Source organism: Podarcis cretensis (assembly GCF_951804945.1).
Source record: "Podarcis cretensis genome assembly, chromosome: 15".
NCBI classification, from domain to species: Eukaryota; Metazoa; Chordata; class Lepidosauria; order Squamata; family Lacertidae; genus Podarcis; species Podarcis cretensis.
Window position 1 is genome coordinate 38756394 of NC_137185.1, and position 71362 is coordinate 38827755.

At 46.8% G+C, this 71362-nt stretch overlaps 2 protein-coding genes and 1 long non-coding RNA gene across 4 annotated transcripts; all 3 read right to left on the minus strand.

The window, feature by feature from the left end:
* Window positions 1-3213: 3213 nt before the first annotated feature.
* Window positions 3214-21434, minus strand: GOT1L1 (glutamic-oxaloacetic transaminase 1 like 1). Of its 2 annotated transcripts, none has more exons than XM_079955142.1 (9): window positions 21219-21434; window positions 19137-19318; window positions 18737-18863; window positions 14350-14462; window positions 10489-10581; window positions 8873-9023; window positions 6882-7047; window positions 5633-5775; window positions 3214-3459 (listed from the first exon to the last, which is right to left on the minus strand). In XM_079955142.1, the coding sequence occupies exons 1-9, from the start codon at window positions 21328-21330 to the stop codon at window positions 3254-3256; spliced, it is 1293 nt and encodes a 430-aa protein (XP_079811268.1). In that variant the 5' UTR covers window positions 21331-21434; the 3' UTR covers window positions 3214-3253. The 2 variants fall into 2 exon arrangements, with proteins under 2 accessions (XP_079811268.1, XP_079811269.1); XM_079955143.1 differs by having other exon boundaries at window positions 21131-21267.
* Window positions 21435-23637: 2203 nt separating this feature from the next.
* On the minus strand, window positions 23638-31397 carry LOC307203974. Its single transcript, XR_013833397.1, has 2 exons — window positions 30484-31397; window positions 23638-23794 (listed from the first exon to the last, which is right to left on the minus strand). It is a non-coding gene; the product is annotated as an uncharacterized lncRNA (long non-coding RNA).
* A 5997-nt stretch (window positions 31398-37394) lies between these two features.
* Window positions 37395-58550, minus strand: ADRB3 (adrenoceptor beta 3). Its single transcript, XM_079955076.1, has 3 exons — window positions 56905-58550; window positions 44476-44542; window positions 37395-39716 (listed from the first exon to the last, which is right to left on the minus strand). The coding sequence occupies exons 1-2, from the start codon at window positions 58533-58535 to the stop codon at window positions 44503-44505; spliced, it is 1671 nt and encodes a 556-aa protein (XP_079811202.1). The 5' UTR covers window positions 58536-58550; the 3' UTR covers window positions 37395-39716; window positions 44476-44502.
* Between the last annotated feature and the right edge of the window lie 12812 nt (window positions 58551-71362).

Genomic DNA, 71362 nt, shown 5'->3' on the forward strand with positions numbered 1-71362 from the left:
AACCCACCAATTTGCCGCATGGTATTGCGCATGGCCCTGTTAATTTTTTTCACAGCATAATTGATGCGAGAGGGATTGGAAGCCCCCTCCAGTGAAGACGGGGTAGGAGATTGGACCAGCCGATAGTCATTGTCGGGTACAAGGCATGCAGGCTTTTCATATCTGCCCCTGCAGCAAGGGCCAGGGCAATGCCTTTTTGTTCCACTAGATCATTCTCTCCCGCATGTATAATCAAGACCCTTGAAGGGCCATATAGAAAGAGCCATATAGTTTGATGGAGAAAGAGAAGATAAACAAATGAATTGGCAGGGGGCGGTGGCTGTAGTATTTTGGTCATCTTCTTGTTGGTTTCTGCTCAAATCTCAGTGTGCATTTCTGGCACTACTGAATTTTAAATAGGCTGGCAAATACATAAACCCACAAGACGAGAGACAAAGCTAATCCTGGAGAACAACAACAAAAGCCCAGGAAGGACTCCTGCTGCTCTTGCTCAGAAACCAATCAGGCAGCCAGAGCAAATGATCAAGCACTTGAGCAAAGAGGCTTGGAAAGGGGAAATTTCACACAGCTACATCCAGATGCCACACAGAGACATTCAGAAAATCATGACATGGGCCTGCACAGACTAGCTCAGCAAGCAAAGGTCTTAGAAAAGAATCATCCAGGATTATCGGATACTGTCAAACAAAATGAGCCAAATCACTTAGTTTCATAAAGCAGGGATATAAATCCAAAACACCTATGCAGTACATCTTTTTCTTTTCTTTTGGTGCATTCAACATGATTTGCGCTGATATAGAAAAATAGGGGTGGTTGGCTTTTGCGTGTGTACGTCCCCAAGCCACCCCTTAAAATAATTCACACATCACACGTAATTTTAGTTTTAGGTTTTTGGGCACTATTTTGGCCACAACTTTATTAAAATACAAAATATGTGAGTGGTTGTTTAGACTGGTTATGACGATCTGTGCCCCCGCCAGGGACAGAACTGACATTCCGAACTCCATCGGAAGCCAGTAAAGGGAAAGACAATGTTGGGGATCAGTTGAGCTGATCGTCAGTCCCTCACCGCTCACTCAACCAGCTCCCCAAGGCTTGCCCCAGGATTCTTTTAAGGGATTCCTTTAAGGGAATTCCCTTCAGCACCATTGGAGGGGCAGGCCCAGCCTATCCTGACCCCTCCACCACCAGTTTTTATAACCAATGCCTAACCGCAACCTTACAAGTTGTGACGAATTGCTGAGTAGTAGGCAAAAACCAGATGGCACCAGCCAATCAGCCAAATGGCAAAATTCCTACCGGGCCCCTGCCCCAAAGCAGATGACCCCATGACAGGCATAGCAAGGTCAACCAGAACAGGGCGGGCGGGTGGGTGATCCGATGCACTCTGCTAAAGAGAAAGTAAAAGCCAGAGTCCCCCAGTATTTAAAGACTATGGTCCCACCCACCAATTTGCTACATGCAATTTGCCTCAGCAACCCGGTCAGCCAATCAATGCACCAGGCAATAGCCATTAACCTGCCTGGCAACAGAGGGCTGGCCTGGCGGCCCACACCACAACATGCGCTGTCATTTAATGGAGAACGTGCTTTGCTGCCCAAGTCCCCAAGGAACTGAGTCCTCTAAGTCCATGATCGGTCAGAGATGAAAGGATGGCTGTAGGATGCAGTGAAAGCAAAGCAGATCTTTATTTTTCTGTTGTAACAGAGCTCCCTCCCCTCCTAGCAAGGAGGAAAGAGAGACCCAGAACCAAGAAGAAACATCTCTTTTAAGGGGATGGATTCTGGCGTGGGAAAGGAGGGCAATCCCTTCTATAAACAGTCAGAAATTGCATCACACATAAGATGGCTTTATTGTGGCTCAGGCAGGCCAAGGTGGGATATTCCTGAGGATTTAGCAAGTCTCACATAGTTCCAGACACAGTTTACACAAAACATTAGCATTTGATAAGACAATCAGGATGGCTGTTAGACTTCCCTCAATGCAGAGCATCTGGGCAAACAATGACAATTAATATAAAGGAGGTTCATATGCTTCAGGTTACAGACTCCGCTAACCCAGAAATAGTACCTCGGGTTAAGAACTTTGCTTCAGGATGAGAACAGAAATTGCGTAGCTGCAGTGGAAGGCCTCATTAGCTAAAGTGGTGCTTCAGGTTAAGAACAGTTTCAGGTTAAGTATGGACCTCCAGAACAAATTAAGTACCGTACTTAACCCAAGGTACCACTGTATCCCTAAATTTCATTAGATTAAATTGGAGAATAAAACAGCAGATTTGTTCATCCTTACGTCCAGGTAAGTGGGATTAGGACTACAAGCAGTGCTTTTTTGCTGGGAGTACTAAAGGGTATGCAGTCCCAGCTCCCCCCTCCCCCCTATTAAAAGTGTGGCACTTGAACACAGAGTTTAAAGTGTGAGCCATGTCTGGAAAATTCAGAGGAAAGGTAAGTGCAGATAATCTTTAATCACTGTACTGTGTTCAGTTCTCTGTGCAGATATTTAAGAACACAGAGAAGCTAGATTGCGTCCACAGGAAGGTGACAAACATGATGAAGAGCCTGGACACTATGCCCTATTAGGAAAGGTCGAAGTCACAGGTTATGGTCAACCTCGAATGCTGTTGCTCCAAAGGTCAGGATCTGAACATATATTGTTCAAATGGCAAGAACAGGGGTTTTTGATTAAACATTCCAAATAACTCCTGACGGTACAAGCTGTGTGGGACAATTTGCCTTGGGAGGTGGTTTACTCCTCTTCAGCAGAGGTTTCCAATAAGAGCCTGGGTGGTCACCTATCAGGGATGCTGCAGCTGTGGATCTCCTGCATCAACAGGGGGTTGTACTAGAGACCTTTACGTCATTCTCTGACCCTCCACCTAAAAATCTAGATGTCAGGGGGGAACAGATCTAAACAGAGCCTTCATTCTGACATGTTGTTTTCTATGTGCAGCAATTATCACTTGTAGTTTGAAAGTGATGCAAAGCAATCAAATCAAGAAAAGGGGCTTTGTTGTTTAAGTTAGCTAACAAATACGTAACTGAAAAGGTGGCTTTTGATGTCTTTGTAGTAAAGCATGACAGATTGTTTTAATGATCAACGGTGGCTGGGTAGTGAACTTGACATTTTGCATCCGGAATGGGAGATTATGTTTTTAGAAATTATTCATGGCTTGAAGTCCAAACAAATACCTTTGATCTAATCTTATACAGAGGCTTTGCAAAACAAAGTTTTATTGCACCTATTAAAAAATCATTCAGGTGGACTCTCTTGAAGATTCATGGCTCTCACTCGAACTCTCCATGAGCTCACTTTGGATTTGAGGGATTGTGGTCACAATTGCTTCATGGATGCTCCGTGCGACATAGTCCAGGTTCTTTGAATTAATGCTGCAGATGTTGATCTGCTTGTTTGCAAGAAGGTAGATATGTTTGTGCTGCGCCAGGAAATCCACTTGGGAAGCTGGCAGGAAATAAGTAACAATATTGGCCTGGGCATAAAACCAGCTACGATCAAAAGACTCATCAATGCAAACAACCTCAAAAGAATTACGAAACACACAGGATGCAAATAAAGCATGCATACAAATAATGCACACATTTACTTAGCTTGAATGGCTACAGAGTTTAGGGCTGATGTGATGCAAATCTGTAGCTTCGAGAATTTCCCATCCCCAGTGTAATGGATGATGATGATGATTACAAAGTTATATCTCACCCTTCCTCCCAAAGGATTCCAGGCAGCAGACACAGAAACAATAAAACCGTTAATGCAACTTATTTTTCAAAAAATAGTCCTGCCATTCTCCTGATTCTGCCTGTTCACTCAGATCATCTGTGAACTGGAGAACTTGCTTCATGTCCATGCCCAGTCTGAATGAAGTGGACGTTTCAATTTCTTATTTAACTCTAATACAGCTAGCTAATTGGGAAATTTAATTAGTGTGGAATCCAAAGCTTTTGTAATCATTCATGAATCGTGACTTTGTGGAGCCACAATTTGTTTAGAATGAAAACATTTTGAAGCATGACTCGCATATTAAAAGCATCCACCTTAATCCAACACGGGAGGGACGCGGGTGGCACTGCGGGTTAAACCACAGAGCCTAGGACTTGCCGATCAGAAGGTCGGCGGTTCAAATCCCCGCGATGGTGTGAGCTCCTGTTGCTCGGTCCCTGCTCCTGCCAACCTAGCAGTTCGAAAGCACTTCAAAGTGCAAGTAGATAAATAGGTACCGCTCCAGCAGGAAGGTAAACGGCATTTCCGTGCACTGCTCTGGTTCACCAGAAGCGGCTTAGTCCTGCTGGCCACATGACCAATAAAGCGAGATGAGCGCCGCAACCCCAGAGTCGGCCACGACTGGACCTAATGGTCAGGGGTCCCTTTACCTTTACCTGTACACCTCAATACATGTTTTTGGGGTGAAATCTGCAGGTCTGGGGGATGATTCCCCACCCCCCAAATTACTTTTAACCTCTGATTCCATCCCTTGAACATAAACAAAAGTTAGAGATGGAAGTGAGATCATGGGCCCCCATCCCAAGATCTCTTATAGCAGGTGTGGAGCCTTTACCTCCACCTTCTGGTGGCTCTGCCCTGTGACTGGTATGTGAGCCAGGAAGTCTCAATCTCAGTAGGAATCTGGTGCACTCAGGCTTCCCACTGACATGCACAAGCACCATAACTGATGTTCTGCTAGGGATGGGGACCAAATTTGTTTTGGTTTGCAGACTGGCATCTGAGCAGCCGAACAGAAACGGAAGTGACCAAGAGAGTAGGAGGAAATAGGGAATGATCTGGAAGACAGGTGGGGCAGTGGATGGGAACAGAGTAGCCGGGGGGACTGGGAAACAGCTCAATGAGCGTGCTCAGTGGCTACAGAATTACGACTCACTGCTGGGGAACAAAACAGAAAACCACGGGAAGGGGGACAAATAGGAGAGACTGGAACCCTGAACAAAAGCACTTCACGCTGCAATGGTTTGTTGCACATCCAACTTCCTCCTTTTAAAAAGCATATAGAAAACAGTGCAGAGGCTGTGATTTCCCCTCCTCAACCCATGTTATTTGAGTTCTATCTCTTAAGGGCAGTTTAGAGATGTGAGATGGAAGTTACTTCCAGGTGAACAGACCACACCAAACACACAGTGAAGCAGTCCTGTGGTTCCTCTACCATGCATCCAGATCAATGGCAACTCACCATGGCGAAGCAGGGAGCAAAGAGAGATACATACCCCTGGTAAGGTTTGAGCCCAGTGCTTAGGAAGGGCACAGTCCAGATGCAGACCTGTCTTGGGCTCAGCAACAGACAATGGCGGCTGGTGCCCTTTGGGACTTGTAGGGAGGAAGGCAGGGAGGTGAACAGTAGACAGAGCAAGAGCCAATGACAGGCAGAGCCAACTAATTCTAGATTTGTCCACACAAATCCTCCTCTCTGCTGAGTTCTACAAGGCCAACACTGGGTCAAAGGAGGAGGAAGCAGATAGCTGCTCCCTCCAACATCTGGACTGGTTTTAAGTAAGAAGGCAGCCAGGTGGGGGCTGACTTAAGGCAGACCAAAGTGATGGAGAAGTGCCCCATTTGCCCTAATGGACCAGCTTCCACTGACAAGAGAACAGGCTTATTGGATACATACGGAGGAGCCCGACAAAGCTATTGACTCCTGATTGGGCTGTGATATGTTCCCAGGAACCCGGTGTCCCCAGGATACGCAGCTTTTCCTTCAGTTTTTCTCTAATCAGCATAATTCTCTTTACCAGTTTCAGCAGACTCTGTTTCCTGAGGACAGGGATAGAAAAGATATGGCATGAGATCCCCCCCCCCCCCGCTCTCTCCTCAAAACGGCTGCGAAGTCTGGTTCAGACATAATGATTACAGCCCAACGAACTAAAGTTTGTTGAACTAGGAATGAGTCATGCGTTCACATACTCCCACATTATTTCTTTCCTCCCTTCGCTTTCATGCTTTAATTCAATGTTCAGTTAAACCATAGTTTCCTTTTGATATCCATACCAAGAAACTGTGGTTTGAGCAATCCATACAAATTACAATATCAAACCAGAATCAAACCAATCCAATCCCTGGTTCTAGACATCTATAGATTTTAAGAATGAGGCATTTCTCCTTTCACAGTAGTACCTGCTGTGACATGTCCATGAATCCTCTAAAAAAGGAAGGGGCTTTTTTGCTTTAGCAGCTGGTCTTATGCATAGGCATCTATGCAGATTTAAAGAGTGGATGAATGAACCAGTCAACCACCCATAAATTAATCATTCCTGATTTCTTTTTGACAAGTGGACAACGCTAATTTTTGATACTAGTGATATAATCTGTATATGAGATCTCTGAGTGCTTTTAAATGTTCCCGATCATCCCTTCATCCTTAAGGGCACCAGGGCAGAATATTACAGGCATGACTAAACCAACCATACCAAGACAAAATACAATAATGCAACAAGAACAAAACAATCAATGAAACAGTTCATGAACCAGTTAACACAACAGAGCAAACCAACAGCCTAGCCAACATTTTAAATGTCCAGGCAAATAAAAAGGGTGATCATAGTTGGCACCACTTGCAGCCACACTAGCTGGGATTGATGGGAAATGGAGTCCAGAGGGATGCAGGCTCCTCGCTCCTGCACTGAATGCTATTATAGAACTGGTGCCTGCAGAACATTTATTCGATCCTTGCCTCGGTTGCTGATCTCCCTCTTTCCTGTTGCTTTTTTCCACTCACAGCAATTGTGCAAAACTATTTTGGGAAATATCTTCCTTACAGGTGAATCAAAATATTCACAAAACAGCAGCAGTCTGTATTGGACAATTGCTTTTTTTTGTCCGATACAAGCCCCGACCGCGGAGTTACCTGCCTTTCTTCTTACCACTCGTACAGCAGTGCAGGGCTGGTCAGCACCATTGCAATGACCCTTGCCCCCAAGCTGGTGGGGCTAAACCACGTCATGCATATTTGCTTGGCCAGCTGGGACTGGATTCTGATCAGTGTCTGGTTGTTTTTCGTCACCACAATGAGATTTCCAACCCGCTCCTCTGCATGAAAGAGCAAAAGGGAACAGGGCATGTTGAAGATGGCGTTGCCAAATCAATTGTATACGAATCAATTACATGCGTACGCAGCCAGCTCTCCCCACACAGAACAGCTTCAGACTACACTTCCTATAGCTCCACCAAATTTAGAAATTGCTGGGGCTGGTGGGAGTTGCAGGGAGCATCCCTGAGGCTGCCAGTCTAGAGGACAACCCACCCAAGCTTTCAAAGGAATATAGGAACATGCCTTACATTGAGTCGCTCCACTCAGGACCATCAGCCATACGGTCATCTACACTTTCACCATATGAACCTGCCCGGACCCTGAGATCGTCACCTGAGCCCCTTCTCTGTATGCCACCTCTGAAGGACATTCAGAGGGTGGCAGTGAGAGAACATACCTTTTCTAGAATAGCTCGATATATATGAAAGGCTTTCCGCAGGCTTTTGATTTACTGGGCACTGAGCAGTACCAATGATTGGAAGTCTGCATTATGATGATTATTTTTTAATATGCTTGTGCATTTTTTATCATTGGATTTTTATACTGGTTGTAAAATCACTTTGGGGCTTTTTGTAGTGGGATTTAATAAACCGAAATCTACACTCCCCAGTGACTCCCCAGTGCTTCAGGTGGGGGACATTCCTAGCCGAAATCGGAAAAGCTGGAGATTGAACCTGGAACCTTCTGTATGCAAAGCAAATGCCCTCCCACTGAGCTATGGCTCTTCTCCTATGTGCATCAGTCACATCCTGAAGAGCATCAGTCAGTTTTTACCCCAGCCACTCAATCCAATTTTGGAAGCGCTTTTGGCTGGCACACAATAGGAGTGGATTTTTAAACCACTCCATAAAGTCATCACAAGCATAAATGTGATATAAACTGGGCATTGATGTAGTAAGCTGAAGTCTAGGATTACTACCAGAAAAAGAAGAGAATAACTCGGAGTGAGTGCACTCATTGTTACTTACTAATTTCTCTTGTCTTTGAGGACCTCTAGTGTTTAAATACTGTATAGGTATGATCTCTTTTCAGAGCAGTCATGGACTTCCAGGCAGCCTTCCGAACTATGTGACACCTGCTTTATCTTACAGCTCCTGGGTCCCCATGATGACGGGTAGGTTTTAAATGCAAGTGACAAACAAACAGACTCATGCACTGAGAGCATATGCAAGGGGGCTGCAGAGCTGTGCTGCCTAGGCCTGCATCATGCCATCAATGGAAGGGAAAGGTCCAGTATATCTGAAGGAGCGTCTCCACCCCCATCGTTCTGCCCGGACACTGAGGTCCACCACCAAAGGCCTTCTGGTCGTTCCCTCACTGCGAAAAGTGAAGTTACCGGGAACCAGGCAGAGGGCCTTCTCAGTAGTGGCACCTGCCCTGTGGAACGCCCTCCCACCAGATGTCAAAGAGAACAACAACTACCAGACTTTTGGAAGACATCTGAAGGCAGCCCTGTTTAGGGAAGCTTTTAATGTTTGATGCATTACTGTATTTTAATATTTTGTTGGAAGCCGCCCAGAGTGGCTGGGGAAGCCCGGGCAGATGGGTGGGGTATAAATAAATAAATAAATAAATAAATAAATAAATAAATAAATAATTATCATCATCATCATCATCAAAGCACACAGCAGAAATGGATTTGGCAGCAATGTAACACAGGTTCCTGATACGGTGATAGGGGACGACGTTACCTGGGATGATCCCACAATCCTCTTATGCATGCTTTTGCTGTTCAACTTGAAGGGGTTTCTTGTGATTCCACTGCCCTCCCCCAAGATGCTTGGTCTGCCTCAGACCCACTTAGTGTGACCATTAGAGTCCTACCGTATAGGCCAAACATTTTGGAAAAAGACTGGGCACACAGAAGCTCAAATCCCTTTGCTACAAAATGCTGCACCGCCCAGGCATCCTTGTCCAAGTTTCCTGAAGCCAGTCCTTGAGCTGCGATGTCGAAAAAGGGGAAGAGGTGCTTTTTCTAAGGACCCAAAAGAGGTGGGAAGAGAGAAGAAACAGATGCATTGTGAATTTGGCCGACATTATTGTGAACTATAGCTATGGGTTTACCTAAAAACAGCTTTGCATTGAAACACTAGCCTGGCAATTGTGACAAGGAATTGCGTGTGGGTGAGTAAACAGAATTCCATAGAAGTGAGTGAAGGAGCTAAAGGAGGATGGATGGAGCCTTCTCTGTAGCCCAGCATACAAAGCAAATTTGCTATCAGAGCAGGGAAGCCGCCTTCTCCATGCCTAGCACAAAAATATAGCAGGCTGCTGTAAGAGGACTGGAGCTCCAGCAGAATAGAGGTTTGGTTTCGTTCTTTTGGACAGGCTAGTGACTTTTATGGTCTTATTTACAAGGCTGCCTAAAAGTGCGTTCTGATGAGTGTCTAGGATTTGACTAAGGAAGCTTAATGTTCCTCCTAATGGCTTGATGTTATTTCCCGAATGCACAATTCACCTGCAAGGTGGGATCTCAGAATGTGCATGGGGAAAACAGGCAGGCAGCAGGGTTTTGTTTTTGTTTTTAATGGAAGGGAAAGATTTTGGGATGTAGTCTCTGGTGAATGTGCAGCCTGCTGGAGGAGGACCTGTTTTGCCTCCGCTGTGATTTGCTTGTAAATTTGTAAATCAAGCCAGTGTTACAAACAGAGCTGAAGTCTCTTAAGTGTTCACTCATCGAAAGAAAAAGAAAAACCCTAATGTTCTGCCCTAAAACATCTCACTTCTTGGAAGTGGGCATGGCATAATTATTTACAGTGAAGCATGTGATATACTTGCACATTATCTTTTTTCACAAGTGGGACCTGCAGCAAACTGAGTATCAATTGCTTCTCCCCAGGATTCTAACCACTCCACTCCACACCATGCCCCTTTTCCCAACAAATTTCCATTTTCCCACTATCAGACGGGCCCCATATGTCCTATGCCTTTAAAGCAGCATCATACTCAGGCATAGGCAAACTGGCTCTCCAGATGTTTTGGGACTACAACTCCCATCATCCCTAGCTAACAGGACCAGTGGTCAGGGATGATGGGAGTTGTAGTCCCAAAACATCTGAAGGGCCGAGTTTGCTTGTGCCTGATCATACCACTTTGAACAGTCACAGCACCCTCTCCACCACCAAATAATTCTGCTGACTTTACTTTGTTAAGCTGCTGAGAGTTGTTAGGAGACCTCTATTCCATTAATGGATCTACTGTTCCCAGAGTGGTTTAACAATCGATCCCTCTTCCCAAAGAACTGTGAGAATGGTAGCTCTTTGAGGAGAACAGCGGTCTCTTAACAACTCTCAGCACTCTTAACAAGCTACAGTTCCCAGGATTCTCTGGGGGAAGCCATGCCTGTTTAAAGTGGTTTGACTCCAAGAACATTAGGAGGGCTGCAGCTTCCATATTCCTGGTCTGTCCAGTCATTGGCTCTAGTGGATTCCTATATTTACCTCCATCACTGCTGCAACTTCTTCCCACTGCTTGGGTGTCAAGCCAGTTTCCTCAGGAGCATGCAGGAACACGATGGAGCCTTCTGGTGCATCCTGAAAGCAAACCAATCCTTCAGTCAACACCTTATGTTGACTTGAAACACTGGGGGTCATAGGCGTTGGGTGGGGGAGAAGTCTGGGAAGAAAACTGGGATTGCCTGAGGCAAATGTTATGGTTTATCAATGGCTGTTGCTATCATTCCTAAGTATAAAACCTTCACATTCAGAAGCAGTGCACTACTGATTACAAAATGCTAGGGACACAGAACAGGAGCGATGGTTTGTATCGGGCACATGAATGTGAGGGGCATGACTCTATAACTCAGTGTCAGAATACATGTGTTGCTTACAAGAGGTCCCGTGTTACAAAGGAACAAAGGGGGCCGCTTTATACTCATCTCGGGGCTCATTTAGACTTGCATTTGCCCTGAGGTTCGAAAGTGTGGGTCTGAGAGGTTTTCCTCCTGCCCCATCGTTTCCTCCCAGGAAAAAAACCACACTTTTTGGCACAAGGTCAGAGCAAACCTCCATCTGGGGAAAATGATGTTTGCTCTGATTCAGTGATAACAATTGGGTCTTCCCAGGGGAAGGCGGCAGGGGAAGAGGGCATGTGGATGAGCCCATAACTGGTATGGTCTATGCTTACTTGAAACCGATTTCCATGATTTCAGCCAAGGGTCTCTTCCAGCCTTACCTGGAGATGCTGGGGATTGAACTTGGGACCTTCTGTGTGTAAGGCAGCTGCCTCCTTCACTGAGCTATAGGCCATTTTCAAGGCTGAGCATCTCTTAGCAGCATCAGGAGGCAGACAAGGAGGAAGACTTCAGACTGAGGCTCAGCCAGGGTAGATAATACTAGGCTAGATGACACAGCTTCCTGTGTTCTGTTGACAACTGGGTGGACACTGCTGCAGGAAGGAGGCTGTATTTATTTAATCAATTACATTTGCATCCTGCCCTTCCTCTGCAGGGGTCAGAGTGCACACACCATCCCTGTGAAGTAGGCCAGGCTAGGACATAGTTACTTGTTGGTGGGTACCCAGTCAAGCTTCATAAATGAGCAGAGAATTCTACCTAAGTTTCCCACATTCCCTTCCAACCCAACATTCTAGCTCAGGGCTTGCTAAACTTTTCCGTGTTGACGGCCACTTTCACCTTTGACCCATCCTCCGGGGGCTGCATACCAACAGTTCCTCTCCACACCTGTGCTAATTAAATGGCCAATATAATGAGAGGAAAGGGGGATTTGGATCCCATCAGGCCTCTCTGAGCTCTGACCACGACAGTGTTGTGCCTACTTTACATTTTTCTTTTCTTTTTGCCAGTGCTGGGCCCCAGAAAAAATTATTTGGGTGAGGGGGTGAAACAGACCCTTGAACTGGGAGTTAGCCACCGCTGCTCTTGCTACTGTGATCTTAGCTGTTTGAATACTAGGACTAGTAGGTAGTGCAAGGAATTAGAGGCTGCAAGAAGGAAGATAAAGTCAGTAATATGTTACCTTTTCCAGCCTGGTGCTCTGGTTCTCTGTTTTGTTTGTTTCTTTGTTTAACATATTTTTTTTAATTAAAGATTTCTTGGTTTACAAAAGTATGTGCAAAGTTACATTTTCTACAGATCACTTTCATTTGTTGAGACATTAGTGTTACATTAGGCAGAAAAGGGGGAAAGAGGTGAAGGAGGAAAGTTGAGGTGGGGGTGGAGTCGGGTGGTGATGTTTCTATTTTACTTAATGTATATGTGGGGTTTTGTGTCAGCATCGCTTGTGCAGGTTCTCTTTAGTACAATCATACCTCGGGTTACAGATGCTACAGGTTGCATTTTTTCGGGTTACGGTCGCACTGACACCCGGAAGTACCGGAATGGGTTACTTCCGGGTTTCAGTGGTCACACATGCACAGAAGCACTGAATCGCGCTTTGTGCATGCGCAGAAGCACCGAATCGCAACCCGCACATCGCAGATGCGGTGCTGCAGGTTGCGAACGTACCTCCCGCACGGATCATGTTCGCAACCTGAGTGTCCACTGTATTCACTTGTGTTCCTTTGGTGGTGAGAGAAGTTGGGGTTGGCCTAGGGTGTGGTTGTTTGATTTGCGGTGGTGAACTTTGTTTTCACGTGTGAGTGGAGCGGGTGGGTGTTTTTGAATCAGGTTAGCTATATTGATTCGTATGCTGTTGGTGGATTCTTGTCGTTGTCTTGTTGGGCTGTGTATGTGATAAAAGGGAACCATGCCAGGGTGAAGGCATCTTCTTCCATTTGCCCCGTGTTAGTTTCAGTTTATTGGTTATTTTTTCTAATAAGGCTGTTTCCCATACTATTTGGTACCATTGGTACCCTGGTTCTCTGTTAACCTTACATGGTGCTGGAGTGGAGACTCCTTATGCCCTTTACAGTATTCTGGCAGCCTCACAAAACAGAAAAGCTAACATTCTAGGAATTATAAAAGTCCCAGGTCCTACAGCCATTGTGTTGATCACTGCTACAAGTTACAGGAAAAGGAGAGTTAAAATGCTCAGCAGGGGTTGAACTTAATACTGAATCCCTGTGGAAGGAGCACACATTACCCTGGATATAAGCACACTGGGACTCGGGTTTTAGGACAATTCAGATAGTTATGTTTATTGCAGGAAATATATGCTTGGCAGGAAAGATCCTCGTTTTATCTAACTTTGATGGAGATGCTTTGAGCTATGCTTGCTCTTGCACCTCAGCAGGAGAGACACAATTTCCGCCCTCCCTTCCCCACAGGTGGATGGGGTTTGCGGCACTGAGCAACGGCTCACCTGGTCAGGTGCCTCCCACCTGCTTGGGGTGGCCTTTGACCCACCTTCGGTCAGGGAGGACAATGGACGGCTGGACGGGGGTGGGGCAAAGGCCAAAGAAAAGAGGCTGACCCCTTTGCTCAAGCCTCTTTTGGTTTTCTTTCTTCCAGGATCACTCACCCACCCTCCCTCCAAATAATAATTTCTTGCCTCCAAATAATTTTGTCTTAAGCCAGCAGTCACCAGGTTAATGATACTTTCCCCTACAGACTAATATTTTGCGTTCCAGGTCAGCACATGCTGCTGCAGTTGTAAGATGGTTGCTGTATTCAGAACCAGGAATGGATTTTCCTTGCATTGGCAGGTTTTGCCTTCCATGTAGCATTTCGTCACAACTTTGGCGGTTTTAGGCCTTGGCAAGGTATCCTTTAGTCTGACATCAAGTCGGGGGGGATACATTCATGCGCCCTCCCATGTGGCGGCATTTGCAGGGCCCGTTAAAGGGCAAAACCAGGAGTCCCTGGCCTTAGAGTGGCGGCATGTAGGTCAAACTCCCGGGACGAGGTTATGGAAGGGCATGTTGTGTAAGTTTGCGCTTTGCAATTCCCTCTCACTGGACCTCATCTGCCTGCATATCCTCAGCCAGACGGGCTGAGAGGGTTACCTGCCAAGGCCTGTGCCAAGTTTCCCACTTCTGAAGCTCAATAAATTTGTGGTCAATTTGAACCCATACTCTGGTCTCTTGTCTCATTCTTTGGGGAAAAGGGTAGGCACCACAGACAGGGTTTAGCACATGGGCCCGCAAACAGAAGTAGGAAATGAGGCATGCAACCCTAAGGGTGTTAGTCTAGCACATGGAGGAAGGTCAGCAAAGGCTAGGTAAGAAAGGATGGTCTAGCGGTTCCTTTATCTCCCTATTCTTTCCCATGCAGACACATCAGCTTCCAGTGCTAGCTTGGTTTCATCCCAGCATTCTCACTGTAAGAATCTGTAAGGGTGAGTGCAATCCATCTCTAGCTCTGGCTGATCAAGTACGGTAGTCCTTTATTCTCAGGACATTACCTGCAGCTCCTCCAGGAACCCTTCCGTGTCAACAGTCAATTTGATGGGATCCCAGTAGTGGTAAGAACGGATGTCTGAAAAGCCAGCAACTTGAAATATGCAACCAAGATTGTCTGAAAAGATAGGAGGGGGAAGCTTGTGGGAGCTTTGTTTTGTGCCAGCTTTGTTTTTTTTGTTGAAAATGAGGGATGCACTCACATGAGGAATGGGGCAGAGTTCAGTGGTAGAGCACATGCTTGAATGCAGATGGCCCAAGATTCATTCTCTAATTAAATGATGTCAGGGAGAAGGGCTGGGAAAGACCTCTGCCTGAGTCTATTTAGATATACTCAGTGTCAGGGACGGCTCCATCATTAGGCAGAATTGGCAGCATACTGCCCTCAGATGTGATGAAGCCAGGCAGTGTTGAAGTAGGATCCAGGTGCCAGTCTGGTTAGCTTCTGCATGCGAAATTATATTGGGAGGGTCAGCTTGTCATTCATCTCAGGCATTCAAAGGTCTTGGCCAATACTTTGCAATATTGTGAGAGTAGGTAATACCAGGACAGATGGATTAACAGTCTAAAGCAGCTTCATATGTACATGAGATACATAGGCTTGGAGCTTCCTAGGGCAACTGCCAGGGTCCCAGTGCCTACCAACATTGACATCTGCCCAGGGGCCCTCATGTCAAGGGCAGCTGGGCTGCAATTCTCTGTATTCATTTCCTGCACTGCCCTGTAATGATATGGTTTTTGGGTGTCCCAGGGCATTGTGGGAAATTAAAATGACAACTTCTTGGAGTGTTCCTGCTGCCACTGTCAAGTGAGTCTGGTGGGGTCCAGCAGCCTAAGCAAGGCCCATGGTAGGACATGATATCCAGTATCATCTCAGATTTGGAGGCAGCTGTAATGGCCTGACTTAGGAGCTAAATCTCCCTTAACTGAATTGCAGTGGGTGCTTGGATGTGATGACAGTGAGGCTCCTGCCTCATCTCGCAAAGCTGTAAGACTCTGGCCATATGCACAGCATGCAATCAAAGCATTATAATACCACTTTAAATAGTCATTTGGGCTTCCCCCAAAGAATTCTGGGAGCTGCCATTCATTAAGGGTGCTGAGAGTTGTTAGGAGGCTCCTATTCCTCTTTGAGAGTTACAATTTCCTACTTCCGGGTTAGCGCCTCCGGCAATGGCGGAGCTCCTCCGATCGGGAGGGACCGGCTCCGTGAAAAACAGGGTCTGACCGCCACGGCGAAGGCAGAGACCCTCAGAAATCACAGACGGAAAAAGTCTGTGAACCTGGGATTCGGCTGGCACCTTCTGCGCCCCCCTACTCGCAGGGAGACCCAGTATCGGGAATCCGGAGCGACGTGGGGTGAGAGGCGCGGTGCTTTGAATCGACCGCTTATTTCATGGAGCGAAGCCGCATTGCTGCTATCGGAGAGCGCTGACTTTTTTCCTGTGGACAATTGGATTCTAAACAACAACCCGTGAGTAGAACGGGAAATTGGAATTTTAAAATAATTTAATTTGGCACCGAACGGGGAAGGTTCAAACAGGAAGTCCACCTTCCCTTTCTGTAAATAGACTGAAGCAAAGTAGTTCTTAACTAAGGTTTTGGAAAGTCTTACGTAAAGGATTAAAATTCCACCGATTGAAACTATTAATTTAGACCAAGTGAACTTGCAGGAGAAGGTGAAAAATTAAAAATCGAAGCATCACGTCTCTGAACCCGGGAACGGCTTGCAAAAAGTCCATCGACGGTAAACAGGACAAATTTGACAGCTAGCTTTAAAAGAAAGACACTGTTTCTACTGTCCGCTTCTGCACTTAAAAAGAAGAAAAGGTAACTGGAAACTGTTACTAATTTACTTTTGGAATTGTGCTGGAAAGGATTGATACAAATGGAGACTGTCTTCCTCTAGAGGGAGTTTTGGGACATTGTTACAAGAGTGCAGCTGGGAAATTGGCCTTAAGATAAAAACTAGTTCTGACCTTGAACATCTTAAGAATGTCGGCAAAGGAAGAAGTAGTGTCTGTACTGAAAAGGACAAACTATTTGTTGGGAAAGCTGCATAAACAGATAGATGTCATGGCTACTAATATTGATATTTTGGGAACAAAAGTGGGTATCAACATAGAAGTCGACAAGAACCCGGCACAGGAATCTTTCTTAACTGAACAAATTGATGAATTGGAGAAGGAGAAAGCTGCTGTTGTTGAGTATAAAGCAAAACAAGGGGAAGCCTTAACCCTAAAGAGGCAAATGGAGGATTACAACTTGAGGCCTTATATGACTGTAATTAGGAGAAGCCAGTTTTTGAGGATGGGTGCCTGGCCTGATCTGGAAAAGGAAAGGTGGAGAGATCCCCTTATGCAGGGATCAAATGACTTTTGGAATGTGAATTTGAGCCAGGAGGAGATGGGAGCTTTTGGGGCCTTTGGACTTGGAAGAATTGTGAAACAAGATTTGGAATACTTTGTGGGCCCTGGCTTTAACTATGGAAGTCTGGCGGACCTGCCAAGAAGGAATATAAGCATCGTTGGGTTGGAGCTCCCCCGAGATCTGCTTTTTAGCATCAAGGATTGTCAAGAAGATCGGCAGAAGGGAAGTAAAGAAGAGTTAAGAGCCTTGGATATAAGATCTCCAGGTTGATGGACGCGGGGAGGTTGATGGAACTGATGGCGGGGGCCGAGACCAGGGAGGGGAAACGGTGGAAGAAGATTGGGAATTTGAAGTGTATATATGGAGATTTTTTAAAAAAAATTAATGAGAGATGGAAAAGTCATGGAATGAATTTTTTATGACCCTAGGGGAAATGTTTTAAGAGATTAAGTTCAAATATATTAGTTTTAATAAGAAATAAGATTAAACAAAGTAAAAATGGATGATTAATTGGTGAAAGAAGAGAATGTTTTGGAAATAATTTAAAGTTTATCTGCAGAAACATTGCAGAATTAGGAATGTTAGAAGGTTGTTGGAATGAAGTAATGTGGTTTTAGTAGAAATGATATAAAGGACTGGGTTAAAAATTGATTTTTTAATTGGTGAGAGATGAGAATTACAGTATATTAAGATAAATTATTAGGATAAAAACAAAGCTGGAAAGGATTTGCTGAGACATCTAATTGAACTAGAATACAAAGGGGGGAGGGGGAGAGGTCAAGGAAATAAGCAAAGGAAAGAAAGTTATGTAAAGGTTTGATCGGGTTTTTTTATCAATTGTTTGTATTTTTTCTGTTTTTTTATCTTTCTTTTTTGTCCTTTTATTTTTTGTATTTTTGTAATCTTTAAAATTTGAATAAATACTATTTTTAAAAAAAAAACAATTTCCTGAGTTTCCTGAGAAGAGAGATTGACTGCCACAATACAGTCCGAAACTCTGCAGCTCTGAAGAGGGGTCTCCTACCTGTTCTCAGCGCCCTTATTGAACTACATACCATCCAACATGTCAGGGCGGCAAAGCAGAACACCCCTCCCACGCCCTCCCTGCCTCAGCTCACCACTCTTTCGCCAACCCCCTGCTCAATCTCCACGCTCTTTCTCACCCCCACCCATCCACCTGATCTTCGCTCCAATCTTTGAGCCTACTTGGTGTGCCTGCCTTCAGAGGTGTACACACATGTGCTGTGCCCGCTTCTGGGAGTACAGCAGTGGCAGAGAGGGTTGTGGAAGCTGCCATGGCTGCCCCAAAGGACAAGGATGAGGAGGTGAGGAATCCAGGATTTCAAACAGAAGCCAGGGCAGCTACTGTGAATCTGGGATATCTCGCTCAAAGCAGGACCGTTGGGTAGCATGGAACAGCTCTCAGAATTCTTCGGGGGGAAGCAATAAGTTTTAAAAGTGGTATTGGAGTACTGACCTTTAAAGCCCTAAACAGCCTCGGTCCTGTATACCTGAAGGAGTGTCTCCACCCCCATCATTCAGCCCGGACACTGAGATCCAGCGCCGAGGGCGTTCTGGCAGTTCCCTCATTGTGAGAAGTGAGGTTACAGGAACCAGACAGAGGGCCTTCTCAGTAGTGGCGCCCGCCCAATGGAACGCCCTCCTTTCAGATGTGAAGGAAATAAGCAGCTATCCTATCTTTAAAAGACATCTGAAGGCAGCCCTGTTTAGGGAAGTTTTTAATATTTAATGCTGTATTGTTTTTAACACTTGATTGGGAGCCGCCCAGAGTGGCTGGGGAAACTCAGCCAGATGGGTGGGGTATAAATAATAAATTATTATTATATTATTATTTAAACATATGGTGTGAGTGTGTCCTCTAGATTATGTTTTCTGCGCGGCTGGTGCTGCTACAGATTGGGATTCTTTTTTAAATCACAGAACATTTCCCATGGGCTTGCAGCTTCAACTGTAGGGCGAGGCATCAAAGTGGTGCTGGGAAAACAACAACAGTTTATATACCTAAGTGGGGTGCGGCAATCAAAACAGTTGCTGGAGCTGTGCAGTAGCTGGGCTTGTACCAATGGTGCAGAAATTCAGCTCCAATCCACAAGGCTCCGGTTCCACCATTTGTCTGAACACCACATGCCTATTTACAAAGGAAAGTTTGGGGTAAGTCAAGACGGGGCAAAAGTAGGGATTTAAGAAGGCATCAGCTTCCATTCTGCCCGGCATTTGCTGTATTCTGCTGCAGCTCCCAGTTCTGTTTTTGTCATAATTCTCCAACATCTCTAGACAGGAGGACCACATAAAGTGAAGCTAAAGTACAGTGATAAGCACAGGGTTAATCTACGTACAGAATGGCTTAATTAGCACTGAGCTGACATCTAATTTAGCTGCTATTGCTGATAAAAGCTGTTACCCTGTTGTCTAGGAGAGCGTGGCTGTCCTTGCCGATAGCTAGCTCCATGGCTGCTCGGGTGAATTCCAAAATTCCAAGCTGTGGGAGGTATTCGTGGTTCAGTGTTGGGTCCTCAGGAATTTGAAGCAGGATTCGTTTTACCACTGGTGGGATCCAAACTTCCTCCAGATCTGTCTGGCAGCCTGGGAAGAAGGGCAGTGCTGATGTAAGATGTACCCACCAACATTTCAGAGGCAAAAACAGGAGGGCACACCCATGCGTTTTGGTCATGCTGAGTTTCAGTTCTGCATCCATAAGGGATTTTGGAGGTTCCAAATTATTTGAACTTGTTGACGGTTGAAAAAATATGGCCCTCTCTTTCTCTCTCCTTAATCACCTTGTGTCTTTGCAGCTTGTGTCTGCTGCCAAAGTTATGTGCCTCTCTCATCGCTAGGGATGGGGATGAAATCTGCTCCAGTTAGCATTTAAAGGCAAACCTATCTAATTCATACTTCCTGAAATGATACCAAAAATCTCAATGTTGTGCGAAAATGTGGAAATCTGAACTTAAGTTCGGGGAAAATGAGAAACTGAGAGGAACTGATATTGATAGATTCACCTGCCCCAACTTGCCCTTCTGATGACATGCATCACTTTTCAGTTTTCTGCTACTGCATTCTGGTTGGCTCCTGGATCTAGCGCAAAGCTCCTTGTCATTATCTTCAAATCTCTCCATGAACTCGCACCCTCACTTTCAATCTCACATCCTAATGCAGCCTGACCCATGACCCTCATTTCTCTAGCTCCACCACCCTTATATTTATTGACTCATTTAGGTCCCAGTTCTCCTCCAAGGACCTCAAGGTGGCATATACGGTTCTCTCCCCCTCCCCACTTTACCCCATGACAACCCTGCAAAGTAGGTTAGGCTGAGAGGCAGGGACTGGCCCAAGGACACCTGGCGAACTTCATGGCTAAGTGGGGATTTGAACCCAGGTCCAGAGTTCTCCTGTTCCCTCAAAAGCCTGCTGTTGTGGATCTTGAATCTATGAATAGGAAACAGGAAGGGTATGGGGTGTTGCATACTTTAAAAAATATCTCCTTCTCTCCGCCGCCCTCCTTGGCTTTAGCTGTTATTATGTGGAGTTAGTCTGCCTGCTGGTTGGCTGCACTCAGAGAATTGGTTTCTGCCTTAGGGTGAGAATCTGCTGGTCAAACCTGCCCCCCACCCCTGGTGAGAGCTGGGAGATGTGTGTATTCCCGCTGGATTAGACATGGCAATGGCCTGCTTAGTGGAGTTTTTTTGCTTTGTTTAATGCTGCAGGCTGATTGAAGTTCCTGGCATATATGATTTATTTTTTATGTAATTGATATTGTTTTGATTTGTTTAGCATATGAATTATACTTCTGGTTCATTCATTGTGCTTATTGCATCTTTGGTGTCTGTGTGTGTGTGTATTCTGAATTAGGAAGTGTTCTTTATATTGGTTAATCCTTCGTTAATCACTCAGAACTGCTTTCAGCTAACTTCCCTGCTGGAAAGGAGGTGTTCAGATATAAAATCAAAATATAGAAAGGCTCTGCACTTTCTGTCTTTACTCTTGGAAGTCCCTCCCAGAACTCCTGTGGGTGCTAGCTTCCTTCAAAGACCTCCTCAGAAACCACCTTTCTGCTGGCTCAGCCCTCAACTTCCCATGCAGTACTGGAGCGAACTAAACACACATGCAACTTTAAAAATCACATATTGCTTCCCTCTGCTCCCCTTCCTTGGTTGCATCTACAGTATCTGTCCCATTATAATTTTGGACTGGAAGCCGCTTGGGGCCTGTCCTCTTGTCCTCTGGAAAGTGCTTAGGGCAATGTCTCTATATGTCTTATGTTTTTGCCTCTCAAAATCACAGTCGTCTGGGTGGCTAAGAAACAGTAAGCCATTAACCTCAGAGGAACAGCCAAAGGTTGATTCCCTTATGTGCCTCACATCTACAACACCATGGTCACTGAATGTTTCTTCTCACCTGTGACAACATAGGAGTTAAGTTGTGCAACCTTCCCTATTGAAACAGATTATTGTTGGAAGGAGCTAGGCTTGGCTAGGAAATCTACCTGCATGGCCAAGGCACACCTTTTGGGGTGAAGGATCTGCTCTGTACGCATCCAAGGGAACGTCTGCTGCTTTGGCTAATGGAACATCAAGGAAAACCGAAAGAGCCGCCATGGCCCAGCCTGGCTAAGACAAATGAAGCTTTCACTTGCACCTTCTTCTGCTCAAACAGTGGTGCCAAAATACTTGCTTAAAGTCCTCCAGAAGAACCCACATTGACCCTCCATCTCATGGAACTGTAAGACAATTGTTTCCTGGGGTACCATGTGCATTTGCACTCAAACATTCCAAGGTAAGGACGTGGATAGAAAATAGCCCACTTGGTGAAATCCAGCATGCATGATTCTCTGGGACTGCTCCCTCTCTTCTCCTCTACAAAAGGGGAGAGGGGGAAGAAAAACCCTGTATAAAGTTATTTGTCATTGCATGAAAGTTAGGGCTGTGCAAGCCGCAACTTCCTGATTCAGTTCAGATCCAATTGGATGGCCTGGATTTGGGCCTGATCAGACCCAGATCAGATTTTTTGATGCTTAGGGCAGTGGTAAATTCTGAAGTGCAGCAGTTCAGTGTGGTAACTCATGGCTATGCCTCCAAGGAGAGTCCAAAAGCAAACAAACTAAAGAGAAGGTTAACCCTGCCAAATTCCAGACAGGTAGATCCAGGGGCAGGATAGAGGTCTTCTAACAACTCTCAGCACCCCTAAGTACAGTTCCCAGTTTTTTGGGGGGAGGAAGTAGTGGCTGACTAAAGTGGTGTGATGCTGTTTCAAATGTATAGTGCAGATAGGGCCATTGTTAGTGGGGGTAGCTCTCTTTGCTCCCAGGCACAAAGAATGACCCTTATTTGCCGCTGGTGAACATTATGTTCAACAGCCTAAGACCAACCCAGCTTTATCAGTCCCATCCAGTCCAGCATTCTGTTCCCACAGTAGCCAATCAGATGCCTATGGAAAGTTCACAAGCAGGACCTGAGTGGCCCCATTAGTAGAGATAGAACACAGCCTTTCCCCCAGGAATTTGTCTAATCATCTTTTAAGGCCATCCAAGTTGGTGGCCATCATTATTTCCTGTGGAAATGAATTCCATCAATTAGCTAAGCTCTGTGTGAAGAGGTACTTTCATCTCTCTGTCCTGAATCTTACAGCATTCATTGGATGTCCTTGAGTTCTAATCTGCTCATCTTCTGCATAGCAGCCGTTCAGGCAGGCCTCTTCATTGCATGAATACCAGTAACACATTGCATAAAATGTGCCATTTTTTTTACACACACCCTTCAAAGGGTCCCAATTCAGCTTATCGTAATTATTTCAGAAGTCTTTTTGCACGGAGGAGTGTGGTGCAGTTGTTAGAGCCTAGTTAGGATCAATCAATCATTGGTTCATCCAGTGACCTTGGGTCATAGTGACTATCACTACCTCTTGCAGGAGCAAATTCCACTGTGTGCTGTGTGCAGGAATGTCGGTCTTCCAACATTCAGTTTCCACCAATGTCTCCAAGTTCTAGTACAGTATTATGAATGTTTGCTGATAATGTTTACTTGCTTGAGTATACCATCCAAACACAGCTTACCAATAGAGGGAAAGGAGAAGGAGGAGGAGGAGGAGGAGGATGTAAGAGTGTAATTTGTGAGTTTGGGCGCAGTGCACACACAATGCATGCACAAACCAACCCAGGGCTCTACCCTGACCCAGGGAGTACATGCTCTGTCCTCAAATCAACTTTTTGGGAGGGAGAGCTAATGTTTAGGGTTAATTTGGTCAGCCACCTTGACTCAAAATGGTGTCTGGCATCCAAGACCATCACTTCCACCTCAGAAATCCTTGTGCCAAGTTTCACAATGATATCTTAGGAGGCATCCAAATTGGTGCAGGTTGGAACTGTCCCACTAAATGTGGTAAAGACCCACCAAATGGGGGGATGGAACATTCAGAGGTTCCAAATTGGTGTAGTTTGGACCCCTTATGCCAAAAAAAGGGTTAAGTCACTGCAAAGTCACATTTTGATCCATCATCTTGATTCAAAGTGGCACCCAACATCCAAACATTGGCAAAGACCACCATTCCCACCTTGGGAACTCTTGTACTAAGATTGGTTACAATATTTCAAGAGGTGGCTGAACCTATGCCAAAGTGATGTTTCAGCCTGATCTTGATACAAAATGGCAGCCAGAGATACACATACATAAACACACACACACACACACACACACACACACATTGGGAACCCTCACGCCAAATTTGGAGATGATATCTCGAGAGACATTTGAATGCATAGAAAACATAGGCTTCTCAGCCTTTTGGCTAAGATCAAGTATATACGGACAAATAATTTTCCAAAATATAGAGTGGGCTGGTAATATTTTAACCACAGAATGCCGCCAAACCAAGAGGACCTCATGGCACAGACTGGAAGAGAAGAAGCATTTTTTCCTCCTCTAACAAATATTTAATAACCGTTCCATAATATAATCTGTTGGTAGCATTTGGAACCATCTGAAGCTGTTCGTTTGACAGACTTCCTCCAGACGATGCTTGCCACAACGAGGAAATGGGACATCATCGTTGATTAGCTTCTTCTTCCTAAGGATGGGGGATACAGCAAAAGATCAGTTTTGAGAGCTCAAGTTGGTACAAACTTAAGATTCCCAGTTCGAAGGTGCTAACTGCTGTTGCCACCTTTTCATTTCTATTTTTTCCTTATTCAGCCCATCTGGGAGCTTTGTGAGCTGAAGAGAGGGCAAAAATGCTTTCATACAGAGCTGTGGGGCCTGTGGCCTTCCAGGGGTTGTTGAATTGCAGCCCACATCAGCCCCAGTTAGCATGGGCAATAGCCAGAAGTGGTGGGAGCTGCAGTTCTTCAACATGTGGACGGCACCACAATGACTACCCTTGCTGCTGCTTCTTTTAAAACCACATTAATCTTCAACAGCTAGCTTGAAATGTATTGTTGTTGGCATCTGTCCATCTCAAGGGTCAATGGAGTGCACTTCTGGGGGTGAAGTCAAATCACTGCGTTAGCAGCACTGAAGTGCTGGGGCACAAGCCCTGGTGGTGTGTATGGAGATCCTTGGTTGCCCAGACAAGAAGACCACCAACCCTCTCGGACTTGCTGATGTGGTCCAAACGAAAGCAGAGCAATACATCTGGCACCAGCTGGGTTGAAGGAGATGCCAGGCAGAGGTGTACAAAGCACCACTGAACTGTCTTAGGGACTCCATTCTGGATTTGTAAAGCTATGGTTTTCCCAGTAGTGATGTATGGAAGTGAGAGCTGGACCATAAAGAAAGCTGATCGCCGAAGAATTGATGCTTTTGAATTATGGTGCTGGAGGAGACTCTTGAGAGTCCCATGGACTGTAAGAAGATCAAACCTATCCATTCTGAAGGAAATCAGCCCTGAGTGCTCACTGGAAGGACAGATCCTGAAGCTGAGGCTCCAATACTTCGGCCACCTCATGAAAAGAGAAGACTCCCTGGAAAAGACCCTGATGTTGGGAAAGATGGGGAGCACAAGGAGAAGGGGACGACAGAAGACGAGATGGTTGGACAGTGTTCTCGAAGCTACAAACATGAGTCTGACCAAACTGCGGGAGGCTGTGGAAGACAGGAGTGCCTGGCGTGCTCTGGCCCATGGGGTCACGAAGAGTTGGACACGACTAAACGACTAAACAACAACAACATTCCTTATAGCCTTTTCTTTTCCCAAATACATCCCACGAGGCAGTGGAGGTTTAGGGTCAGAGTTTTCCTTCTACTAGATGAGCTAGTGGATGAGCCCCATCTGCCTCTCACTTCGTTCTACAGCACGTGTAGAAGCCACTTCCTTGGCCCTTGGACTTACTCTCGGTCTCTTCTGCTCAATCCACTGGAGCCTGTCTTGAAATGCTGCTACAGAAATCAGCTCAAAATATCCCACTCTTCCAAAGAAGCCAGAAGAGGGAATCAGAATTCATTGGTCACAGTATAAGTCAAACCTCAATGCAAAACAGCAACTTCTGGGATTATTATTTTTTTAAAGGTAGGATCTAAAACCCATGTGTTTTGAATAGAACTGAAACCATCACCACTTAAAATTGTCTTGTATGAACACTTGAGACTTCAAAAACTCTGGAAATTTGTTAACTGCACAAATATTTGGCCAGGTGATATTCGGTATCAGCATTTTGACATCCAGCCATTTTACAACAGTTAATGTCTGGCCATATCCAACAGCCAAGTTACTATAGGATTTATTAAACTAGTTCTCCCTCGTCCAGTGTTTGGGCTGTGGCTTATGCAGCCAAAGCAGTATCATTCAGATACAGGGAAGGGCTGTCAGAAGGAGGGACAGGGGAAGAAATGCAATTTAGTTTGCATGTAAAGGCAAATCTACCTAATCATAGTTTTTGGAACAATATGCAAACTGTCATTTGAAATCCACACTTGTCTGAATTTTGCAATGCAGTTTTCCAGCCAAGTATTGTATCCAAAATGCAAATTGTAGGGTGAAATGCACAGATGAATGCATATATTACTGAAAATAACATCAACATGCATTACATTAGTGGAAAAATTATTATTATGGAAACAAGGCTTGCAAAAACGAGTACATTAGGCAAAACAGCCTACAAAAATGAGTACATTAGGATAAATTAGCACTAAAATGCTGCTGAATTTTCATGAGGACTTTTGTTTTTTTAAAAAAGCAATCCCAAACTATTGTAGAAAACCGAATTTAAGATTAGAGAAATTGAGAAATTGAGAGGAAGAGATGGAGTCACCCATCCCTAACATGGAACTGACCATAGTCAGTGCCACCAGGTAAACAGAATACCTGTGGGGAGGAGGGGTGGGCAGAGGCGAGTGACTGATGGCAGTTAACAGCAGCAAAGCCATGCTGATGGCAGCAGCAATGGGAAGGAGCCATTGGTGGGAGACCAAGCATGCCAACTACTAACCCTGAGGGTAGTCAGTGGTAATTACGAGGAAGACAACCATGGGAAAGAGTTGCTATATTTCAATAAAAAACAAAATCAAATTAATCGTATCTCCTGCATGAACATAATACTTAGCTTTGCCGACAAAAGCCTTTTATAACATATCCAGTGCTATTTTTCCAGAAAAAGAGGTATTGGAACTCACCATGAACACCTCCCTCGTTCTCTTATAATAGCAACAGAGAGGTGCCGGAACTGACTTCCAGTGAGTTCCAGCTGGAAAAAGCCCTATATATAGCCAAGCGCTCACCCAGCACACTAACATCAGAAATGAATTACTTCTTGCTTTGCAGCAAGACTGGGGAACCTTTGGCCCCACGGATGTTGTGGAACTACAATTCCCACCAGCCATGGTAAGCATGGCCAATGGCCAGGGATGATGAGAGTTGTGGCTCAGTAACATTTGGAAGGCCACACCTGCCTGACAAGAGCAATAGCTGTACAACAACAAAATCCTCTATATCAGGCATCCCCAAACTCGACCCTCCAGATGTTTTGGCAGTAGAACTCCCATCATCCCTAGCTAACAGGACCAGTGGTCAGGGATGATGGGAACTGTAGTCCCAAAACATCTGGAGGGCCGAGTGTGGAGATGCCTGCTCTATATCCTCGAGAAAGGCCCCATCAAACCCAGGGCAGATTACATCTGAGAAGACTTGCATAGCGTTGGAAGTACACCTGTCAACACCAGTTGCTGTGAAGCACCAGAGGGAAGGGCACTGGTGCATTCAGGTCACACTTGCAGCCTTCCCAGGCGCAGAGGGTGCTGACTTGGGCCCCACATTGTGGGTGCCCAGCGCTGTGGGTGCTCACTATGACAGTGGAGGCAGCCATCTTCTCCTGAGTTTTGATAAGGGATGCTGCAATTGAGGGATGGTAGGGGAGGACTCACAGTGCTTTTCAGTGGCGTAGCGTGGGTTGTCAGCACCCGGGGCAAGGCAAGTAATTTGCAAACCCTAACCCATGGATTTGCACCCCCTAACCCATGGATTTGCGCCCCCTAACCCTAACCCCCAGATGTTGCGCCCGGTGCGGCCGGCCCTCCCTGCACCCCCCACGCTACGCCACTGGTGCTTTCCTCCTATGCCACTGACCCAATTCAAGACCATTTTCCAGCTGGAGGTCCACATTTCCTCTTGGGCAACTTTCAGGGCGGGGTGCACATGGTCAGGGCTGAGCCTTCCCTATGAAAACCAGCTCTTTAAAGCTGAACTGGAGCAAACATCAATTCAAGCTTTCAATGGATTTATGTTTGCTAAGATTGGGCTTTAAATAGCGGGTTTCTGTGGGGAAAGCTCCAGAGCAAAAAGAAGGGAGCTCAGACACTGAACTTTAAATTTCTTCAATTTCTCATACATGCCCTGACATTACAGCTCACCTGACAGTAACTTATGCAGTCACACTGGTTTCTTTAGGTTCCTCCCTCTTTTCTCTCTTGTTGGAATTGTCTGCATATGTGCCTTCAATATTTCACTTTTACAAAACTCCAGTTCTTCTTAGACTACCTTCTCTTTGCTTATTTCTGGTCATGAAATCTCACCCAGTAGTTCCTTAAGCTTTTTGAAATCCGTTCAGAGTGCATGTCCAACTACATTCAACTTTCCCTTGCCTCTGTATCATGAAACCCAGGAGGACATGATCACTTCCTCCCAAGGTCCCCAGACAAACTCCATGAGCATCTAAATTAGAGCAGGAGTGAAAACCTCAGGACCAGGGGCTAAGTGAATCCCCACTCAGCCCTATCTTTCTTTCCCCAGGGCCATATACCTCACCAGACTGCTGTGTGCCCCTCACAAGTGCTTTTGCCTGGCTGGAATGTGTCCTTAAACTGTGAGCATTGTAGCTAAACCAGTAAGATTCACCATTTGTTGCTCCACCCACTTCTTGCCTCTGGCCCCACCCACCACTAGCATGCAGCTCACAGAAGGCTGCCCATGAGGGAACAGCCACCTTGAAAATTCAATGATAAAACAGTGAGGTGTGCTTAAAAAATAGGTGGCACAGTCTTTCATGTGCCATTTTCAAATGCTGTAACAGCCTTCCCCAGCCAGGTGCCTTCCAGCTGAGGCTGATGCGAGTTTTAATCCAAAACATCTGGAAAGCACCAAGCTGGGCCTAGGTGTGCCATAATAAAAGCTGAGCTCCACTTGGAGTCCTTGGTAGGTAAGACAACTTGGTCCAGGTTACTGGTGTGGGATAAATCAGCCTCATATAACCAACATAAAGGTAAAGGTAAAGGTACCCCTGCCCGTACGGGCCAGTCTTGACAGACTCTGGGGTTGTGCGCCCATCTCACTTAAGAGGCCAGGGGCCAGCGCTGTCCGGAGACACTTCCGGGTCACGTGGCCAGCGTGACATCGCTGCTCTGGCGAGCCAGAGCCGCACACGGAAACGCCGTTTACCTTCCCGCTGGTAAGCGGTCCCTATTTATCTACTTGCACCTGGAGGTGCTTTCGAACTGCTAGGTTGGCAGGCGCTGGGACCGAGCAGCGGGAGCGCACCCCGCCGCATGGATTCGAACCGCCGACCTTTCGATCGGCAAGTCCTAGGCACTGAGGCTTTAACCCACAGCGCCACCTGCGTCCCATAACCAACATACTTAACTCTAATTAATACATGAAGGGGTTAAGACCATAGAGTAAGCTGTCCTGCCTTGCTTATCTAAGTCAGACCCTCTTAGCTTGGGAGGAAGTTCTGTTCTTTCTCTCTTCCACCATGAGAACACTTCCAGTAAGGAGGTCTAAGCTGGATGCTCCAAGCTTAGGCAATCCATCTTTGTATTTCTATACAAATAATTTAGAAACCTTTACCATTTTGGAACTAACCTAAGTTTTACTGCCTGACTTTCCTTGCTGCTATATGGAAAAGCACATGAATCTGACCTTTGAAAAGTTTGTAAGTAAATCGTTTTTAACTTACATGTGGTTTCTTTCTATGCTCAGGGAAGTGGGGGGCTTTGGAAGCAACTTGGAAACGAATATTTTAAAGCAAGAAATATTTTCCATGCTTTATTTTGCTACATATTTTGTGATTTTAAATCTCTGTTGGGCCTCCTTCAACAAAGAGTACTTGCCCCAAACCTGGATTTAAACATGCAAAGAATTCTCTTTTTATTATACCTAAAGTATTTCCCCCTTTAACCAAATTACAAAATACTAAAACCAACCATTTGTTTTACTGCATTGGTCTGCAGCTGAGAGGTTGGGACCCACTACTCAGCCAAGTGGGTTGCAACAGCAGTGCTACCAACTATACAAATATATGATAAAAATAATAATTAAGAAGTGGGTCCCCACAGGCACATTTGGGTTAAATGTTAATCCTGAGCTGGAAAAGGTTGAGGACTACTGGTTCAATTAACCTATATGCCACCTTTCAAGAGGTATTCCCAGATATGGGAACGTCGGGGAAGGGACATAGCTTGGTGACAGAGCATTTGCTTTGTACGCAGAAGATCCAAAGTTCAACCCCCAGAATATATCCAGGTAGGGCAGAAGAAACTGTCTGAAACCCTGAAGAACTGCTGCCAGTCATGACTAAGCTGCTTCTGGTGAACCAGAGCAGCGCATGGAAACGCCGTTTACCTTCCCGCCGGAGTGGTACCTATTTATCTACTTGCACTTTGACGTGCTTTCGAACTGCTAGGTTGGCAGAAGCAGGGACTGAGCAACAGGAGCTCACCCCGTCGCGGGGATTTGAACAGCCGACTTTCTGATTGGCAAGTCCTAGGCTCTGTGGTTTAACCCTCAGCGCCACCCACATCCCCATGGTAGATAATAAAGGTAAAGGTACCCCTGGCCGTACGGGCCAGTCTTGCCAGACTCTAGGGTTGTGCGCTCATCTCACTCTAGAGGCCGGGAGCCAGCACTGTCCGCAGACACTTCCGGGTCACATGGCCAGCGTGACAAGCTGCATCTGGTGAGCCAGCACAGCACACGGAACGCCGTTTACCTTCCCGCTGGTAAGCGGTCCCTATTTATCTACTTGCACCTGGAGGTGCTTTCGAACTGCTAGGTTGGCAGGCGCTGGGACCGAACGACAGGAGTGCACCCCGCCGCGGGGATTCGAACTGCCGACCATGCGATCGGCAAGTCCTAGGCACTGAGGTTTTACCCACAGCGCCACCCGCGTCCCATGGTAGATAATACCGTAGACTAAATGGAGCAACGGTCTGATTCGGTGCCAGGCAGGTTGCTATGTTCCCATGTTATTTATCATCCGCTACTTAGAGGGTCCTGAATTTCACTTAGGGAATGAGCATAAACTACACATGAAATAAATGAACACAACTTACTGCTTGTGCTTGTGCTTGTGTTTGTGCTTCAGCTGCAGTTTCTCCTGCAGCTTCAGGACCATACTGCTCCACGTCCTCACCATAATTGCTCTCCCCGAAGTCTGCTTCATTTGAATAATCCACTTCTGGCGCCCCGTAGTCCCCAGGTCCATAGCCTTGGAAAAGGGAGTTGCAAGGCAGGACGAAGTAGATAAACCAACAGCAACACAATTGTGCTCCTTTGAAAGGCATCGCCTCCTTCCCTTAACAAAAAGTGCTCTGGGGAAATTGGTGAGGAGGACAGTGAAGAAAGAAATGTCCTGGCCTGCGCAGAGAGCCTTCCTCTAGTAGGGGAGCGCAGCCAATGGACTCAACAGCACAAAGAGTTCTGTGCCAGTTAAGTTGGATGTTGGTGGAGAGAATAGAAGCAAGAGCAGGAAGTGATGTCACAATGACAGCAAAGGCTGGCGTTTGTAAGAAGAACCTGATGCTGGAAACTGGCATGCTGGCTCCTTTTATTTTAAAAGTTGGCTACAATAAAAGAGTTTCTTCTAGGGCTGCCCAGTGGATCCAGCACTGAACCAGGCACTGGCTGTATTGAGTTGAGGTATCCCCCAATCACACTGGGTCCACACAAATTGAGCTGGGATTGTCAACGGATTCTGGGAAAATATCTATAACGAACTGAAAAAGATGTTTAGATTTTCATTTGAAGAAAAACCAGAATCCTTTCTCCTAGGCATCATGTCAGAGGGAATAAAAAGAACGGTCAGACCAATATTTATGTATGCAACTCCGGTGGCAAGATTATTGATTGCCAAAAACTGGAAAAGCAGCAGTGTCCCAACTAAAACAGACTGGTTATCTAAAATGATGGAATACTTCCATATTGCCGAACTAACAGGGAGGATAAGAGGAGATATGGTACAAAAAGTGAATAAAAAAGTTTATCTTTAAGGAATATATCAAAATTTATATGGGAAAAGTAGAATTTCTGACAGATATTGAGTGAATCCAGAAAATGATTAGAGTGAAAGGAGAGTAAAGTTAAGATAGAAGAAGAGATTAAAGAAGTAATGAAATGCGTTTAAGCTAGTTGGGAAAATAAAGTAGCGCAACAAGAACGGCTGGAAGTCAAGTCACTTGGTGGGTGTCCGTGTTGGGTAGGGGTGTAGGTATGTTGATATGTACAGTATAGGCAGGTATTATATAGAGTAATGTAGGTATGTTTTATGTTATGAATATAAGGTAGTGTGTTATGTACGTGTATTGTGTAATTGTGTAAATGTATATGTATGTGTTTTATATGTTAATAAAATTTATTTAATAAAAAAATATTTAAAAAAAAATGATCTGGGACTGTCAAAGTGGGGGGGGGGGCAGTCTGATGGGGAGGACCAGGGAGCAGGAAGAGACAGATGTACTGGCAGCTTCGTACAGCTTCTTCTCCCACCACCCTCCCAATTGGTGTGAGGCTCAAAACCAAATCAGATCCACTTGGAAGTGCTAGTCCAAGCCCCAAATCAGATAAAGCAGGCAGACATGCTGCCCTACATTTGACAGGCATAATTTCAGCAGGGAAGGGGATGAGCAAGGAGGGGATGCCTTGGGCCTGATGGGGAGACCCCAGGGGTTGCATCTAGTTCACAGGTTGGCTGGTGGTTCCCCATCCCTGTGATAAACATTGACATTGCTAGATGCCTCCGGTGGCCAAGGTTTGGCAAGGTTCAGGCAAGGACTTCCCCTATAGAAGAGGTGGTCGTGGGTGGGATTGAAGGTGCCTTTTTGAAAGTGAAATTTACTCTTGCCATCTTGAAATCATTACTAATGCCTCTGTATTTAATGGGGGAGCCATTGTGTTTAATAGTAGCTGGTTCTTCAATGAGCTGTATGCCACTTTTGAATATGTAAGGTTAGAAAAAGCATGTTCTCCTTCATGGAGAGCACGTGTTGCGGTGGGGGCTGCCAGGACACTCCAAAGTTGGGGGCAGGCTAATTGATCGTTGGCCACTGATGCGATTGGGGCTTCCCTTGTTGTTGGGAAGAAGTTAATGTTGCCATTTATTGATTGACAGCCAGAAATAGTAAAACTCCTTGCACGAGGCTAGGGCTTCCTCTTTTCACCCGTGCATTGGATTGCCCGTCCCTCCCTCCCTAGAATAGGATTGTTTGCTTTGACCTTGCTATGCCTGTCATGGGGTCGTCTGACTTTCGCATTGTGCGGAATGTCAGTCTGTCCCCCATGGTGGGGGCAGATAGTCGCAACCAATGCCTACGCAACCACTCACAAATTTGTATTTTAATAAAGTTGTGGCCAAAATTATGCCAAAAATCTTAAACAAAAATTTCTGTGTGATGTGTGAGTTATTGGGGTGGACCTGGGGACCTCGACACGCAAAAGCACCTTATAGAATGGCATGCCCAACAAGTGAAACAAAAGCTAAAAGCCTCTGAAGGGCTAAAATTAAGCCTGATGTAGGAGACACACAAACTTTGTCTCTTTCTCCCAAATACTGATACACACCACCACAAGATTCCATGGGCTCCAGGTGTGCTTTACCTAGAATTTGTGCTTCCTTTTGGAAAATGAGGAACAGCGGAGAAAAAAAAGTTGTCTTATACCACTTCAGGCTATTTGTTCAGTCATCTACTTTCAACTGGCAATGGCTTCTCTAGAGTATCTGGCAAAGAATCTTCCCTGGTCCCATCATCAGATTCCAGGGAGTCCTTACTCCATCAATGTGCAGCATGCCACTTGAACCTGTTTTGAACACTCAGGAATGCCAGCACTTCTGAGCATGTGCAGAGTTCCTTTCTAGTCATGCCAAGGCATATCAGAGCTTGCCCTCTACCACAGTAAATATTACAGGTGAGAACTGTTAAGTTGTGGGTTGACATAGCAGACGACACAGCGATTTCTCCAAGTAGCTCTTTATTCTTGTAAGCTGGAATAGAACTGCCTGCAAACAGCTCAGCCGGCCTGCTTTTATAGGCAGCTGGCTGTCAACATTGTAACAACAACAGCCCAGAGTTCCCGCCTAAAATAACTGACGTGGACCTGAGGGAAAACTATCTACAGACCTGAGTGAAAACTATATACAGTATCCCCCTGCTGGCCCAGGGTGAAACTTCACTACATAACAAGAACGTTTTGCCCTCCAGATGTTGCTGGGCTCCCAACTGCCATTATTCCTGGCTCTGCTGGCTGGGGCTGATGGGAGTTGGGAGTACAACATCTGGAACATCACAGTTCCTGAGTTCCTGTCTTAACTGCTGCAGATTAAATGGCAGCTGAATAAATAATTACAGGGACCAATTAAAAAGTTGGCAGCCTTTAGCTGAAGATGCGACTGATGAGCTGACATGGTGTCAATTTCCTATGACTTTATCACCTATTACCCATTTGCAGGAAGGGAAATAAATGTAGGTTCCACTTTAGTTCATGGCTGTGGCTTTTATACATTAACTGTGCTGTCCCATCTGGACTGCAGCTGATTTTATGACACATGAAAGTACTCAAGGGCGCAGAATGGAAGGATGCGTGTCCATTTTAAGACATCCAGTTAGCCTGTGTTTCATGAAGAGATGTATCCAGCAGATGGCAGCAGAACTTTGTTCTTGATAAGGTGACCAAAACACAAGCGTACAGTGAGTGTATGCACTGGCGGAGGAACAGGGGTGCAGGGAGAGCGCACCGCCCCCGGCTGCACGACCCCGGGGGGTACCATCACGGCTGCCCCCCCCCCCAGCACTGGGCGCCACGCTCCCGCAGGATGCGTGCCATGCCCCTGGGACGCGCACCAGCCATGCCCCCGCCTGCTCTCCACTCCCCCCGCCAGAGCTTGAAGCTCCACCACTGAGTGTATAGGGTGTTAGAGAAGGGGTAATGCCTCTGGTGGGGGGCACATTGTGCTCCTTCTTGGTCCCCACCCTGCACTCAGCTCTCACCTGTGGCTCCTAGAAGCTGTCAGCATGTGACAAGGCTCAGATGGCTCAGAAAGCAGAGCATGAGGCTATTAATCTCAGGGTCAAGATTTTGCCAAAAATCCAACATCATCCGATACACTCTAAACCAGGGCCAAATGCCAGAAAAAGGCCCCCTTTAATGTTTGGCAGTGGAAACCCCACAGCTCCCTAACCCACAGGGTCAATATTTTGCTGAAAACCCTGTGTCATCCGATTCACTCCAAAGCAGAACCAAACGCTGGCAGAAGTCCCCCTACAATGTTTGACAGTCAAAACCCAATGTTAGGGCACCCCACAAAATGACCCCTTGACCCCTTCTCTGATAAACCGACGTTGTCCGATTCACTCCAAAGTGGTGCCAAACACAAGGACAAGCCTCCCTGCAATGTTTAGTGGTGAAAATCCCACGTTTCACAGCACCACACAAAATGACTCCTAACCTGTGGGGTCAAGATTTCGCCAAAAACCCGAGAGTTATAAGTCTGCAATATCGGGAGACCCACACATCCTCTCCATCCCTGCTCTAATTCCAAGGCCCCCTTATCAAAAGTGACAATGAACCTCAAAGCCAGGATCTGAAATGTGAGCATGACTGCTTCTGATTGTAAATAAGACATCTCAACACTCGCAATGTTTTGAAGTTTTTATTTTTATTTATTTTTTTACAAAATTTACATACATTGATGGTTAAAGAGTTCTTTGATGGGTATTTCGCTGGTAAGGGGAGGGTAGGTGGGGCGGAAGTACAGTAACTAAAACACATTTATATTCCCCATCCAAAATGCCATTGGTATAAGACGGCCAGGCAGAGCACAGGACATCTCCTCCTCCTCCTTCAGCGGCTTGTCCATTAAGGCAAAAGCACCAACTGTCTGAGACTGCCCTCAGCCAGCTCCCACCCACCTGTGTTCTTACATACAACCAATTTGGTGGGTGTCACTGGCTGGCCATTTCTGCCCCAGTGCTCCCCTTGTAGAAGTCAGCAGGGAGGAGGCTGGGGACCAAAGTAGAATGAATTGGCTGTGCCTGTCATTGGCTATGGCGCCAGCTAATGTTGATCTCCTGCCTTCCACCCCAACAGGCACCAGACACCATTGCTCCTTCGGTTCTTTCTAGTTGGTGAGGACCAGGGAATTTCAGCAAGCCCTGATTCTAGTGGCACAGAACTGCAGGAGTGAGAATTAGGCTGGAGTTGCCCAAATGCTCCTTGCTACCTAAGCATGACAAGTGCAGGGAGTCCCTTTTTTTCTATTGCAACTGTATGTAGTAAGCACTGAGGACCTGCATGCAAAGGTACCCCCCAAGATAGGACTTTCCATGGGGTGTCTGTACTCCACAGCAAGAATGGAAAGAACCTGACCCTATTGGACTCCAAGGACCCATCAGGCCCCAGCCAGCATGGTCAATGGTCAGGGAGGATGGGACTTGGAGTCCAGCAGCATCTGAAGAGCCGCAAGTTCCCCACCCTTATTTCCATCACTTATTGTCCAGCATTGTCTGGGCCGGAAGGCAGTGGCGTAGCGTGGGTTGTCAGCACCCGGGGCAAGGCAAGTAATTTGCGCCCCCTAACCCAGGGCAAGGCAAGTAATTTGCGCCCCTAACCCCTAACCTGCCGCTGCTGCCAGCTTCTTCTTGCTGCTGCCTGGGCTGGGGTATTTACGATAAGGCAGCCACGGCGGCGGCGGCGGGTCCATGTCAGGTGATCTGAGGCGAGTTGCCGCTGGCGCTGCCGCCCAAACGACGCCGCTTGCCCGGAGGAGGAGGAGGGCAGAGAGGCGAGGAAAATGCAACATGGCCCAGCAGCTGCAGCAGCAGCAGCAGCGGCGGCGGGGCTGTGAGGAGGGGCTGCCTGGCGTGCCCTCCGTGGCCCTGATGCGCGGGGAGCGCTGAGAGCCGCTGCCTGCCGGACGCCTTCAGCCCGGACGCGCGCACAGCTCGTTGGTTCCGCGAGACATGGGGCTCTGCTACAGCCTGCGCCCGAGGCTCTTCGGCGACTCCGGAGGCGGCGAGCGCGCCCCCCCCCAGATGTTGTGCCCGGTGCGGCCGGCCCCCCCTGCACCCTCCACGCTACGCCACTGCCGGAAGGAGAGGCAGGTAAGCAAGCAATGGTGAAGAGGAGAAGCAGTTCGGGAGGTTTGTCAGTGGGCCTGACCATGCTTGCCCTTGACACCACCTAGAGAAACAGCGTCATAGTTAACCCTTTCTTCCACTAAGCTTAACAGAGTGCTCTAGTGAATTTCCCCCAAATATATTATAAGATATGAAAACCAAAAGAAGGGAGGAAGAGTGCATGTGAAGCTAATACTTTGGCAGAGCTCCAAAGCTCTAGCTTCTGAGGTAGATAATTCAATACAAGAGGCATTCCCTCTGTGGTTGCTTTTGGGGATTTTACAGAGCTGTTCTCTGACCCAGGAAGGACTGACAGTAAAAAAAAGGTGATTATCTTCATGGATCAAATATAAATATTCATGGACTTGAACAGATATTTAAATTGCAAGTATTTGAAATGCAAATTGGCATACATTTCAAACAGGATCCATTCCAACTCCATTTCGATTAGGCTGTGGGCTTTTGATTCATTTTAATAAATAGAACTGGAAATGAATTTCCAAGGAAGACATTCGCTGCAATCTCTGCACCTTTCAACTGAATTAACACTACGTTCCAGATTTGTCAAAACTCATATGAAATAAATGCCAATGATAAAATAATTACAATCTCAAACAAACTGGCACTGGACTAATCCTATTTCACAGGCATTTTACATTTTCAGATGAGTTATGGAATTTGCATATAAGTACATTAGGGAAGAAAAGCATTTTGAGTCTGCAGTTCTAATTTGAATTGGTGACTTCTGAACTAGTGCAAAGCATCAGAGTGTATAGATTGTTTCAGAGGTAACATAAGAAGACTGTTCTCACAGTGGCCAGCCCAATGCCTGTGGGAAACCTAGAAGCAGGCCCTTCTTGCATTTTCTAGCAACTGGTCCATCTTTGTCCCCAGGGCTGTCTATCTTGTTTCATTGCCTGAGGCAAACAGGGAAGGTGCCTTGCCCCTGTCATCTCGCATACTGGGGTTGCACAGCTGCAGTAGCTCCTGGCAAAATCCTGCTGGACGATGCCACCACTTCTCCTTGCTTCTCCAGGGATGGGTGGGGTTGCCCATGCAGACACTGCCCCTTGGCATTCCACCACCCATGGCAGCCACATCAGTCTGCCTCTTGGGTGGGCCGGCCCTGTTGGTCCCTTATTTATACTGACTGGCAGCTGCTGCAGCTTCTGTATCTCATTCTAAAATGCCGCCAACTGCTTTGAGACATCAGAACTCACGGGACTCTAACAGTTGTGTAGATCAGGAAATGTCAACAGAAGCAGCTTCACACGCTCCTGACTGGCAAGCTATGTGTGCCAATATTTCCTGCTCTTCTAAACAGCTAAAAGGGCCTTTGCCAAAGCTCTGCTAAGAGGATCCTTGTTCTCCTCTGAAACTGGCCGCTCAACAGAGGGAGAGAGAGAGAGAGAGAGAGAGAGAGAGAGAGCTTCTTGAAGGCAAATCTGTTGGATTGGAAGAGGGGCTTGGATGAATTGCATCTGGCCCCTTGGAAGTCGCAGCTATAAGGTGAAATTTTGCAGACAAAGTTGGACCAGACAAATACAATAGATGGATCAATCAGCAGTATAGGGCACAAAAATTCACAGCAGCTAGACTGTCATTCCTCAGTTCCACCCTGGGATTTTGAAACTGCATGAGAGAGAAATCCAACAAATGCAATGTTTCTGGAAATTATTATGAACCTAATCAGCTGCCTTCTATCAGCAAAGGCTACTGATCCATCTAGCCCAGTGCTGTCTACTCTGGCCGGCAGTGCCTCTCCAGGGTCTCTGGCAGAGGTCAGCTGTCAGCTGCCACCTGATGGGTGAATTGGAGAACCTTGGAACATTCTGGGTGTAATGCATATGTTCTACCATTGAGCTAAGCAGGGTTGCTGCCTAGCCAGGCAGGTGGGAAACAGCCTCGATGTTGCTGAACTGCAACTCCCATCAGCCCCAGCAAGCATGGGCAATGGCTAGGACTGATGGGAGTTGTAGTTCACCACTGGTTCCCTACACCTGCTTTACTGGTTTCAGCCCCTAAAAATCAGCAGGGGAAGCTTTTGACGGCATACTGCTATAAACATTAGCACCTGCAAATTAGCACCTGCAAATCAAACGACCAGCTGAAATGCTGGAAACCCTGAAATGTGGTGATAAGACAGCCCACCCCTGTTTATTCTCTGCCATCACTGCAGAACAACAGTGCCTAAAACAGTCTTCCCTAACCTGGTGCCCTCCATATATTTTATTTTACAGATCCCATCATTTCTGTCCACTGACTGGGGTTGAAGGGACTTATAGTCCAAAATATCTAGAGAGCATTGGGTTGGAGACGGCTGTCTTGAAGCATGATTCCATATTCACCCTTGTTTGATCCTTGACCATCACTATCAAAACCAATCATGACAAAATCCATAGCCCTACCCGCACCTTTGCTACATTTGCCTATTGGTAGATTAGCAGCAGAGAACCTGGAGCCCTCCAAATACTCCTAACATCCCTGACCATTGGCCATGCTTGCTAGGGCTGCTGGAAGAAGGACTACATCAACGTCAGGAGGGACACACCTTCGCTGCCTCTGTTGTAAGTATGAAACCGCATTAAGGAATGGCTTCATCCAGCCATCATGACTTGCTTAAAGTGTTGTTGTTCCTTCTTCACAATGACTGGCTGCTGGATGAAAGGGGAATTATGACATGTGCATTTCAAAATACCTGAGTCAGCATCAAAAAGATAGACATCTATACATGTCAAGTAAGCACCCATAGAAGCGGCTTATAGCCAGACTATGGATGAAGGACTTGTATTCCCTCAGTGTAAGTTCCATGTTAAACCAGCAGTGAGCATCCTGGGTGGAGAAACAGTATTAAAGGGACAGAACTGCTGCTAGGATTTGTAATTTAACTAGCAAGTTAAATTATAGCTGATGATTCTGGGATCCAGAGTAACTACTTCTGTCCTTTCTCAACCAAAATAACCCCCTCTGGAGTATCCCTATCAGATGACGGCAACTTCCCTGTCTCTGGGGAACACATGATAGCCATTCCCCAAACTGAACACAAAAGGAACAAACTGGTAATTTTAAAAAGGGAGTTTTTCCTCCTCCTTCTTTTCTGAACACTGATGTAGAGTCAATTATAATTATTTGGCGATCAGGAGATCCAGACCCCTCCCAGCCAAGCTTGCGTTGCTGTCCTGAAAAGAAAGAAGAAAAGGGAGTTTGAAAAGGGAAATAACAGTTTGCTGATGCACGTCAATTCCCATCAAAGACAACAACAGACCCTAATCCAACACAGCAATTTAGCCTGTCATTGGCAAATCAAGCCAGGCTTAGGTTTCATTAAGGCAAACAAACACACAGACCTGGAATCAATAAGCAAGTGTGTGTGAACTGATTGCATAACTGGTTCTTCAGAGATCCTGGTGGATTTCTCTCCGGGGGAAATAAACCGTAAACCATTTCCGTCCCAAGCTAAGGCATAAAGCCAACGAAAGCAAAAGCAATTCTAAGGTGACACACATTTTACTCCAGCAAAATGCTGGCCCCTTGCCCCTGTACCTGCAGAGCCATGAAAATGAGTAAACCAAGAAGACAAGAGATCATGTGCTTCTCAGCACACCTGAGTCCCATTGGGGCAAGGAGTCACTCTTGGGCTTTGGAACTCTCTGCTCACTGATGTTAGGCAGACGCCCTCACTATTTCCTTTTAGGCCAGGGGCTGGGGAACCTGAGCCAGGCAAGGCTGCTTCCAGGCAGCAACCGTAAGAACTTTGCCACAGCTGCAGCTGTTTCCAGGGAGAACCCTATTGTTGAGGACAGGGTTTGTGATGGGCAGTTGGCATTTGCGGTGAGAGCAGGAATGCGACTCACAAATGCACGAGGTGTGATTCATCGTGCGCCTGGGTTTTTCCTGTTCTATATCTTTATTCATTGGTTTACCAGATTTATGTTTTGCATTTTTGTGTTTCTAGCTGATGCACTTTTATTGTATTGGGGGGGTATTCATCTATTCACCTCTTTGGGGGCCTTGGACAAACAGCAGTATATAAAAAACTCGATGAGGATTTGACTCACGAGGCCCTTTCTCCCTGAAACCAAATCCACTTCCCCCCAGGTCTGATGTTACCGTATTTTTTGCTCTATAAGACTCACTTTTTCCCTCCTAAAAAGTAAGGGGAAATGCGTGTGTGTCTTATGGAGCAAATGCAGGCTGCGCAACTATCCCAGAAGCCAGAACAGCAAGAGGGATCGCTGAGCAGTGATCCCTCTTGCTGTTCTGGCTTCTGAGATTCAGAATATTTTTTTTTCTTGTTTTCCTCCTCCAAAAACTTGGTGCGTCTTGTGGTCTGGTGTATCTTATAGAGCGAAAAATACGGTATATATGGCATCAGGTGAGGGGAAGGTAGAGAAGTTGCTGGATCATAAGGCTGCCAGGCAACTGACAGGTGTGCTTGTCTCACCCAAGTGTCAAAGTTGGTTTAAAAGGTCTGGCTTATTTTTATCTGCACTTTAAGGGGAAATATGCTATGAAGATTTGCCTTTTAAATGATTCTGTGGATTTTAGCTGTCTTTGATCTACAGTTTTAGCTGGACGTCACTTAGAGAGCTCTTTGACGAAGAGGCTTCTAAATAAATGTGTTCTGTGGATGCAGGCAGTCACACAACGAGAATGGGAGCCATTGTCCCCAACCGCAAAATTCCTACCCACAACTGCTTTACCCTGTCCTCCTATCCTCCTTCCACTGAGTGGGAAGGTCTGAAGGGTTTCCCCCCCCCCCCATGCATTTTTCAGCTAAATGTGCCCTTTAGAATCCCCAGCCCAACAAGGGAACGGGGCACATTCACAACATTATCATTTAGTTATTATTTTATTCCTTGCATTAATACCCCATCATTTTCTCCAAGGAGCTCAAGGGGGCATCTGTGGTCCCCCCCTCCAATTTAATCCCCACAACAACCCTGAGAGGTAGGTTAGGCTGAGAGGCAGTGACTGGCCTGAGATCACCCAGTGATCTACATGGAAGAATGGGGCCTTGAACCTTGCTCTGTCAAGGGTCTGAAACTCTAACCACAACATTGGATTATTCATATTATTATTTTAATTTATATCCCACCCTTGCGTTTGAAGGAGCCCAGAGCAGAAAACACATCAATAATAAAACATTTTTTGAAAAACAAACAGTGATCTCAGGGTTGCCAGTAACAGTGTCTTTCAGCCATCAAATGCTGGGGTAAACAGGATTTGTTTAAAAAAATAAAATCCTGAAAGTCAGTAATACTTTAAATACTTTCAAAGCACATTACTTTCCCCAAAGAATCTTGGGAACTGTAGTTCACCCCCACAGAGCTACCATTCCCAGCAAACTACAGTTACCAGGATGCTTTGGGAGAAGCCCTGTTACTTTTAATGTACTGGGCTCAATTCAAGGTGTTAGTATGGGCATACAAATGACTCGGGAGCAGAGTACCTAAAACAGTGGCCTCCCCAATTTCAACCATCTCCACAACCAGCTGGTGAAATGGGGGTGGTGGTGCCGCCACCACCACCAGCAGGGGTTTCTTGGTCCCCAGGGGCCTTTGACAGGGCCTTTTCAATGGCAGCTCCCTGTTTGTGGAAAACCTTTCCAGGTGAGGTTCATCTGTCTCCTCCTTTCAGGAGGAATTTGAGAACCTTCCAGGCATTTGACGGCTAAGAAACACTTTTCCTGTCAACCCGGAGATCACTATTTTTAGAATGTTTTTAGATTGCTGTTGTTGGTGTTAATGTTTTTGTCACCCTGGGTTCCTTTGGGAGGAACAGCAGGATATCAATTGAAATAATAATAACTAATAATAACACTTATTAGTCACTCACTACAAACAAAGCACCAAAGCATCTTAAATTAAAAGCCTCAGGCATAGAACAAAATCAGATATGCTTTCCAAATTCCAAATATGGCATTTGGATCCTGGGAGCACTAAGAAGATTATGAGTGTAAGCAGGAAAGATAAAATTCTCTGGGTAAGCTTGACGACAGAAAGCGCTTCTGATGTTTTCCCTGTACTTACAATCCCTGCCTCTGAACTGCCTTCTTGTCCAGTCCAACATCCACATGCAGTCACCAAAGCTATAGATTAAGAACTCAGGCTTACAGCAGCCCAAACATCCATCCAGCTCCAACCTTAAAAAACAAAAACTGTCCAGCCTGTTTGTCTCTCTTGAAGGTCCTGTGATTGCGCTGTAGTTCTTTCTCCTGCTGTCTAAAGAATACGACTGGTTGAATTTCTTGAATTCTTGGTAGAAAAGCACCCTGGTCTGATTAATTTGCATGGTTAAAGCAAGGATTGGGAAAGGACATAGTCTGGGGCCAGAACATTTGCTTTGCATGCAGAAGAACCCAGATTCAACCTCCAGTAGGACTGTGGGAGACCCCCTACTCAACACTGGAGATGTGCTGCCAATACCGAGCTAATAGTCTGACTAAGACAGCTTTCTCCATTCCTGTGCAATATCTGCATCTTACAGCATGACTAAAAGAGCTTGCCAATAAGTCATTGAGCCTCTTCAAATGAACGGGGGCATGATTCAGAACCCGGGGGGGGGGGGAATTAGGGTTCTGAAAAGCACAGGGAGCCCCCACAAGCAGAGGAGGCTCCCCATTTTGTGCAGCTGCCCTCCAACTCAGAGTGTTAACTGTACATGGTATCAGATCACCTAGAGAGGGATTTGGAATCCTGCTTCCTCAGCTGAAGGGCTGGAGCTGAGAGGGAGAGTATTAGCTCTTATATGCAGGAGGTCCCAGCTTCCATCTCCATCTTCTCCAAGTAGTTATGGGAGAACTCAAAGCAGGCATGAGGATCTTTATAACCAAGTTGGTAGAGCATGAGACTCTCAATCTCAGAGTTGTGGCTTCAAGCCCCACCTTGGGCAAGAGGTTATTGCATTGCAGGGGGATAGACTAGAATCTAGATGACAGTTCTGCCATTCTATGCTTCTATTCTTTTTTTCAGCCCAAGGACCACAGTTCCTTCTGGGCAGCGATCTCAGGACTGCATGCCAGTGGTGGGTGGAGCCAGAGGCAAAAGTGGCTGCGGTCATGAATGCAGACACTACCTTTGAACAGTAGCCTAGGTTCTACACACATACACACACACACACACAAACATACTTCTCTATCCTCCATCTAGGGCTCAAGCAGGGCTTCTTTTCTGGGGGTACTCCAAGGTGCACAGTACCTTGTAAGAAGTACTCAACTGCAAGTACAGTAAGAAGAATTCAACTGCAAAGCAACCCCAAGGAAAGGATCCCAGTTTATATTGCATGACCAAATATGGCAGAGGTGGGGAACCTTTTTGGCCTACTAGGCTAGATCTTTATCTCCCTCAACACACTCCATGGGCCAACTTTGACACATGGCAATCTAATGATGTCAGGTGATTGGCAGGTGGGTGGTTCTGTCCTCCTGTCAAAGTTGGCCTGCAGGGGTGAGGGAAAGTAGTGAGCAGAGTTCAAGTGCACCAGTGAGTTCCCTACGGAGCACTAGACCGAGCAGCGTAAGCAAGCAGGACTGAACTGCTCAACCCTCAGTTGATGCACAGGGACTTCAACTGTGTTTTCCAGTCACAGGACCCAGCTGTGTCTCCACCTGCAGCAACCCTTACGTTGCAGATAATGCCAGGTGGCTGGGGAAATTGACCTAACAGGCGAAATTGGGTTCCTGGGCTGGAGGTTTCCCACTTCTGAAATACAGGTTATACCCACTATTGGCCCATCAGTAATTTTTCTGCCACCACTGCATCCTTAGAGAATCAGCCAACAGAACACATGTCATCCTGAACAATCTTCTAAGGCAGTCCCACATATAGCAGATTGTAATAATCTATCCAAAGCAAAGGCAACTGAGTCTGCGTTCAAAGGCAGAATCTATCAAACAACCTGCATATTTGGCTCAGAGTTTCAAAGGGGGATACTCACTGTATTTTCTTTGGCTTCTTCCTTCTCTCACATTCTAGGACAATCTGTCACTTCTTTGGTGGGAAATCTTTTTTTTAAAAAAAGAAAAAGGCAACAAGAATAAAAACAGTTTAATTTACCAGTCAGGTTTTTTTCTTAGCCAATCTTTTACAGCATTGAGAACTGGGTCTTGTTGGACGCAGGTGTTTTAAAGCACAAGTTGCATCTGATCAGAGCAGATTTGCCCGTGGAGCAAATCCTCAAAGTGTTCTCTCTCTCGTCCTCTGTTTAGTCTGTCATGGGCACATTTCGTATTGTATCTCTTTTATTATTACATATACACAGCATCCCACCTTTCCCCCACGCAGGTGAAGGTGGCCCTCCCCATTTTAGCCTCTCAACAACCCTGTGAGGTAGGTTTGGCTGTCTCAATCTTGACCAGCCCAAGGTCACCTAGTGAGCTTCATAGCTGAGTAGGGACTGGAATCCTGTCCTCCCAAGTCCTGGTCCAGCATTCTAACCACTGTCCCACATTGCTACCCATAAAAAGTCTTCTGAAATTAATTAAGATAAGCTGAAATGGGCCCCTCTGAGGGGTGTGTCCAAAAACTGGCAAGTTTTATTCAATGTGTTACTGGTATTCATGTAAGGAAGAGGCATGTCTGAAGAGCTGTCATGCAGAAGATGAGCAGATTAGAACTTGGGGACATCCAGTGGAGCTGAATGCTGAAAGATTCAGGATACACAAAAGAAAGTACCGGGCTCAGAAGGCTTGTGGATAGCAGGCAGCAGCCCGAATCCTGGGGAGTGCAGCGCTGCGCACCCCGGGCTTTGGGCAGCTATCCACAAGCCTTCGGAGCCTGGCAGGACTTCCCGCCGGGCTCAGAAGGCTTGCGGATAGCAGCAAGCTCTGGGAGCGAAGGCGAGGTTGCGCGCAACCTCGCCCCCGCTCCCGGACCCGTTCTGGGGGCTGGGGTCAGGGGAAGCTCGGGCTTCCCCTGCCCCAGCCCCGCAGCTAAAAATGAAGCCAAGACAGCGAGCGGGATCCATCCTGCTCACTGTCTTGGCTTCTGTCAAATACTGGAGAGGTTGTGCGTGGCTAATTTCCCCCCCAAAAAAAATTAGGTGCACCCTATGGTCCGGTGCGCCCTATAGAGCGAAAAATACAGTACCTCTTCACAAAGCACATAGTTAAACTACAGAATTTCCTTCCAGGAACATGGAGGCTTAGACAAATTCATGGAGGATACAGCTAACAATGACTACTAGCCAGGACAGCTATGTTCCACATCCACAGTTGGGAGGCAGTATGCCTCTGAATAGGGACGCGGGTGGCGCTGTGGGTTAAACCACAGAGCCTAGGACTTGCTGATCAGAAGGTCGGCAGTTCGAATCCCCGCGACGGGGTGAGCTCCCGTTGCTCGGTCCCTGCTCCTGCCAACCTAGCAGTTCGAAAGCACGTCAAAGTGGAAGTAGATAAATAGGTACCACTCTGGCGGGAAGGTAAGCGGCATTTCTGTGTGCTGCTCTGGTTCGTCAGAAGCAGCTTAGTCATGCTGGCCACATGACCCGGAAGCTGTATGCTGGGTCCCTCGGCCAATAAAGCGAGATGAGAGCCGTAACCCCAGAGTCGGCCACGACCGGACCTAATGGTCAGGGGTCCCTTTACCTTTACCTTTTATGCCTCTGAATACCAGCTTCTGGAGATCACACAGGTAGGGGGGAATACTGTTGCACTCAGTTCCTGCTTATACTACTACTACTACTATATTATTTACACTTCGCCCATCCAGCTGGGCTTCCCCAGCCACACTGGGCAGCTTCCAACAAAATATTAAAATACAGTAATGCATCAAACATTAAAAGCTTCCCTAAACAGGGCTGCCTTCAGATGTCTTCTAAAAGTCTGGTAGTTGTTGTTCTCTTTAACATCTGGTGGGAGGGTGTTCCACAGGGCGGGTGCCACTACCGAGAAGGCCCTCTGCCTGGTTCCCTGTAGCTTGGCTTCTCGCAGTGAGGGAACCGCCAGAAGGCCCTCGGCACTGGACCACTTAGGGTTGATTGCATTCAAGAAGTACAGTGGTACCTCGGGTTACATACGCTTCAGGTTGCATATGCTTCAGGTTACAGACTCCACTAACCCAGAAATAGTACCTCGGGTTAAGAACTTTGCTTCAGGATGAGAAAAGAAATCGTGCTCCGGCGGCGAAGCAGCAGCAGGAGGCCTTATTAGCTAAAGTGGTGCTTCAGGTTAAGAACTTACCTCCGGAACGAATTAAGTACTTAACCTGAGGTACCACTGTATATAGAATCATAGAACTGCAGAGTTGGAAGGGGCCACGAGTGTCATCTAGTCCAACCCCCTACAATGCAGGAATATTTTGCCCAATGTGGGGCTTGAACCCACAACCCTGAAATTAAGAGTCTCACACTCTTCTGACTGAGCTATCCCCATTAACATTTTGTTAAATGAATCAATCTGGTTGGTCACTGTGAGAGCAGGATACCGGATCATTGGCCTGATCCAGAAGACCCTTATTACATTAGATTTGTTACACTGCATTAGCCCAGCCCACTTTTTCGGTTTGGGTAGCATTGCACCTGGATGCATGCATCCACCCATGTAGGTACCCTCTTTCAGTGGCTGACTCCTTTTAGAAAAATCTATGCTTGGCTTGCTTCATGATCTCACCTGCAAATCAACCCTCTCAACCCTGTTTTCCCCAGAAAATAAGATCAAACTTAGAAGTACGGGCAAGAAGACAGGATGAGATTGATGCAAAAATACCCAACCACAAGAACTAAATGCATATAGCCATCTGTATGGAGGCATGAGGAGGTGAGGGAAAGAATGTAACTGTAAGTACTGGGGAAGTTGGGGGAAATAGTGTAATGGGTTGAAGATGTTGCTGTGGAGACCCCTAGTTCAGAGGCAGAATACATACTTTGCATGCCTAGGGTTTAAACCTTGACATTTCCAGACAGAGTATGTCAGCTCTGCCAATCAGAAAGGACAGTATTAAACTCCAGAGGTCAATGGTCTGACTCACTTGAAGTGTGTGTGTTGGTGTGGGCGGGATAGCTCAGGCAGTAGAGCATGAGACTTAATCTCAGGATTGTGGGTTCAAGCCCCACGTTGGGCAAAAGATTCCTCCTTCTGGAGGGAGTTGGACCAGATGACGCTCGTGATCTCTTCCAACTCGCTCTATATAGGCTAACAGCTAAAGCTAACTGGTTTGAGGTGGGGAGATCTTCCAGCCCAAGGGCCGCATAGCCTTCTGGGGGCCACACTGACAGTGCGAAAAGCCAGAGGCAAAAGTGGATGGAGCGACAGATGTACATTGTACCTTTGTAATGATAGGTTAATTCCTACACAGCCATCTCTAGTCTCCACCCAGAGTCATTATCGGAAATCAAAGACATGCTCTAGCCAGGCGAAAACACTTGGGGTGCAAAGCAGGGCCTCTGAGGATTGTGGCCAAGGATGGTTGTGTGGTGTAGGGGGAGTAATGAGGGCCAGACAAGAGAGGCTTGGAGGGCCATAGCTGGTCTCAGGGCGTGAGGTTCTCCATCCCCTGATCTAGACAGAAGACCTTCTGGGAACTTCTTCTGTTGCACTGAAGAAATGAAGGATGTAAAATGAAATAAAGGAATAAATGCAAGTGCTTGTTACAGTGCAATGTAGCCAGCTAAGTTCTACTCAGAACAGACCCACTGAAATTAATGAGCCTACGTTAGCTTTGTCCATTAACTGCAATGGGTCTACTCTGATTAGGGCTAGTACTGGAAAAACAACCCATTATTTACATCTTGTTTTTCCAGCTTTCAAAGCAGCATGCAACATAGTATGAGAGGAATCATTAGAAATTAAAGACATGCACCCTTTTGTGGGGGCATATTTGCCTCAAACCAGAGCTGTCTGTTGAAGAGACAAGGACACAGTCCAGACACATATTGGTGGCCAAGCCTATCCTCCTATAAAACTGAAAGACGCTGACTGTCCCCACTGTTGAACCCTGGTTTTGAGACCTTTTGGAACTTTCTGCTTACAAATGGGGCTGATATTTCAGACTCCAGGAAGAAGATACATTTCAAGATATTCTAAAAGAGTCTAAGAAGTAAGCTCAGTGCAGTGTTAAGAACGGAATGTGCTTTTGTTTCTTTCTTTATTAGTAATGCTATTCTTAATATCTTATTTGCAGACTTTAGTACGCTGAGATGTCCTATAGGCCTATTTTTGACATTTTATATGGACACTGGATGTAAGCGAAGCTATTCTGTAATTTATGCCCAATCTGTAAATGTGCACAGATAGGGAGGGGGAGGGTAAGCGGGGGGGGGGGGTGTAGAAGCAGGATAGCTGTGATAAAAATGCAGCTGTTCACTTTTTAAAAAATGCCAGGATAAAAATCAAATCAAATAGCAATAAATAAGTTCTCAGTTCAGCTATGTATGCCAAGACCCTCCTTTTGCTGAAGAAACCACTTAGGCTGTGCACATGTGTAGCCTTTGAAACACACCAAGGACATTTTTTCACAGGCTGCCCTTGCATATAGTGGCTAGCAAGTAAACCCACCTTTGCACAATAACCTAATCTAAAGTGAAACAAAATAAAAAATAAAAAAATTCCTTCCAGTAGCACCTTAGAGACCAACTAAGTTTGTTATTGGTATGAGCTTTCGTGTGCATGCACACTTCTTTTGTTTCGACTACAGCAGACCAACATGGCTACCTACCTATAATTAATCTAAAGCAGCAGCTACAGTGGTACCACGGGTTAAGTACTTAATTCGTTCCGGAGGTCCGTACTTAACCTGAAACTGTTCTTAACCACTTTGGGGCCTCTTGCTGCTGCTGCACTGCTGGAGTACGATTTCTGTTCTCATCCTGAAGCAAAGTTCTTAACCTGAAGCACTATTTCTGGGTTAGCAGAGTCTGTAACCTGAAGTGTATGTAACCTGAAGCGTATGTAACCCGAGGTATCACTGTACTTCTGTGTCATCTGTACACGCAGATGAGCACATTTTCACTAATTTCCACCTCTCAATTAGTGTTTCCACAGTCCTTTAAAAAAAAATCATTTCCCCCAACCTTTCAAAAGAGAGGAGCTAGAATTTGATGTGTTGGTATACTATATTGGTATACAGAGTTACTGTACTGCATCCTATTTTGAAGGGGACTGGTAAATATAAGCAACCCAAGCAAGTTCTCTCTGTATAGTACTCAGCCAGGCAGCAAGTGCTCAAGAAGTACATTACTGGCACAAAATGAATGATACCCAGCGCAGCAGAATGCACTTTAGACTGGCAAGTAGCGCGGGCCAGGGATGAGTTGGGGATGATGTCATGTGTACAGCACCCCCAAAAAGCACTCACATACAGCACTAAATGCACATTGTCATGCTATGTGTATGTGCCCTTTGAGAGGGCTGACCAGGGCAAACACACATTTGAAGCCCTGGGCGTGGAGGGTGGAGACGGGGAAGGGTTGTAGCTCAGTGGTAGAGCATCTGCTTTGCATCTGGGAGGACTCTGGTTCAATCCCCAGCACTCTCACATAGGGATGAGAGAGATCCCTAGAGATGATGCTGCCTGCTAGGGTAGACCATGGTGGGCTCAATGGACCAAGGGTGTCACTCAGTATAAGGCAGCTTCCTATGTTCCTCAGGGTTCTCCTCCCACCAGTTCACCCCACCCCAACATGAGCAGGCTTCTCCCACTGACATTTGTGTGAAATGTATAGTTTGGACCAAAGGACTCTTTGCCCGCTGAGATATATTGGGGCTGAGTCACACTCTGAGATGTAGGAAGGGCCATGGCTCAATGGAAGAGCATGTGCAAAAAGTCCTGGGACATCAGATTAAGAGCTCAGACTTACAGCAGTCCTCACTTTAAAATCCAGCTCCAACTTTAAGAACACAAAAACCAATCCACCCTGTTTGTGTCCTGAGATAGTACTATGCCATCTAAAATGCTACCAGTTAAATGTCTTAGAATCTTAATAGGGAAGTCCCAAGTCTGGTTAACTTATATGGCTAAACTGATGAAGAGGCATAGCTCACTGGTAGAGAAGCTGCTTTGCATGCAGAAGCTCCCAGGTTAAACCCCCAACATCTCCAGGTAGGTCTGGGAAAGAGCCCTGTCTGAAACCTGAAATAGAGGCACTGCCAGACAGTGTAGATCCAGTGGTACCTCCGGTTGTGGACGGGATCCATTCCGGAGCTCCGGTCGGATCCCAAGGTTTCCACAACCGGAGAGACCGCTTCTGTGCATGCATGTGCGGCGGTAGAGCACTTCTGCGCATGTGCGTGCAGCAAAAACACGGAAATATACTTCCAGGTTTGCTGCTTACGTATCCTGAAGTTTACGTAAGCTGAGGGATACGTAAGCTGAGGTATGACTGTATTTAGAAAATACTGAGCTGGATGGGCAAACTGACTGACTCTATATAAGGCAGTTCCCAATGTTCCTAATCTCTGGAAAGTATCCCTAGTTATAAGTAGATCAGTCACAGGTGATGGGAAAGGCTTTTCTGTGTCTGAATCCCCAGAAAGCTACTGCCAGTCAGACTAGATAATATTGGACTAGTATACAAACTGATATCCATGCAGATGCTCTTGGACTGCAACTCCCATCAGCCCCAGCCAGCATGGCTAATGGTCAGGGATGATGGATGTTGTAGCTCAGTGACAACTGGTGAGCACCAAGTTGGCTAGTCCTAAGCTAGATTGGGTTAGATCAGGTGTGGTGAACCTGTAGCTCTCCAGATGTTGCAAAACTACAACTCCAGTCACCCCTGGCTATTGGCCATGCTTGCTGGAGCTGATGGGGAGTTTTAGTCAAACAACATTTGGAGGGCCAAAAGTTAGTCAAACTTGGATTGGACGGACAGATAAAGCCGCCTTCTATGAACCTGTGAATGTGAGTTGCCAGGGAGCTACAGCTACATCATGACTCTTCACAAATATACCATAGTTGGAATGCCCTTTTACACATGTCAATGTTCACCCTGAAACACATGATGGGATGCATCTGCTGGGGGAAGGGTGAATGGCTAATGGTCGGGGGTGTATCCAGCAACATCTGGGGGGAGGGCAGTTTCCTAGAAACAGAAGACAAGCCCTAATAAATTAGTACAGTTCTCAAAGTGGTTTCAAAGTCCCTATTCCTTGGGAACTCTGGGAACAGAAGCTCTGCAGGAGGAATTGGAGTCTCCTAGCAACTCTCAGCACCGTTAACAAACTATAGCTCCCAGTATTTGGGGGGAGGATCTATGGCTATTTGAGGGACATGGGTGGCGCTGTGGGTTATACCACAGAGCCTAGGACTTGCCGATCAGAAGGTCGGCGGTTTGAATCCCCGCGACGGGGTGAGCTCCCGTTGCTCAGTCCCAGCTCCTGCAAACCTAGCAGTTCAAAAGCACGTCAAAGTGCAAGTAGATAAATAGGCACCGCTCCAGCGGGAAGGTAAATGGCATTTCCGTGCGCTGCTCTTGTTTGCCAGAAGCAGCTTTATCATGCTGGTCACATGACCTGGAAGCTGTACGTCAGCTCCCTCGGTCAATAGAGCGAGATGAGCGCGCAACCCCAGAGTCGTCCGTGACTGGACCTAATGGTCAGGGGTCCCTTTACCTTATGGCTGTTTGAAGTGGTATAATTGCTTGGTCTTCCACACAATGTGCCCTCATTGCACATTAGCGAGATTGAAACAGGCCACAAATAAGAGACATAGGCACTCTTTAGCACAGGAATGAGGAGACTGTGCCCCGCCCCCAGGTATGGTTGGACTTCAGTACCCATCATCCCTGACCATTGGTTACATTGGCTGGGACTGATGGGAGCTGGAGTCTAACAGCATCTAGAGCAGGTATCCCCAAACTCGGCCCTCCAGATGTTTTGGGACTACAACTCCCATGATCCCTAGCTAACAGGACCAGTTGTCAGGGATGATGGGAATTGTAGTCCCAAAACATCTGGAGGGCTGAGTTTGGGGATGCCTGATCTAGAGGAGACTGTCTCCCCACATCTCTTTTAGTGTCTTGGGTGACAAGGGGCCAAAGGCATCTATAGTATACCACTTGCCACTTGCGTGTGCCAAGCAGAAGTTGCCTGGGGTGAGCGACCGAGATGCAAAGAGATTTGTTCTCACTGGAAGCTGAGATGGATGCTGGATTTTGCAAATTCATCCTCTTAATTTGTCCCTGGCAGTGAAAGAAGAGGAACGGAGGGACAGCAAAGACTGGAAGCTGTCATAGACGATATCTGCTCTGCTTCCCCAAACACAGCAGGGGGTGAGGAACTACCTCATCTGTATTTAAAACACAGATGTGTGAACTTTTGCCTTCGAAAATGACAGCAGCTGAAAGATAAGTTGCATAGCAACTCAATCTACAGCAGCCAACTGCATCATGTTGAGGAAGACATACATGGCTCCTGCTGTATCGTATCCAAAGCCAAGCACAACACAATAAGAGACCTACTGGACCGTCACCAAAGACGGGTGGGAAGCCTGCAAGCAAGACCTGAGCACAGCAAAACTCTCACTTGCGATTTCCAGAAACTGGTAAAGTTGAATTTGTGAGCTGGGAGATGAGTTTAAGCGCCGCAGTTAGATGGGACACACCCCTGCATTCATCATTTGTTTAATTAAGCTGACATGCTCAACCTCTTGTTGAGGGGCTCGTCCACACTTCCGCTTGACTCGTGCTTAGAAAGTACGGGTCCAAGCAGTTTTCTGTTTGTCCCACATTTTCTAGGCATGGATCCAAGTGGTTCTGCCTTTGCTCTGCTGCTTTCCTGTTATGGTGATTTTATTAGTACACTGCCTATTATAATGCTCTGTATTGTTTTTCTTATGCTCTGTAAAATACGTCCTTAATATTGTACACAGCCCTAGGGTATTTTGATATGGGGTGGTATATATATCTAAATGATGATGATGATGATAATACCCCTAAAAAAAAACACCACTCTTTAGTGCTAAATCAGAACAAATGGCAATCTGTGGAGAACCTGATTGCCGTTTGTTCTCAATCAGTGCTAAACCACAGATTTTCCTGGGGGAAAGTTGTAGGGTAAACTAATGGGTGGTTATACCCAAAGTGAAATGATATTACATTTGAAAGGCTATTGACAGGCATTGGGAATTCTGTAAGGGGTGCAACTTGGAGCAGAAAAAGTGGAGTGGGAGAAGGATTGAGGGCACACAGTCATGCATAGACACATACCACATCTCTGCCAGTGACAGACTTTGGGCTTCCAAATTTCAGTGGCATCCTGTGCAGCACCAAAATTTTGCACCCCCCTTGCCTTCCATTCTAACTCATTGTTGCAACGCCCCCTGCAGCAACCTCTTTGCCTGGCGCCTAGTGTGGGTAAACCAGTCTTGCTCCCCTAAATCAGCCTCTGTCTCTGCTCCAGATTCTCCCCCTCCAACTTTCTGTACTTTATTTAACAAAAATGGTAGGTGCTCCTATACATACATTCTGTGCAACATATAGAGTATGCCCCCCCCCCAGGTTGTGTCATATTCCCCCCCCCCTCCAGCCAGATTTTCTTTTGGAGGCTGAATTTTACATGCACTGAACGTTTCCATTTTTCTAATATACAGGAACTTGCAGCACAACAGCCAAAGAATGGAAAGTACTAGAACAGGGGTCAGCAAACCTTTTCAGCAGGGGGCTGGTCCACTGTCCCTCAAACCTTGTGGGGGGCCAGACTATATTTTTTTTGGGGGGGGGTAAATGAACTAATTCCTATGCCTCACAAATAACCCAGAGATGCATTTTAAATAAAAGGACACATTCTACTCATGTAAAAACACACTGATTCCTGGACTGCCCGTGGGCCGGATTTAGAAGGTGATTGGGCTGGATCCAGCCCCCGTGCCTTAGTTTGCCTACCTATGTACTAGAAAGTTTCAGTAAGCAAAGCCAAGATCAAAACAAGGAGACCACCCAACTACATAAACTCACTGCGGCTATCTACACAGTAGAGACTTAAAATGAAACATGATTGCCACCCCCACCCAGCCACCTACCTGGGGCTGCATTTCAGGTCGCATTTGCATGTTGCAAATGTTGCAACCCATCAGAGAGGGAGGGAGATATCTTCACCCAGTACAAACTACCTGTTGGTTGCAAACCCCTCCCGACAATTCCTATTCAGGAGGCTGTCATCTGCACGTGTCAACCAGCTATCTCAAATGTACACACCTCAGCTTAACTGCAAAGCGACCTGGTTTGAGGGAGAACACATCAAACACCAGTATTTCTCAAGGAAGTCCAGGATAGATGTGGATTGTGGCCAATGTCATGTGTAAAAGGTAAAGGTAAAGGTACCCCTGCCCGTACGGGCCAGTCTTGACAGACTCTGGGGTTGTGCGCCCATCTCATTCAAGAGGCCAGGGGCCAGCGCTGTCCGGAGACACTTCCGGGTCACGTGGCCAGCGTGACATCGCTGCTCTGCCAGAGCGTGACATCGCTGCGAGCCAGAGCCGCACACGGAAACGCCGTTTACCTTCCCGCTGGAAAGCGGTCCCTATTTATCTACTTGCACCCGGAGGTGCTTTCGAACTGCTAGGTTGGCAGGCGCTGGGACCGAGCAGCGGGAGCGCACCCCGCCGCAGGGATTCGAACCACCGACCTTTCGATCGGCAAGCCCTAGGCACTGAGGCTTTAACCCACAGCGCCACCTGCGTCCCCTAATGTCATGTGTACACAGCTTCAAACACCAGTGGTGAGAGCACACTGGAGCCAGAGTAATGATAATGAGCACACAGCTTGTGCCTTCAGCTGTGACACCAGATATGGTTCCTCCCCATCCCTCATTCCTACTCTTGCACTAGCTCCCTTTCACAGTCTTGGCTGCACTTATAACTCCCTGAATCCAGGGGCTGTTTACACTGTGCACAGCACCTACCATGGCAATGGCACTCTTAATGCTTCCAGGTATTCACTTATATCAAGGGTGGAGGCTAAGTCGACATGGAAAGCAGGATCAGATGCTCCCAATCCATCTTTTCACCTGCTCCTGTGTAATCCATTCTCCTAGACCACGCATATAGCAAATGCAGACAGGCTGGCAGCATTCCCATTGGTAGCTAGACAAATTTGGGACCCCCAACCTTCATGGGCTGGGAGCATTTGGGTCCTGATCTTTCTGAACATAAATATTCAGAGGTCAGGAGGAAAATCCCACAATTTCTGAATGTGGGGCAACTTTCTACCATTCCATTATCTCTGTGGAAAGAGAAACAAATGAAGGAGCCCTACACACACACACACACACCATCATGTTTGAAAACTGCAGGACCAAAAAGAAAAATTGGGGGAACTGACATTGAAAGAAAGAACTGCAGAGGATCTGAGGAAGCTGCCTTATCCCAAATCAGGTCATGAGTCCATTTAGATCAGTATGGTCTACATGGACTGACAGTGGCTTTCATGGGATTAAACCGAAAACCTCCTGCATGCAAAGCATGTTTTACCATAAAGTCACAGCCCTTCCTTCAAGTGTGCAGCTCTTTGAAATGCTGCAATAGAGAAATGGCATAGGAAACTTCCTTATACCCACTCAGATCACTTGTCCCCAGAGCTCCAGGCTGTCTACTCTGACTGCTTTCCAGCAGAGTTTCCCCGTCACCTGACACCTGACTTCTTTAACTGGAAGAAATGCTAGATTAAATCTGACACCTTCTTCAAGGAAAGCATAAACTCTGAGGCAAGGGTGAGGAACCTTTGGCCCACCAGATTTCACTGCAACTCCCATCACCCCTGGCCATTGGTCCTGCTTGCCATACTGCTTGCCAGTCCATTGGCCATACTGGCAGGGGCTGATGGGAGTTGTAGTCCAACAACATCTGGCGGTCCAAAGGTTCTCTATACCTGCTACACCTGTAAGTCTTAAGAGTCTAAGCTCTGAGTAATCAGTCCCTGATGCAGCCTTCTGGGCACCAGTCTCAGTATGATGGGTGCAATCCAAAATGTGCTAATTAAGGAGCTAGCCTCATTGAACATACCAGGACTTACTACCAAGTAAACATGCGATTACTTTTCAGTCCCCTCCCAGACCACCCTGTGGCACACTGTTGGAAAACAAGAGGAGTACAATATTTACCCCTCCCCAATTGCTATAGACCAGTGGTGGCCAAACTTTGCCCTCCAGATGTTTTGGGACTACAATTCCCATCATCCCTGACCACTAGAGCTGTTAGCTAGGGATGATGGGAGTTGTAGTCCCAAACAGCTGGAGGGCACAGTTTGGCCATCACTGCTATAGACCAAATGTTATGGACTACAACGCCCATCAGCCCCTGCCAGTATGGCCAATGGGCTGGGCTGATGGGAGTTGTAGTCCAACAGCGTCTGGCGGACACTAGGTGGAGGAACCTTACCCTACATCTTCAAGACACCCCTCCCTCAGCATCCCACGGACACATTCCTGACACCTACTCTTCCAGCTGTGGGCACAAAGTGATCTGCGTGCCTTGAAGCTGGGCTTCCCGCAGGGGGCGCTGCGCGCAGCCGTGCCCATTGCTGGCGAGGTACAAGAACTTCGTTTCGCCAGTCCGGCTGCTGGAGCGGCTGCTGGCGCTGCTGGAGCCCACGTCTTCGTCCTCCTCGTCGTCGTCCTCTCGGGCTCCCTTGGCGATGGGCTCGCCCTCCTTCTCGGACGGGACCCGGGGGTTGAAGGCGCAGGGGCAGCGGCGCAGGTCCTTGGAGACCGCGTGGAGGCGGCGATCGGCGCTCCTGGGGCAGCACAGGAGCTTCTTGAAGGCGCACCTGAAGTCGGGGCTGCGGCAGTAGATGATGGGGTTGAAGGCCGAGTTGGCGTAGCCCAGCCAGTTGAAGAAGCGGAAGAGCTGGTCGGGGATGAGCGTCCTGGCGAAGACCTTGAGGATGTTGGCCACGAAGAAGGGCAGCCAGCAGAGGGTGAAGATGCCCATGATGAGGCCCAAGGTCTTAAGCGCCTTGTGCTCCTTGATGGCCAGCAGGAGCCGGGAGGGTCTCCTGCGACGGGAGCCCTTGGCGGCGTCTTGGAGGAACCTGCCCTTGTCCTTCTCGATGGCGTGCAGCTGCCGGGTGGCCACGGCGAAGACCCTCGCGTAGACGAAGAGCATGACCAGCAGCGGCACGTAGAAGGAGATGATGGACGACAGGATGGCGTAGGGCATGTTGGTGACGAAGTCGCAGCACTGCGGGTCCTCGTAGCAGCGCAGCGCCTCCTCGTCCGCGCCGTCGCGCCACCAGTGGTTCATGATGGGCAGGAAGGAGATGAAGGCGGCCACGGCCCACACCAGGCACACCACGCCGCGCGCGCGGCCCTTGGTCACCAGCGCCTCGTACTGCAGCGGCGCCGTCACGGCCAGGTAGCGGTCCACGGCGATGGCGCACAGGGTCTCGATGCTGGCCGTCACGCACAGCACGTCCAGCGACGTCCACAGCTCGCAGCCCGTGGTGCCGAAGGGCCAGCGGCCGCTCAGCACCAGCGTGGCCCCCGGGGGCACCACCAGCAAGCCCATGATGAGGTCGGCGCAGGCCAGCGAGGTGATGAACACGTTGGTCATGGTCTGCAGGCGCGGCGTCTTGGCGATGGCCACCACCACCAGCAGGTTGCCCGCCACCGTCACCAGCACGGCCAGGCTGAGAGCGGCGCCCAACGCCCCCTGCCGGCCCAGGCTGCCCGCCGCCCCGGAGCAGTTGCTGCCGTTCCCCGACGGCGCCGCGCCCGCTGTCCCCAGCCACGTCCCGTTGGGCGGCCAAGGAGGAGCCATCGCGGCTAAGACGGCGATGGGAGTCAAGCTCGGCGCGCCTAGCTGGAGGCAGCCCCTCGACGGCTTTAGTTCGACGGGCCCGCGCTCCGCCACTGTCGCGCAGGGAGAGCGGGCTCCGCGCGCGTCGGACACTGCTGGCCCGCTGCTTCTGGCTCGGCAGCCCAGCCCATGCTCCTGGGGAGACGGAAGGCGCCTCGGCAGGGACGGCTCCCTCCCCTTCGGTGGGGATTGCGGAGAGGAGGAGTCCTTAAAGGCGCAGGGAGCCTGGAGGGAGAGACGGGACACGCCCCGGGCGCAGCTCTCCTGCATCTCCGCCCGACCCCACCCCGAGCCTGCTGCGGGAAGGAGAGCGAGCGGCGCTGATGTCTAACAGGGTGGTGTTTCTTTTACAAAGCCGCCTCTCCCACTGCAGAGATCGACCCGCACCCCAGTACTTTTCAAATTTAAGTTGCACTGATATAGCTGCAACGCGTTGCCCCACGTGCGAAGAAATTGCATTTCCCTCGCATTACTCTAGGGCTCTTCTCGGCATCGATAGTGCTTTACAAACCCTCTAGAATTCAGGAATGGGAGGGGAAGCAAATTTTTGGCTTTCTCGGAGTTGTTGGACTACACGCTCCCATCATCCCTGACCACTGGACGTGCTGGCTGGCGCTAATGGGAGTTCAACAGCCTCTGGAGGGCCGTAGATTTCCCATCTTGGCTGTTCCTTCTAAGACTCCCGGGTTGCAGACCGCTGAAAGGATGGCGCTGGGGCGGGTGGTTGTGTGTCGGCCAGCCATACTCCTACAAATCCTCCTACTTTAAAGCAAACGGATTGATCCCCCAGTTTCTCGTTCGCTCCCTCGGGATCTCCCCTTTCGGGGCAGAGCCACTTTTCACTGTCCGCTTTTGTCACCTCCGGCCCTTCCCAGCACCACATCGCATTTTAGCGCAAACAAAGCAAAAAGCAGAGGCAGTGGCGTAGCGTGGGGGGTGCAGGGGGGCCGGCCGCACCGGGCGCAACATCTGGGGGTTAGGGAAATCCACGGGTTAGGGGGCGCAAATCCACGGGTTAGGGGGCGCAAATCCATGGGTTAGGGGGCGCAAATTACTTGCCTTGCCCCGGGTGCTGATAACCCACGCTACGCCACTGAGCAGAGGGGTGGGGGTGGGGACTCCCCTTGGGAGAGAAACGGACGGACCCCCGGGTACCACCGACGGTCGGAGTGATGGCGAGGCTGGTGGGAGCTGATGGGTAGCGGAGCGAACCAAGTGTGTCCCCAGAGGCCGAGCGTGGAACTGCGGCATTTCACGGATGTCTCGCAAATAGAAACAGTCAAAACAAAATAAAAAAATTCCTTCCAGTAGCACCTTAAAGACCAACTAAGTTAGTTCTTGGTATGAGCTTTCGTGTGCATGCACACTTCTTCAGAAACAGAAAAGAGAAGTGTGCGCATTCACCTCAGCCCAGTGGTAGAGTGAGATAACGGAGAGGCAGGAATGCCAGGCTACTGTCGGGGATGCTGCAATTCAAATCCTCGCTCAGTTTGCGATTTTGGGACTGTCTCTCTCCCAGTCAAACCCACCTCCCAGAGTTGTAATCTGTGCGCATCCATTACCAAAATGAAGGTCTACCAGGCTGCGTGTTGAGCATGCTGCTTTATGGAAGTGAGCCGTGCACAACATCCACATGCCTGGAAGATTTGGGGCATCACATGGCAGAGCAGAGTCTTCAGCAAAGATGTGCTCTCCCAAGCCCACATTCTCAGCTTGTTCACACTCCTGTCTCAACAACCTCTGTGCTGGCTGATCGGGTCCTCTGCATGGAAGATGCAAGGATCCCCCAGGCTGGGGAGCTGGCTTCAGGCAATGATGGGAGTTGTAGTTCAACAACATCTGGGGGCCCAAGGTTGAAAAACTCTTGCATAGATACTCTGGGTGGCTGTGCCTGCCCACCTCTGCTCCCCTCTTCCAATTACCGTATGTTTCGCTCTATAAGACACTCCTGACCATAAGAAGCACCTATTTTTTGGTGGAGGAAAACAAGAAAAGCCAGCAAGAGCCGCAGACACACTCGCTCTTTAAAGATAGAGTGGCTCTTGCTGGCTTTTCTGGGAGGTGGGAGAAGGGACAGACGGGCTGCCCTCTGACCTTTCTCCCACCTCCCTGAAAAGCCAGAGCAAGCTGCACAGCTATCGCTGAAGCCAGCAGAACAAGAGGCACTGAGCAGCTCCATAAGATGCACACACATTTCCCCTTACTTTTTAGGAGGAAAAAAGTGTGTCTTATGGAGCGAAAAATACAGTAACTTCCGTTTCCAGGGCCTACTCCATGAAATCTCAGGGTCTGGAATGCTCCTGACCTGACACCCTAGTCAGCACAGTACACATAATAAATTAATAATAACAATTTTTTTATTTGTACCCCACCCTCCCCAGCCAGAACCGGGCTCAGAGCGCCTAACATCATGTAAATAATACAATATGCATAAAAATATGCACCAACAGAACCAATCTACCTCTCCTGCTGATGTGCTTGCACCACAAAGATGTCCCTTGCTACAACGCCCTTTACTTGCTGGGTAAGCAACAGCAACCCACCTGCTGACAAACTAGCAGAGCAGCCCTCCCCCACCTGGTGAGCTGCTTCTGCCACAGAGATTTGCCTTCCTCTTTGATTTCCATCATGACAGGGTTAAGAGCGGGAGGCATCAAGAACAGCTAGAAACAGTGGCCACAAATAATGTCCCAGCTCACTTTACAAGTTAATCAGTGCTCCTGGGCAATGAAAGAGTCTATCAAGCAATGAAACTGAATACAGTGTAAATAAGAAGACAAAAATAGAGGCATATGTTCATTTGGCAGGACTCACTTGCTTTCTGGAGAAAGACACAAAATTCCAGTCTCTTTGGACACCATTAAAGGTAAAGGTAAAGGTACCCCTGCCCATACGGGCCAGTCTTGACAGACTCTGGGGTTGTGCGCCCATCTCACTTAAGAGGCCAGGGGCCAGCGCTGTCCGGAGACACTTCCGGGTCACGTGGCCAGCGTGACATCGCTGCTCTGGCGAGCCAGAGCCGCACACGGAAACGCCGTTTACCTTCCCGCTGGTCCCTATTTATCTACTTGCACCCGGAGGTGCTTTCGAACTGCTAGGTTGGCAGGCGCTGGGACCGAGCAGCGGGAGCGCACCCCGCCGCAGGGATTCGAACTGCCGACCTTTCGATCGGCAAGCCCTAGGCGCTGAGGCTTTAACCCACAGTGCCAACTGCGTCCCTTGGACACCATTATTACAGAACAAAGTCCCATCTACACCACACATTTAAAGCACCTGTACACCACTTTAACAGTCATGGAGAATCCTGCAAACTACAGTTTTTACAGGGCGATGGGTATTGTGTGTCTGTGAGGTCAGCTCCCATAGCGAACTATAGTTCACAAGATTCTTTGGGTGAAGCTGTGACTGTTGAAGAGGTGCAAGAATTATTATTATTTATTGCACTGATATCCCACCTTTTTCTCCAAGGAGTTAAAGTTGGTGTACATTTAAGTTGGTGTACTCATTTAATCCCCACAACAATCGTGTGATGTAAGTGATGTTGGGAGGCAGTAGCTGGCCCAAAGGAACTTCCTGGTTGAAGGGTTTTTTTTGAACCCTGGTCCTTTAGGTCCTGGTTTGACACTAACCACTGCACCACACTGGCTCTGAAATTCATGGTTTGGGTGTGACCCAAAGTGTCAAGATCCTGAAGAACAGCTGAACTCTGAGGAAGCTCTGTATTTTTTTTTCCTGATAGCAAAGTAGCAAAGTTTCATCCTAAAGGGATACTTTAAATTTTATTTTTAAACAGACATTTCTCTGAACATAGGTGAGCAAATTTGTTTTCAAAGCAAGGCCTTGCAAGTTTCTTACACTGGAGTAGATTCATTGCCTCTTCTTGGAGCTGGCAGGATTAGAACACAGAGCTCTGTGCAAAACTGCCAGTGAATCTGCAGGTTAGGGGATGGGAACTTTTTTCAGCCTGAGGACTACATTCCCTTTGGAGCAACCTTCTGAGGGCTGCATGTCACTGCTGGGAAAGATCAGATGCAAAAAACGGGCAGAGCAACAAATGCAAATTTTGCGCTTTTACAGTAGGCTCCTTCACACACACACACACACACACACACACACACACCTCTATCCTCCTCCCAGGCAAGGAAAAGGCATTACGGGTTCAAGGAAACATTCCAGCCAGCCAAAAACACTCCAGAAATGTGCAAATCAGGGCTGAGGAGGGGTCTGGCTGGAGAGAATCCCAAGACAGAGAAAGTTGGAGGGCCACATTCAGCTCCCAGCCACAAGGTTCCCCATCCCTGTCTTAAATATGCAGGGGAAATAAAGCAGTCTCAGACAGGAGCCCTGGGTGAATCTCCTTCACCAAATGCACACAGCCCCAACCTCAAGTGAGCCTTGCCAGGCACAAGCTTTAAAACCCTATTTTATCAATTTTATGTTTGTAAAGGGTTGCCGAAAATGGCAACTCTGTGTTGAGTGAGCTACAGTGCCCAGATTCGTTGGAGGAAAGAATGTGCTTTAAAGGTACAGTGCCTCTGCAGTCTCTGTGCATTATGCCAAGTTGTGTCACTGTCTAATGCAGATGCAGCTGTGTGGTGCAATCTTAGGCATGTCCATTCAGAAGCAGATCCCATTGTTTTCAATGCAGCTTACTAGGTAAATGTGTGTAAGGTTCAAGTCAAAGTCTCTTCCTAGATCAGCCGTTGCCAAACTCAGCCCTCCAGATGTTTTGGGACTACAACTCCCATCACCTCTAGCTAACAGGATCAGTGGTCAGTGGTCTCTGTCACAAGAGACTAGGGCCCTGCGGGACTTGACATCTTTCCGCAGGACCTGCAAGACGAGCTGCTCCACCAGGCCTTTGGCCAGGGCACAGCCTGACTCCCTCCTTTGGCAATCTTCATGGAGCTCTGGCACAATGCCATTGGTTTGATTTGAATTAATTTTATAATGAATGATTTTGGAGTGTTGTGTTGTGTTGTGTTGTGTTGTGTTGTGTTGTGTTGTGTTGTACTGTTGTACTGTTTTGTTGTTGTTAGCCGCCCTGAGCCCGGCTTCGGCTGGGGAGGGAGGGATATAAATTTTTTTAAAAATATTATTATTATTATTATTATTATTATTATTATTATTATTGGAATTGTAGTCCCAAAACATCTGGAGGGGCAAGTTTGGCCATGCCTGTGGACCTAGATGGACTTCAGTATTGCTGGACTGCAGGCTGGTATTGCCATGGATGTTAAGCCTCAAGAAAGAGAAAGCCCGTTGTTCGAGAGAGGAAATGAATTACCAAAGAGGACACCTATTTTCGTAACATTTGCATCTGCTATTTTTTGGTATAGATTCAAATTTAGAAATTATCACCTCCCACCTTCCCCTCCAATGCGTTCCATCGTTAAACCTTTTCTACTGCATCATTTTCACAAAACCAAGTTTTTTTATAACAAATCACCTTTCACATATAAACAGCTAACACAAGGGAGTTTTTTATAATAATTTTTATTTGGTTTTACATATTCAAAATTACAATCATTCCATGAAATAGCCACTGTTAAGATTCCACTGAATCTCTGGACTTCCCACCTTCCCCTCCAATGCGTTCCATCGTTAAACCTTTTCTACTGCATCATTTTCACAAAACCAAGTTTTTTTATAACTCCATTATATCCAAAGTTCTTATTACATTACAAGCGTTATTACAGTCCTGCTAGTGTTTTCAACTGCTTACAGTTAAAGGTAACAGATAGATTTTTCCCATTCCTTATTACAGTTTTGGTCTTCCTGGTTCCTGAGCTTTCCGGTCAGTTTTACCATTTTGTCATAGTCCAACAACTTCATCTGCCATTAATCTCTGCTAGGGACTTTATCTTCTTTCCATCTCTGGTCTAACAACATCTGTGCAGTTGTCGTCACATACAAAAAAGTACTGGTATTTTCTGCTCCCTTTCAGCACCTACAATGCCTAATAGAAAAGCCTCTAGTGGTTTTTTAAAAAATAAGTTATTTTAAACCTTGCTAACACAAGAATAACTAAAGATAATACAAAATGCATACCTAAGGCAGAGACTTCTACATCCAGCTGTAAAAAACTTGAGGAAAGAGAAATGTCTTCAATTGTTTGTGGAAAGTACAGGTACTGGGCACCTGTCATAGCTCAACAGGGGTGCTGTTCAACAGAAGAGGGGCTGCTCTGAGTTACTGTGGAGTGGGCTTCAGATATTTTGGAGACTTGAATGCAAAACTCTCCTGCAAAACCCCTGGACCTACTGGGTATGAATAAGGCAGTTTCTCAAGTAACATATCTATTAAAATACATCTCTCTATAGTGAGAACAAGACTGTGGCCAGGTGACCTTTGCATCTGCTCCGTTTGCTGCCCAAGTGCTTAGTGCTGATGGACATCTTCATGGTCCCTTTTATGCTCCTTGGGGCTCATTCACACTTTCACTTGTCCTGTGCCTAGGAAGTGGTTTGTGGGATGTAATCCACTGGGAGCAGTCAAGTGCAAAATTCCTTGTTTTCCTAGAGGGGACATGCAAGGGAATGTTTGGTCCAGCCAGTCGAAACTTCCTCTTCCTCCTGGCCTGGAGCATCCTTCCTTGCATGTGACTAGTGGGTGGGCATGACCTTTCCAGACCTGGTAAAAGGACAAAGTATGCTGCCTCCCTCTCTCTTTTCCATCTCCCTTTCATCCTGCGAACTTCCCGGACTGCTAACTGCAGTCATTAGGTCAGCCCACATATGGGGTAAACCTGTTTGTATATGCTTGTAACTTTAAGTCTTAAGTCTGCCTTCAGGGATCACACCGTGCTCTGCCTGATTGTGAATAAACTTTCTTTTTATTGCTTATGAATAAGACTGTGGTGTCTTTATTCATTTAGGAGGGATTCAAGGGGTCTTGCCAGAAAAATATTACAACACATTTCAATCCAGACAAGCCAGATGGAATTGCGTATTGTCTTAAGAAACTTACACGAGTTTGCAACTAGTTTTTTGCTGCGTTTGAGAAGGGGAATGTAAACTCTGCTAAGTAAAGGAACTTGCTAGCGCAAGTTAGGAAGGATATTAATAATATTCCCACATGGTTTTCCACTTGACCTGCTGCTTTCTCCTAGAAAACCTGCTCTTTAGTGCTAAATCGGAACAAATGGCAATCCATGGAAAACGTAATGGCCATTTGTTCCAATTCAGCACTAAAGATTATGTTTCCCTGAGGAGGGAAGATGATGTGGTTAAGCCCTCAGTCTTGGATCTGATAACGCTTCAAATAGAGGACTGTCCTCTGACAGCCATTCAGATTGACAATGGGCAAATGTTAGACAGGAGTATGGCCACCACACTTGTGTGGCCTGATTCTGTGTACATCTACTTGGAAGCAAATTTCACTAAGTTCAGTGGGACTTCCTCACAAGTGAGAGTGCTTAGGATTTGAGCCATAGTAATATTTGGGGGCCTGACAAAACTCTGTTTATAAATATTAATAAACAGGGAATGTTGTGAATATTTTCCCATAATGTTTATGCAAGGACTGAATTGGTCTTGCCCAAAGACCATCAAAGAGGAAAAGAGGGGGAAGAAACAATGCAGGAAACTAAAGAGTTTATTAAGGAAACCTCAAAGTATAATTGTGTAACCTGAATTTGCCAGTATGTGATTGAATCTTACCCCAGAATAGCAATGGTGCCCTTTTTCTCCAGTTTCCTCACCAGTTTTGTCTTCTCTGGATATGATCCCATTTATTAAGATCCATCTTAAACCACAGTGCCCATAACTCGACACAATACTCTAGAACTGGATTTTTAGCAAAGACAAAAAGGGGAGAGGAAATCTGGGAAATATATTTGGGGATAATAGACATCATGTTTTATACATAATTTCACCAAGCATACTTTTCTCATTTCCTTTATAATAATAATAATACAATAAGAATTTATTATTTATATCCTGCCCATCTGGCTGGGCTTCCCCAGCCACTCTGGGTAGCTTCCAACAAAATATTAAAATACAGTAATCCATCAAACATTAAAAGCTTCCCTAAACAGGGCTGCCTTCAGATGTCTTCTAATAGTCTGGTAGCTGTTGTTCTCTTTGAGACCTGATGGGAAGGCGTTCCACAGGGCAAGTGTCACCACCTAGAAGGTCCTCTGCCTGGTTCCCTGTAACTTGGCTTCTCACAGTGAGGGAACCACCAGAGGGCCCTTGGCACTGGACCTCAGTGGCCAGGTAGGACGATGGGGGTGTAGACGCTCCTTCAGTATACTGGACCGAGGCCGTTTAGGGCTTTAAAGGTCAGTACCAACACTTTGAATTGTGCTCAGAAACGTACTGGGAGCCAATGTAGGTCTTTCAAGACAGGTGTTATGTGCACTTGGTGGCCACTTCCAGTCACCAGTCTAGCTGCTGCATTCTGGATTAGTTGTAGTTTCTGGGTCACCTTCAAAGGTAGCCCCACATAGAGCGCATTGCAGTAGTCCAAGCGAGACATAACCAGAGCATGCACCACTCTGGCAAGACAGTCCGCGGGCAGATAGGGTCTCAGCCTGCGTACCAGATGGAGCTGGGAAACAGCTGCCCGGGACACAGAATTGACCTGCTCCTCCATGGACAGCTGCGAGTCCAAAATGACTCCCGGGCTGCACACCTGGTCCTTCAGGGGCACAGTTACCCCATTCAGGACCAGGGAGTCCTCCACACCTGCCTGCCTCCTGTCCCCCCAAAACAGTACTTCTGTCCTGTCAGGATTCAACCTCAATCTGTTAGCCGCCATCCATTCTCCAACTGCCTCCAGACAGTCACACAGGACCTTCACCACCTTCACTGGTTCTGATTTGAAAGAGAGGTAGAGCTGGGTATCATCTGCATATTGATGAACATCTAGCCCAAACCCCCTGGTGATCTCTCCCAGCGGCTCCAAGTAGATGTTGAAAAGCATGGGGGAGAGGACAGAACCCTGAGGCACCCCACAAGTGAGAGCCCAGGGGTCTGAACACTCATCCCCCCCCACCACTTTCTGAACACGGCCCAGGAGGAAGGAGCGGAACCACTGTATAACAGTGCCCCCAGCTCCCAGCCCCTCAAGACGGTCCAGAAGGATGTTATGGTTGATGGTATCAAAAGCCGCTGCGAGATCCAGCAGAACTAAGAAACAGCTCTCACCTTTGTCCCTAGCCTGCTGGAGATCATCAACCTGTGAGACCAAGGCAGTTTCAGTCTCATGATGAGGCCTGAATCCCGACTAGAAGGGATCCAAATGGTCTGCTTCTTTCAGGCATGCCTGGAGTTGTTCAACAACCACTCACTCAATCACCTTGCCCAAGAATGGAAGGTTTGAGACTGGGAGATAGTTGGCCATATTGGCCGCATCTAAAGATGGTTTTTTAAGAAGTGGTTTGATAACCACCTCTTTCAGCCAGTCTGGGAAGGCTCCCTCACAGAGAGAAGCATTCACCACCCCATGAAGTCCATCGCCTAGCCCTTCCCGGCTAGCTTTTATAAGCCAGGATGGGCAAGGATCAAGGAGACAGGTGGTTGGTTTCACTTGTCCAAGCAGCCTGTCCACATCCTCGGGGGTGCAATTGATCCCACACAACCTGACTAGACAGGACTCTAGCACTCTCCTGCCCCGGGCCTGCTCCCTGTCCTTTATTGCTCTATTTCACCTTTTACACACCTGATGATGCATTTTTCTTTTTATGATGGATTCACATTCTTCTGTTCAGTATCTAGTTGTAGCTATTTTTCAGTGGTCTAAGTGGCAGATGAACAGTTCTATGCAGCCAAACAATTTTTGCAGCTGGTTCAGTTAGAAGTATCACCCTATCTAACCAACGTCCATTCTTAATGCAGCACAAGTGACCCATTTCCTGTTTTCTGTTTGGAAAGAAGAAGAGAGCAATACAGCACTCTTTTTTCTTTTTCACATAGGAGGAACCCTGCCTTGTTTCACACAGCTGGGCTTAGTGCAGATGTCCTTTCTTCTCTTGCTAAATGTGAAAAAAAGAAGAAGCACTAGATGTGAAAATCCTTGGAACCTTATATGTATATCTAGTACAAGATGTTGCAAGATTGCTCTCCTATGATCTCTCTATCCTGGAACATTGAGAACATACTGCAGAGTGTTGCTATGGAATCCCAGTGAGAAGCGGTAATGTCACTTGTTATTCATACATTCCTTGGCCAACAGCTCTGGGAATTGTCACTGGAAGAATGGAGAGGAATTTCAGTTGGAAAAGAAATTAGTAGGTTGCTTGTAAGTAGAACGTGGGCTTTTTGCAAATGTCCGAAGGGTGGACCGGAGTCTCCAAGTCCTCTTTATTCAAAAGACTGTTCAGCGTGGACAGGAGGAAGCAATCTGGTACATTACCCAAAGTACGAAACATTCATGTTTCATTTGGCTTCAGAGGACATAGCACGTTGCGCACTACAGTTGAAGTGTGGGGGTCAGTCCTAAATGTATTTTTAGAATTTATCAGCATGATTCTGTTTAATATGCAGTGAGTTGTATCCAATGATGTCACAAAGGTGGTGATAAGGGTTCTGCAGCCCTCCGTGCTCTGTAAGGTCACATCCACATCATGTATCCAAAGCACGCTTAACACACATTCAAAACTTCCCCCAGAGAATCCTGGGAACCATAGGAGCCAACTCCCAGGGGCTGAGCTCCCTTTGGCCCCTGCAATAAAATATTTGAGAGGGCTTCCCCCTGAAGCTGATGGGCATTGCCATTCGAATGGTGTGTGTGCACCGCATCTTGTGATCGATTATGCAGGGTGGGCTTATATCATTGTTATTATTTTATGAATATTATGATACGCATTTGGATTATGACATTTATGTTGTAAATGACCCTGTGGCCTTTCATGAAGGGTGGTATATAAATTTCTTTAATACTAATACTAATACTACTAATAATAATACATGCTCCAAAGTAAGCATTTACCTAAGAAGGACCCTGGACCAGGCCAGGCTGGTTCTATGGGAATATCCAGCAGAACCTGAGCTTAATTGCACTCTCTCCACTTGTGATTCTCAACAACTTACATGGGTGTATTGCCTCAATCACGGAGGCAGAACATAGTCTTATCCTCTATGAATTAGTCTGATCCTCTTTTTAAAGTTGGTAGTCATCACTGTCTCTTTTATTATATGTCTTAAATTTTAGTAAACTTTTGGCTGTTTCCTCTTAGGCAAACATTGGCAGAATATTCTGTGGCTGAGGGGTAGACCTAACCCTAACCCAACCCTTTGGAGATGTTGACCACCATTGGCTATGTAAAAAAGCTTGCTGTGGAAAAGAATGGTAGGGGACTTTTTCTATTTCAGGCCTCTATTTACATAGCTTCGACCAGAGATGACAATAGCCCTTAAACAAAGATGATTGTGATCAAGGTTAATTCATAAATCTTTTTTTTTAATGTTTGTTGAGCAAGAGGTGCTAACAGGTTATACAAAGGAGCTTCACCAGGTTTGTAATAGCCAAATTCTCTGTTACATTAAGCATTATCTATTTCATTCTTACTTTTAAGAATATTTATAAACTGCCAAATCTTGGTGGTGTACAATAAAAACATTTTTAAAATCATAACAATTATGAAATACAGAACAGAAGAGATGACAACGTATCAGAACTGTAGGTGCCTGTCTGGTTTCAATAAAACACCTATTGAAATATACTCAGAGTCCTGTAGTGATTTCATGCTCTTTATTGCAGCTTGTAAAACAGTAACTGGATTGCCCCCCAAACCTCAGGCTTTTATATACATTATTTAAACAATGAGTCCCATCTGATTGGCTGATTCGGTTTCCCTCCTGGAGCCTGATTGGTCTTTTCCTGCAGGCCAATCAGTTGTTGCATTCTATGATCCTACCAGCCTAAGAGGCTGATTAACTTCCTCCTGAAGCCTGATTGGTCTTTTCCTGCATGCCAATCAGTTTTTGCATTCTAGGATCCTACTTGCCTATTGTTCTAGGATCCAAGCTTAGTACATAACACCCATCTAGAGGGGTCCTAGCTTAGGAGGTGCAGAACACACAGCTGTATTCTTCCATAGAGCTAAAGAGCTCCAACCATTACTTGTAGATCTCAGTCCCTAACTGCGTTTATGGTGGTTCAGATACCTCTGGTGAGCCTGGGACAGGAGAACTCTGTAGGGTTGCCCAGAACTCTGAAGTCCAGCAGGGCATGGACTGGAGACTTTTAGTAATGGAGGGTGGGGTGGGGATAGGCTGCTGCAAGCCTATCTGATTGGAGTGAATCTCGTGGTGATGTCATCTTGATGTTATGTTGGCTATTGACACCTTACTGTCTGCAACTTGGCCATTGTTTTCATAAGATTAAAGTAGCTAGTAAGAAGATGAATTCTGGGTTGCTGAGTGCTGGATTTTGCTTGTGATATCTCAGGAATGGAAGCAAGCCTGAGTAATAAGGTTCCTGCAGGATGCAGATTAATATTCATTTCTGACTCAGCTATGATTTCTGAAACAGTGAATGTGGAGAGGGAAGAAAAGGAGAGGGAGGAGACATGGGTGCTAAATCTAAGTTAAAAGTGCCAAGTTAAATTACAAATATATGTTGCATTTCCTTTCCTTTTTGTAATGTGCTACTGTTTATTGGTATTGCTGTAGTGTAGAAGACTAGATTTTATGTTTTGGTTTTTTATCACATTTTGAGTGATTTTTATATAGTATCCACAGCTCTTGGTTAACTAATAAAAATGATGTTTGGTTTGGTAATTATTATTGATTTTTTTATAATAAAAAAAACCCTGCAGTTACAAGAACAATTCATGAGAACATTTTAATGCATTGATGAGGTGATGAAGCTGGCAGGAGCTGACCTCTTTTTGGCTTAGGTCAATGATCAGGGATGATGGGAGGTGTATTCCAACAACATCTGGAGATGCATAGGTTCCATATCTCTGATCTTTAAGTTAAAAATGCAAACAGCAACAGATGTGGGTGGACGGAGTGCTGATCACCAAGGGGGGGGGGAGGGATGTTAACTCTCTCCTCACCTGCTCACGTGGCCAGTTCCAATCTCTGCTTATAACCACTTACCACATTACAGTGGTACCTCAGGTTAAGTACTTAATTCGTTCCGGA

Bases quoted from the DNA above. Each gene is read 5' to 3' on its own strand.
- GOT1L1 (XM_079955142.1), bottom strand. From the start codon at position 21,330: ATGGCGGCTCTTTCGGTTTTCCTTGATGTTCCATTAGCCAAAGCAGCA. The intron at 14,463-18,736 runs GTATATAAACTG...CTATCTTTTCAG, and splicing joins GATTGCCGCACCCCACTTAG to ACAATCTTGGTTGCATATTT. The intron at 7,048-8,872 runs GTAGGACTCTAA...TCTTTCATGCAG, and splicing joins CAAAATGTTTGGCCTATACG to AGGAGCGGGTTGGAAATCTC.
- ADRB3 (XM_079955076.1), bottom strand. From the start codon at position 58,535: ATGCAGGAGAGCTGCGCCCGGGGCGTGTCCCGTCTCTCCCTCCAGGCT. The intron at 44,543-56,904 runs GTAGGTGTCAGG...TTTAAAAAAAAG, and splicing joins TTGTGCCCACAGCTGGAAGA to ATTTCCCACCAAAGAAGTGA.